At 45.0% G+C, this 70,906-nt stretch overlaps 4 protein-coding genes across 4 annotated transcripts; 1 reads left to right on the forward strand and 3 right to left on the reverse strand.

The window, feature by feature from the left end:
- Positions 1-4,313: 4,313 nt before the first annotated feature.
- LOC136653718 (vomeronasal type-2 receptor 26-like) lies at positions 4,314-13,298 on the forward strand. The gene is made up of 8 exons (XM_066630600.1): positions 4,314-4,330; positions 5,566-5,857; positions 6,497-6,573; positions 7,370-7,461; positions 8,806-9,629; positions 10,811-11,038; positions 11,240-11,366; positions 12,397-13,298. Exons 1-8 carry the CDS (start codon positions 4,314-4,316, stop codon positions 13,296-13,298), a joined length of 2,559 nt encoding a protein of 852 aa, XP_066486697.1.
- Positions 13,299-30,156: 16,858 nt separating this feature from the next.
- LOC136653719 (vomeronasal type-2 receptor 26-like) lies at positions 30,157-37,035 on the reverse strand. The gene is made up of 3 exons (XM_066630602.1): positions 36,790-37,035; positions 31,435-31,561; positions 30,157-31,058 (listed from the first exon to the last, which is right to left on the reverse strand). Exons 1-3 carry the CDS (start codon positions 37,033-37,035, stop codon positions 30,157-30,159), a joined length of 1,275 nt encoding a protein of 424 aa, XP_066486699.1.
- Positions 37,036-43,579: 6,544 nt separating this feature from the next.
- On the reverse strand, positions 43,580-57,411 carry LOC136653720 (vomeronasal type-2 receptor 26-like). The gene is made up of 5 exons (XM_066630603.1): positions 57,330-57,411; positions 54,929-55,130; positions 51,462-51,753; positions 47,861-47,987; positions 43,580-44,496 (listed from the first exon to the last, which is right to left on the reverse strand). Exons 1-5 carry the CDS (start codon positions 57,409-57,411, stop codon positions 43,580-43,582), a joined length of 1,620 nt encoding a protein of 539 aa, XP_066486700.1.
- A 4,854-nt stretch (positions 57,412-62,265) lies between these two features.
- LOC136653721 (vomeronasal type-2 receptor 26-like) lies at positions 62,266-69,243 on the reverse strand. Its single transcript, XM_066630604.1, has 5 exons — positions 69,080-69,243; positions 67,712-68,003; positions 64,288-64,515; positions 63,597-63,723; positions 62,266-63,164 (listed from the first exon to the last, which is right to left on the reverse strand). Exons 1-5 carry the CDS (start codon positions 69,241-69,243, stop codon positions 62,266-62,268), a joined length of 1,710 nt encoding a protein of 569 aa, XP_066486701.1.
- Positions 69,244-70,906: the final 1,663 nt, after the last annotated feature.

A 70,906-nucleotide genomic window follows, 5' to 3' on the forward strand; every position in this document is an offset into this window, starting at 1 on the left:
TAATACTAGGGGCGTGCTATCGTCCTCCAGACCAGAAATTGGATGGGGACCTTGAAATGAGGAAACAGATCAGGGAGGTGACAAGGAGGGACAGGGTTGTAATCATGGGGGACTTCAATTATCCTCATATTGACTGGGTCAGTTTGTGTTCTGGTCACAATAAGGAAACCGGATTTCTTGACGTGCTAAATGACTGTGGCTTAGAGCAGCTAGTCACAGAGCCCACCAGAGGACAGGTGACTCTGGATTTAATATTGTGCGGTACGCAGGACCTGGTTAGAGATGTAAACGTTACTGAGCCATTGGGGAACAGTGATCATGCTGCGATCTGTTTTGACATGCACATTGGGGGGAGAATACCAGGCAAATCTCTAACAAAAACCCTTCACTTCCGACGGGCAGACTTCCCTCAAATGAGGAGGCTGGTTAGAAGGAGGTTGAAAAGGAGGGTAAAAAGTGTCCAATCTCTCCAGAGTGCATGGAGGCTGCTTAAAACAACAGTAATAGAGGCCCAGCAGAGGTGTATACCGCAAAGAAAGAAGGGTTCCACTAAATCCAGGAGGGTGCCCACATGGCTAACCAGCCAAGTTAGAGAGGCTGTGAAGGGCAAGGAAGCTTCCTTCCGTAAATGGAAGTCTTGCCCTAATGAGGAGAATAAAAAGGAACATAAACTGTGGCAAAAGAAATGTAAGAAGGTGATATGGGAGGCCAAGCGAGACTATGAGGAACGCATGGCCAGCAACATTAAGGGGAATAATAAAAGCTTCTTCAAATATGTTAGAAGCAGGAAACCCGCTAGAGAAGCGGTTGGCCCTCTGGATGGTGAGGGAGGGAAAGGGGAGATAAAAGGAGACTTAGAGATGGCAGAGAAATTAAATGAGTTCTTTGCATCTGTCTTCACGGCAGAAGACCTCAGGCAGATACCGCTGCCCGAACGGCCCCTCCTGACTGAGGAGTTAAGTCAGATAGAGGTTAAAAGAGAAGATGTTTCAGACCTCATTGATAAATTAAAGATCAATAAGTCACCGGGCCCTGATGGCATCCACCCAAGAGTTATTAAGGAATTGAAGAATGAAGTTGCAGATCTCTTGACTAAGGTATGCAACTTGTCCCTCAAAACGGCCACGGTGCCAGAAGATTGGAGGATAGCAAATGTCACGCCTATTTTTAAAAAGGGAAAGAGGGGGGACCCGGGAAACTATAGGCCGGTCAGCCTAACATCCATACCGGGTAAGATGGTGGAATGCCTCATCAAAGATAGGATCTCAAAACACATAGACGAACAGGCCTTGCTGAGGGAGAGTCAGCATGGCTTCTGTAAGGGTAAGTCTTGCCTCACAAACCTTATAGAATTCTTTGAGAAGGTCAACAGGCATATGGATGTGGGAGAACCCGTGGACATTATATATCTGGACTTTCAGAAGGCGTTTGACATGGTCCCTCACCAAAGGCTACTGAAAAAACTCCACAGTCAGGGAATTAGAGGACAGGTCCTCTCATGGATTGCGAACTGGTTGGAGGCCAGGAAGCAGAGAGTGGGTGTCAATGGGCAATTTTCACAATGGAGAGAGGTGAAAAGCGGTGTGCCCCAAGGATCTGTCCTGGGACCGGTGCTTTTCAACCTCTTCATAAATGACCTGGAGACAGGGTTGAGCAGTGAAGTGGCTAAGTTTGCAGACGACACCAAACTTTTCCGAGTGGTGAAGACCAGAAGTGATTGTGAGGAGCTCCAGAAGGATCTCTCCAGACTGGCAGAATGGGCAGCAAAATGGCAGATGCGCTTCAATGTCAGTAAGTGTAAGGTCATGCACATTGGGGCAAAAAATCAAAACTTTAGATATAGGCTGATCAGTTCTGAGCTGTCTGTGACAGATCAGGAGAGAGATCTTGGGGTGGTGGTGGACAGGTCAATGAAAGTGTCGACCCAATGTGCGGCGGCAATGAAGAAGGCCAATTCTATGCTTGGGATCATTAGGAAGGGTATTGAGAACAAAACGGCTAGTATTATAATGCCGTTGTACAAATCGATGGTAAGGCCACACCTGGAGTATTGTGTCCAGTTCTGGTCGCAGCATCTCAAAAAAGACATAGTGGAAATGGAAAAGGTGCAAAAGAGAGCGACTAAGATGATTACGGGGCTGGGGCACCTTCCTTATGAGGAAAGGCTATGGCGTTTGGGCCTCTTCAGCCTAGGAAAGAGACGCCTGAGGGGGGATATGATTGAGACATACAAAATTATGCAGGGGATGGACAGAGTGGATAGGGAGATGCTCTTTACACTCTCACATAATACCAGAACCAGGGGACATCCGCTAAAATTGAGTGTTGGGCGGGTTAGGACAGACAAAAGAAAATACTTCTTTACTCAGCGTGTGGTCGGTCTGTGGAACTCCTTGCCACAGGATGTGGTGCTGGTGTCTAGCCTAGATGCCTTTAAAAGGGGATTGGACAAGTTTCTGGAGGAAAAATCCATTACGGGGTACAAGCCATGATGTGTATGCGCAACCTCCTGATTTTAGAAATGGGTTATGTCAGAATGCCAGATGCAAGGGAGGGCACCAGGATGAGGTCTCTTGTTATCTGGTGTGCTCCCTGGGGCATTTGGTGGGCCGCTGTGAGATACAGGAAGCTGGACTAGATGGGCCTATGGCCTGATCCAGTGGGGCTGTTCTTGTGTTCTTATGTTCTAACCTCCTGATTTTAGAAATGGGCTATGTCAGATGCAAGGGAGGGCACCAGGATGAGGTCTCTTGTTATCTGGTGTGCTCCCTGGGGCATTTGTTGGGCCACTGTGAGATACAGGAAGCTGGACTAGATGGGCCTATGGCCTGATCCAGTGGGGCTGTTCTTATGTTCTTATGAGCACCTAGGAAGATCGCGCAAGGATCCATAGCAGGTAAGTATCCCAGGGGGGAGATGTGTTGCCAGGGGGGCAGCATGTTGGCACAGAGGCCAGGTCCACAACTGGTCATCATGACTTGGATGCCCCTTGACCCCTGGCTTAAAATACATTGCATGAGCCAGACCTACTAGCCATGAAACGTGGCCCTCATGAAGATTTTAGAATCAATAGACCTTGAAAGTGATGACAGTAATCTACATCAGATCCATTATTTTCTGCAAAAGTCCTGCTGCTCCTGATGTCCTACAAAACAGAATACTTTGGGGAACCTGCTTGCATAAACTGTAATTATCTCACATTGCAATTATTCAGGCTTGTCTCCACCAGAGCTCACATGGATTGGAGTTGGATGATTGAAAAAAAAATGCTTATATAAAATACTCCTCGTGCTGATCAGAGCCGGGGTGAGGGACTGTCAGCTGGCTGCATCAGTTATCTGGAAATTTGCACCTTATATCTTTTTTTAAAGTTACTTCTTGAATACTTTTTTCCCCCCAGCTTCTGGGTGAGGGTTAAGCATAGAGTGATCACTCAGATTAGTTTAATGAAAGATTCTTGAGCTGTTCAAGGTCTGATGCTATAACCAGCCTGGTGCTAAATGAGAATGATGCAGGTAGGAACAAGGGATTTTCTGACCTGGAAAGAAAGTGCCTTCTGGATGACAAGGTACTTCTTGCCTCTACGTCTGCTAGTATTGCTGTCGTTGCCCCAAACAGAGTGCAAGATGAATCCCACTCTGTGTACCCTGAACTACTCCCTCCAGGTACAATATCAAAATTATCAGCCCGGGGACCTCATCATTGGTGGGATCACTTCTCTCCTCTTCTCCTTTTCTGAGGGTGCCTCCTTCACGGAACACCCTAAACCAAAGCCTGCTGTTGACCCTGTGTAAGAAAATCATGTCTATTTTTCCCCCTATACAATCATGTATACTTGATTGCTTTAGAATCCCTCCAAATCTGCAGTTTAAGCCAGTGTTTTTCAACCTGTGGTATGAGTACCACGGGTGGTACTTGATGTGGTGTCTGGTGGTACTCACAGGACCCCCAGACCCCTGCCACCTGGAAATGCAACTAGCAATGCAACACGACAAGCGGAAGCAGCAGAGGCCAGAACTCCAGTGTTCACTTTCCGCGCACTCAAAAAAGCCCTCCTGTCTGCCCTGAGCCACTTCTCGGTGTTTGTTGCATTGTATTTGGCCTCTCAATCCAGAAGTAACTGGCGATGACATTGCAGCCAGTTACTTCCGGTGGTACTTCCAATAGGAGGACCATGTGAAGTAGTATGGTGGGGGACAAACCTTGAGAAACACTGATTTAAGCAACTGAGGGCCCAATTCTATCCAACTTTCTAGCACTGATGCAGCTGTGCCAACAGGGCATGTTCTGTATCTTGCAGTGAGGGAGTAGTCATGGAGGCCTCCTCAAGGTAAGGGAGTATTTGTTCCTTACTACAGGGCTGTGTTGTGGCTGGAAGGTTGGATAGGATTGGGCCCCGAGTCTTCATAAAAATAATTATGTGTTGAGGGACGTGTTTGCTGCACGGAGCATTGCCCAGGATTTCAGTCACTCCTCTTGTGTCACCCTATCCACGTCTTCTTATGAACTCCTACTTTTTTTGAGTGAGTTGTAGTGACACTGGTTGTTTGGCTTGACTGATGGGAGACCTGGAGTTTATGGCATGCTCAGGACTGTTTGGTAGTGACAATCCAAATTTATTTATTTATTTATGCATGCCCTGCCTTTCTCCCTAAAGGGACCGAAGGCAGCTTACAACAGTGTGGGAAAATACAAAGGACATACAATCAGCATTAAGCATTAAAAACTCAAATTACATTTTAAAAAAAACAAAAACACCCTTCACAAATGGTGCATTAGATGTACTTTGGTGTGATCCAGCAAGGCAGTCCTGATGAGCCAGATGTGTGACTGCACAAAACTTTAGCACATAATGCACCTTTTAATAAATTTTTAAATTATTCACATGTGCAATCCAAAAGGCATATGTTCACTTTTGCAGATACGGGTCCAGAACATGGATTCTTTTCTCAAGGCAATGTAAGGGAAAGTGTGAATATCCACCAAATTAGACCAATGCAATGCCCAAAGTAAGGCAGCTTCACCACACATTCCTATTGTCCACTGGTCCTTAGTATGTTGGTCTTCAGTGGTGTGAAAGGCCACTGCAAGTCAACTCAGCTATTACCCTTATGAAAGAGGATTAATTAATTCAACACTTCATATGCACTATTCACTCTCTTCTCATTATGGTTTTGAAGCCATTGATAGAGATTGTAGTGATACAATATACCAGCTATTTTCAACCAGTGTGCCGGGGCACATTGGTGTGCCATGAATAGTCTGCAGGTGTGCCATGGGTGTTTGGGGGGGGGTTTGTTTATTAGTAGGGCCATTGGGAGATGTGAGCTCCCTACCAGCAGCATGGTGTGCCTTGTCAATTGTTTAAAAAAAACAAAAACTGATGCTGTGCCTTGACAATTTTAGTGCCTTGTCAGTGTGCCATGAGATGAAAAAGGCTGAAAATTGCTGCAATATACAGTACATTTGACTGTGAAGCAGATAATTCTGCAAGACCCATGAAGAGTGGGGAGGAATTTATGAAGTTTAGATCAACCACCTTAAACAGCCTGTGTCTCGTTTTAGTGCAATGCTGAAAAAATATCAACATGTCTTGTCCTTGGCATTTGCTGTGCAAGAGATCAATGGGAACCCCAAGATCCTACCTAACATCACTTTGGGGTTCCACATCTACGACAGTCATTTTGATGCTCAGATCACATATCAGAACACCTTGAACCTTCTCTTTAATCTGATGAAGACTGTCCTCAATTACAATTGTGGTAGCCAGAAGAATCCGGTTGCTGTGATTGGGGGTTTTGACTCGGAAACTTCCCTTCATGTAGCCACTATCTTGGGCATTTACAAGATTCCACAGGTAAGATAACAGTTTTTGGTCATGTTTGTAGGTAGTACAATTTCTAAGAAGTTTTAAAAAGTGCTTTGGAGTAAGAACCACTTTCCCAAAAATCAGCCACACACTTCAAAAACCTGGACATTGTAAATCCAGCATCATTTAGAGCAGGGGTGTCCAAAGTTTTTGGCAGGAGGGCCACATCAGCTCTCTGACACTGTATCGGGGGCCTGGGGAAAAAAAGAATTAATTTACATTTAAAATTTGAATAAATTTACATAAGTTTACATAAATGAATGAATGACGGCCTTGCAATAGCTCAAGGACTGTAAAAGGCCTTGCACAAAGCAAGGCCAGCCTTTCCTTTGCTGCCGCTACTGCATCACAGATGTGAAACAGCAAGCAGTGGAGGGAGCCCTCATCCCACAGCTCACATGAGAGGTCAAACAGTTGCCCTCACGCTGAGAGCAATTGCATCAGGCCACTGCGGGCTCCAACAAATCTCCAGAGGGCCAGAGGCTCATTGGAGACTGGGGGCTCCCTGAGGGCCGCATTGAGAGGCCTCGAGGGCCGCAAGTGGCCCCAGGGCCGGGGTTTGGGCACCCCTGATTTAGAGGGATGAAGTGGTCACTATCCTGGTATGTAACCATTATCCTCTTGCAGTCCTTGGTCATCCTGTTTGGTCTGCAGGAGGGAGAGGTGCTGAGAGCTGTTGAAATACCAAGGGATAGTGTAAGTGGGTAACAGAGTGGTATGCAAACAGAGTACATGAGTCTATGGAATATGTTTCATGCAGTGGCACAGTTAGAGGGGGTGCAAAGCACTAAGTTTTGAATGGAGCCCCTCTGCAACATGCAAACAGCCCCTTCCCCTCTCCTTTGAATCCATTTTGGGTGTTTGGGAGCAAAACAGAGGCATATACCTGGCTCCAAAGTGAGGGAGGGACCCCTTGTACAGCACGGTGAAGCTCCCTGAAAAATTTAGTGCTTTGCACCCACTTTAGCTATGCTACTGCTCGGGGAAGCAATGAAAGCATAGTAATTAATTAAGGAAGAGTGGCAGTTTTGACACAATCGGGGCTAATTCTCCTCCTTGACAACCTTCTGGAGTCATCAGTTAAATGCCATACTTGCCATACTTGCCATACTTTATATATAAGATTAGTTCATCAGAATGTATGTTAGGATTCTCCTTCAGCACATATTTAAGAAGATCCAGGATGGTTTCTATGTTGAAGGCAGACTTGGGAGATTGAGTTCAAGTCTCTTCTCAGACACACAGGTTGCTAGAAGACCTTTAACATGTCTAATCATTAGCTCAGATCTGTAGTTCGGTGAATGGAAGAATATAACCTTGTGGTCCCTTATGAGTCCTTAGCAGAAAATGCCTTCCAGTGCAGCCCCATAATGAGTATGTGTGCTGAAAAAGATGATGAATAAAGATGATATAGAATTTAACATATAAAGGGCGCAATCCTAACCGGCAGTTATGCTGGTATAGGTGGCCCTGGAGTAAAGCACGTTTGCGCCTCCTTAGGCGGGAGCTGCGTTGGCGCATTCAGATGCACCGACGCGTGGACAGAGGCAGAAGCCTTCGCAGCGGCGAGCGCGCCGACATAAGCGGCAAAGGTATGCAATGGAGACTGTCCTGATGCTTGCCTACTAAGCCTTGCCTTTAAGTGTCTGAAGTGGAGCAGACCCACTTGCAAATATACAAAATATTGTATAAAATTACATTCAGGCTGTGTGTATAAGATGTAGATGAAACATCAATGAATGTTATGTTTAGACTTGGGTCCCATCCCCAAGATATCTCATTATATATACTCAAATACTCCAAAAATTTTTTTAAAAAAATAAATAAATAAATCCTAACACTTCTAGTCCCAAATATTTTTGATAAGGAACATTCAACCTGTATTGAAAAGGGTTGGGCAAAGTCTTGCACAAAGGATTGCATTAGCCAAACATCTAGATTTTCACATCTTAAGCAACACTCTTCCACAAAGTCAGAAATAGTCCTTCCATGAGTAGTAGTGGGCTTCTATGTGTAGAAGGGCACCTTCAGATCAAAGCACTATCAGCACAATCTAGATCAGTGTTTCTCAATCTGTGGGTCAGGACCCACTTGGTGGGTTGTGAGCCAATTTCAGGTGGGTCCCCATTCAATATTTTAAATATATTGGGTTTGATGCTACCATGGTATGTGACTGCATGTGGGGAAATGTTACAGCTCTGTACTTTTAACAAGCTACTATGCATATGCTTTTAACAATGATTGTAAATGGGACTTACACCTGGGTAAGTGTGGGAAGAATTGCAGCCTAGTGTTGTTATCAATTTTCTTGCTTGATGATGTCACTTCTGGTCATGAGATCACTTTTGGTGGGTCCTGACGGATTCTCATTCTTAAAAAGTGTGCCCCAATGTTAAACATTTGAGAACCACTGATCTAGATCATTGTTTCTCGTTTATCCCCTGATGTACCACTTTGCACGATCCACCTATTGGAAGTACAACCAGAAGTAAATGGTGATGATGTAATTGCCAGTTATGTTTGGGTTCAGAGGCCAGATGTGACATGACAAACACCAGTATGAGGCTTAGGGCTGAAAAGAACATTTTGGAGCTCTGCTGACCAAGCCAAGCCTTCTACCGATGTTTGTCATGTCACATTGCTTGTCTTGCTGCTAGGCAGCAGTCTGGTTGTCCACAAGTATCACCAGACACCACCTCAAGTACCTGTGGTGGTACCCATACCACTGGTTAAGAAACACTGTTTTAGATTATGGACAGTAAGGCAAACAGAAATGAGTATCTTAAAGTTTCTTAAATGATGGTTGGGTTACATATCTGTTAGAAAGATCTGACTTTATATTACAACACCTTTTCATGTATATGAACTTTACATCCCCGTGGGGAAAACCAAACTGTTTGATCTTGCTTAGGTTACCTACTGTTTATATGCTCCAGCGGTGAGTGACGTAACTCAGCTCTCTTCTTTATATCGGATGGTCCCCAATGAAGCACATCAGTATACAGGGATTGTCCGGCTTCTTCTGCATTTTCAATGGAAATGGGTTGGGATCATGGCCATGGCTGATGACAAAGGCGAAAAATTTGTGCAAACGTTGGAAGACAAGTTTTCTCAGCATGGGATCTGTACGGCCTTCACTCACAGAATGCCGACTCAGAGCAACATTTTAGGGGTCGTGGCTTTCTTAGACCGATTCATGAACATGACGCTGTTTCTAAGCAGCACCCATGTCAATGTATGTGTAGTGAGTGCTGACACGCACATGATGTTAGATTTGCAAGTGGTTCTGAATCTGGTGGAAAGGGATATGAAACCCATAGGCAAAGTGTGGGTGATGACAGCGCACTGGGACTTTTCCTTAGAGCCATTCCTCCAATTTCTGGATATCCAAGTCTTCCATGGCACCTTATCCTTTGCCATTCACTCCACAGAAGTGCAGGGCTTCCCACATTTCCTCCAGACCCAGAATCCCTACTCAGATACAGATGGGTTTATCAGGGTCTTCTGGGAGCAGGCATTCAAATGTGTGTTTCCAACAACTATAAGAAAGGGTTCTGAAGGAAGTTGCACAGGATGGGAGAAGCTGGAGAACCTACCAGGCCCCTTTTTTGAAATGAGCATGACCAGCCAAAGTTACAGCATCTACAATGCCGTCTATGCTGTGGCAGAAGCTTTACATGCCAGGCATTCATCCAGAACTAGACATGGAGCAAGAGATCATGAAGACCATCTGAAGCGTCTTCAGTCAACAGCTTTTCAGGTAATATTTCACATGGAAGGCAGATTTTTTTTTTTTTAATGTAATGAACAGACAAATTTGTGAATCCGTGGTGTCTGTGGTGCACTAACAGCCCAATTCAATTTACCAGTAGGGCTGGCGGAACATGTGTTCTGCCACTGCTGGTTGCTGCAAAAGCACCACAAAGCACTTTGCAACTGGAGGTGGTCTCCACTGGAGGAACACTCATTGTGTCAGCAAATTGGCTTATTAGGATTGAGCTGTTCATAACTCCTTTTTTGTGCATTGACTCTTGGGTGAAATCCAGTAGCTGCCAGGGCTGCTACAAAGGCACATGTCCCCAGTGTTTCCAACAAAACTGCAATTAACTGCTGTTTTCTGGATTTCCATGGAGATGGTCCATGGCCAACTTGGAGGAGGGGGCATAGTGGATTTGTGTGGCAGGATGAAGATATCGTTGCCTTTTGTGATCCCTGAGGCATCCAGTGGGCCACTATGAGATTCAGGAAGCTGGACTGAGTGGGCCTTTGGCCTGATCCAGTGGGCCTGATCTTATGTTGTTGTGTGTGATGTACCAGTGTGGTATTATCTATCTTGCTTTACTTTTAAAAGTTGTTGTTGGGAGTTGGTAGCAATGGTCAATGTGCTGTTGATCTTCCTGGTACCCGTCTCCTGTCATAAAGCATTTTGCCTCTCACAGCACGCCATACAACCTGGGATTTTAACAAGCAGAAGAAGGGGTGCTACTTGATAGCAGGGAAAACAGAGGCGTAAGGCTGTAATCCTATTCACACTTACTTGGGAGTCAGTCCCATTGACTATTGGGCTGAAAATCTTCCCCCTACTAAACAACAGTTCCCTGCAAATCCGTTATGTTGTCACTGTTCTCTTTTCATCATTCTCTTTTCAGAGAACAGAACACCATTCTGTTCTCTTCTCATCATCTCAATCACCAGGATTGAGAGAAAATTAGATGCACAATGGAAGAGCAGAAGAGAAAGAAGAAGTTGTGTGAGGGTTAAGCTTCTACCTCTTCCCAACCACCACTTCTCCTTCTCTAATCATTTCACCTCCTGGATCTTGTCAATAATTTTGCGTTGCCCTTTATGTAGAGGAGAGCACGAGTCTATCCTATGGGGTTGATGCTACATCCGGTTATCTCCTTTTATCACTTTTGTGGCTTCTGTCATCTACAATTCTAGCTTCACCCTTTTCTGAGGAGTGTCTCATTTAACAATAGCGCTGGCGACAAAGTGTTTTTTGATGAGAAGGGAGAATTGGTGGCTGGCTTTGATATTATCAACTGGATTACTTTCCCAAACAAATCTTTCTTAAGAGTCAAAGTAGGAAGCCTGGATCCTCAAGCACAATCAGATGGGAAGTTCTCCATTAATGACAGAATCATTGCATGGCACAGCAAATTTACCCAGGTAAGACCTGACTTGTGTTTCTAAGGTACAAAGTTGAATAATTCAACAAGACTATTCTTCATACTTTGCAGGCAAACTTTACCCTGTTTAAGGTCCAGGGTCCAAGATCCCCCTTTTTTTTCCAATAACTTCCTGAAACTAAAGGAAAACAAGGAGAAACTGATATGAATGCTTAATGCCCTGTCTCCTTGCTTGTGACAGGTCAAACCTCTTGCCTTGTGCAATGACAACTGTCAACCAGGTTATAGCAGGAAGAGGAAGGAGGGAAAGCCATTTTGTTGCTATGATTGTGCTTCATGTCCCAAAGGGAAGATTTCAAACCAAAAGGGTAGGAGACATTATGTTATAAAACCTATTAAAACCTGCATGCAAATAATAGTCAAATATATATTTAACTGAGTTGAGACACAGAATTAGGGAGATGGATCTAATTCTGAAAAATGTCCCAATATACATGATAATCAGTGTTATAGAAGGGGGTGCTATAATTATTAAAAATGCAGTAGAAACAAATAATGGGTTAAAATGGTCTCTATGATCATAAGAACATTTGGATCAGGCCAAAGGCCCATTTAGTTCAGCTGGTCCATGCCGCAGGATGTGGTGACGGCATCTGTCCTGGATGCCTTTAAAAGGGGATTGGACAAGTTTCTGGAGGAAAAATTCCATTATGGGTTACATGCCATGATGCCTATGTGCAACCTCCTGATTTTAGAAATGGGCTATGTCAGATGCAAGGGAGGGCACCAGGATGCAGGTCTCTTGTTATCTGGTGTGCTCCTTGGGGCATTTGGTGGGCCGCTGTGAGATACAAGAAGCTGGACTAGATGGGCCTATGGCCTGATCCAGTAGGGCTGTTCTTATGTTCTTAGCTTCCTGTATCTCACAGTGGCCCACCAAATGCCCCAGGGAACACACAAGACAACAGGCACAACCTGCATCCTGGTGCCCTCCCCTGCATCTGGCAATCAGAGGCAGCCTGCCTCTAAAACCAAGAGCTTGCACATACCTACTATGACTTATAACCCATAATGAACTACTCCTCCAGAAATTTGTCCAATCCCCTCTTAAAGGTATCCAGGCAAGATGCCAAGGAAAAGAGTGATCCGTAACCATCACAACTTTGGGCACCAGTCCCTCATCTCAATGAGTCCCTTCTTCTAGACTGATGACACACACTCGTAGATGAACAAATATACTCTGGAGTATAGGAACACATCTGCAGTTCAGAGTGGGTCTTGAAACAGGCAGCACACCATAAAGGACTTACAGTAATATACAAGAAGTGGGATCATCCTCAGTTAAAAAAAAATGCATTCAAAATATCTTGTACTATCTTTTGTTTGTTTGTAAAAAAGACATGGACGACTGTTTCAATTGCCCCGAAGATCAGTATCCTAACAGTGGGAGAAATCAATGCCTTCCAAAGAAGCTAAACTTCCTGTCTTATAATGAAACTTTGGGCACCAGTTTGGTTGTTTTGGCACTCTCTCTTTCTCTGATCACTGCTTTGGTGCTTGGGATTTTTATAAAACATCGGAACACCCCCATCGTAAAAGCCAACAACAGGAACCTCACCTATACTCTGCTTGTCTCCCTCCTCCTCTGCTTCCTCTGCTCTTTGCTGTTCATTGGCCAACCTCAGATACTGAACTGCCAACTACGACAAACTACATTTGGTGTCATCTTCTCGGTGGCTGTTTCTTCTGTGTTGGCCAAAACCATCACTGTGGTTCTGGCTTTCATGGCCACTAAGCCAGGATCCAAGATGAGGAAGTGGGTTGGGACGAGAATGGCAAACTCTGTTGTTTTTTGCTGCTCATTGGTTCAAGCAAGTATTTGTGTGGTATGGCTCTCCACAGACCCTCCATTCCCAGATGTTGATGTGCAGTCTGTGTCTGAAGAAATCATAATGGAATGCAATGAAGGATCTGCCAAGATGTTTTATTATATTCTGGGGTACATGGGGTTTCTGGCTCTTGTCAGCTTCATTGTTGCTTTCTTTGCCAGGAAACTGCCAGATATCTTCAATGAAGCCAAATTTATCACTTTCAGTATGTTGATGTTCTGCACTGTGTGGGTGTCCTTTGTGCCAACTTATTTAAGCACCAAAGGGAAAAATATGGTAGCTGTAGAGGTCTTCTCCATCTTGGCTTCCAGTGCTGGATTATTGGGCTGTATCTTTTCTCCAAAATGTTACATCATTGTTCTGAGGCCAGAACTAAACAGTAAGGAACAGCTTAAAAAAAGAAATAAGTGATAGCCCACTCCCAAAGTCTGTGACACCATTGGGTGTCAGCCGAGGTTGCCGGAGTTCTCCTCTGGGGAAAGCAAACTTTTGTCCCCTTCTCCTGGGTAAAGCCCAAGTCCTTGCAATGAGGCTTCTGAAGTCTGTGTTGGCTGTGTTGGCACACACTTGAGAGACTCTGTGTTGGACCTTACAGCCTGACACAGAAATTCAAGATTCAGTGAAGCAGAGCTCTGCCAGTCCCACCTATCCCACCCCAGTTCCTTCACCTGCTCCACCATTCCTCTGCCCTTCCCTGTCCCAGAACACCTCCCCCCATCCAGCTCCAAGGCCCTCAACTGCTACCCAGAGCTCTTACCTAGTCCCAGGTGGCATATGGTTGATTCTGGGCCAGCGTTGGCACTGTGGAATACAGAGGGTGTTGCAGACTTGTCTTATAGCACATTTTCAACACCCAGCACCTGAGCTGAACCTCAGTGCCAGGGCTGCCCCAACTTACCTTTGGGCCCTAAGAATTTATTGTTTCCTATGGGCTTTAGTCCCAAATTGGTTCATTTATTTTTGCATCCTCAATATTTCAAAACTGACCAATTATTTTCAGATATCATATTAATGCTTAACCAGGGTAATTATATTTAAAAATCCTTTCCCCCTTGCCAAAAATGTTGTCTCCTCACACTGAGTGCTAATGAATGACCTCTAAATAAAGAAATCTTTGCATCTCAATCCTTTTATTGCTTCAAATAACATACTTTCAGTATGTATTACACAACCCTAACCTGGAAAAATACAAAGAAAAATGTTACTTTATGCATACATATTGGCTCAGAGTGAAGCCTTTCTATGCGCCTGAAGAGGGACTGATTAATGGATTGTCTGCCTAATGACTCTGTCTTATATCTCAAAGGTCAGCATGGCTGTTTTTAAATTGCCTAGCAAAGGGACATTGTTTTTTAAATGGATTTGCTTTAATGCGTTGCCATCCACATGAGTTCTGGGAACGGAACCCTCACAAATAACGAGACTCAATCTGTACACACACCTAATTGTCAAATTGAAATACAATTCATATTTGAAACATATAGTACACTCACATTATAAATATTCAAGTTATAATCATATATTACATTCATAGAATCACACTGATGCTGTTAATCACCTGAGATGTCCATGTGTAAAATTGGTTTATAATCTCAGGTTGGTAGAAGAATGAAGGAGTTTCATCTTCTCCTCCCCTCTCCACTAGCCAATGGGGCATTCTCTAGAGGCTGCAATGCCACAAATACCTCTGGGGGATGCTACTGTGTGTAGATTGGGGAACTAGTTGCAGCAACAGTGGAACATGAGGTACTGTATCTACTTTTGGGCATCACATTTTGAAAAGATCCGTGATAAGTTGGAATTGTTTCAAAAGAGGGCAACAGAAGAGTGCAGCTACCAAGCTCCCTGCGCGCATATGCAGCGGTGTCAATGTGGCATCTGTTTTATCTTCCTGGAGTGTTTTGGCCTCCAGTGGCCTCCTCAGGGTAAGTGAACATTTGGTCTCGTGCCCCAGGGTAAGCTCATGTAAACCTGCTGGGTTACTTAGAATATAAGAACATAAGAAGAGCACAGCTGATCAGGCCAAAGGCACATCTAGTCCAGCTTCCTGTATCTCACAGTGACCCACCAAATGCCCCAGAGAGCACCCAAGACAACAGAAGCAACTTGCATCCTGGTGCCCTCCCTTGCATCTGGCAATCAGAGGCAGCCTGCCTCTAAAATCAAGAGCTTGCACATACTTACTATGAAGTAATCCGTAATGAACTTTTCCTCCAGAAATTTGTCCAATCCCCTCTTTAAAGTTTCCAGGCAAGATGCCATCACTACTTCCTGTGGCAAAGAGTTCCACAAACTAATTACACACTGGGTAAAGAAAGATTATCTATTGTCTGTCCTAACTCTCCCAACTCTCAAATTTAGTGGATGTCCCCTGGTTCTGGTGCTATGTGAGAGTGTAAAGAGCATCTCTCTATCCAGTGCTTTTTTTTTTTTTTTTTTTTTTGGGGGGGGGGAAGGTGCAGGAACTCACAACTTGTTAATCTTTTATTTATTTATTTTTAAACCATTTTTTATTGAAGAAATAAGTAATAAGATACAACTAGACGTAGTCAATAACTACACACACACACACACACACACACACACACACACACACACACACACACACACACGTCCATCCCGTGTGAGCTCCCTGATAGCAAAAGCATTCCTGCCACAGCTGGAGTGAAACATAAAGGGGTGCGAAAGACCTTGCAGGGATCAGGTCTGCCCTCATCACCCATTGGGAGTGTCTGCCTTGGACCTTTCAGGCTCTCATTCTCTTGTGCTGTGATAGGGAGGGCTCCAAATACAGGATCCCCCCAATAGTCTTTGATGATTAAGTGCATGCATGTATCTCCTACAGGACTCTTCAGGGAGGAGGGTTCAGAACACCTGCCCTGGCTGGTAACTGCTGCTGTATCTCCTGGAGTGAGCCCCCTGCTGGAGGCTGTGGGTTAAGTCCTACAAAAAAAAGGCCAAAAAAAAAGCCTGTATGGGACTGAACTTTGAGGAGTTTTGCAGCCTCAACTGGCCCCCCTTTTGGCAACTGGCAACCAACCTTTATATTTTGCAGCCAAGGAGCACCTCCCCACCTAAAAAAGAAAAAAAGAAAAAAAAAATTATTCCTCACAGGGATTTGAACCCCTAGCCCAGCACTTTAGCAATTCAGCCATAGGAACTCTTAAACTCAAACTCTTTGGAACTAATACTTGAGGCACTGATAGCCACCAGCTGGGCTCAAGACCTTATGTATTAGTTCTGAGCACTTTGACAACAGACTTTCCTATAGCCCAATGGAAAGTGTGCTGGGCTGCAAAGCATGAGGTCGGAGGTTCGAATCTCTCCCTAGCCGGCAATGCCAAAAAAAATGGTGGAGCTTGAGGTCAAAAGTTCAAATCCCTCCCTCAGTGAAAAAAGGTGCCAGAACGCTGTTCCAGTGCGTTCTATTACAAAAAAGCCCTTTCTCTATCCACTTTATCCTTCCACAGACCGACCACAAACTGAGTAAAGAAATATTTTCTTTTGTCTGTCCTAACCCGCCCAACACTCAATTTTAGTGGATGTCCCCGGTTCTGGTATTATGTGAGAGTGTAAAGAGCATCTCCCTATCCACTCTGTCCATCCCCTGCATAATTTTGTATGTCTCAATCATGTCCCCCCTCAAGCGTCTCTTTTCTAGGCTGAAGAGGCCCAAACGCCGTAGCCTTTCCTCATAAGGAAGGTGCCCCAGCCCCGTAATCATCTTAGTCGCTCTCTTTTGCACCTTTTCCATTTCCTCTGTGTCTTTTTTGAGATGCGGCGACCAGAACTGGACACAATACTCCAGGTGTGGCCTTACCACAGATTTGTATAACGGCATTATAATATTAGCCGTTTTGTTCTCAATACTTTTTCTAATGATCCCAAGCATAGAATCGGCCTTCTTTACTGCCGCCGCACATTGTGTCGACACTTTCATCGACCTGTCCACCACCACCCCAAGATCTCTCTCCTGATCTGTCACAGACAGCTCAGAATCCATCAGCCTATATGGGAAGTTTTGATTTTTTGCCCCAATGTGCATGACCTTACACTTACTGACATTGAAGCGCATCTGTCATTTTGTTGCCCTGTCAATCTGGAGAGATCCTTCTGGAGCTCTTCTGCTCCAGTCTCTTCTGGTCTTCACCACTCGGAAAAGTTTGGTGTCATCTGCAAACTTGGCCACCTCGCTGCTCACCCCTGTATCCAGGTCATTTATGAACAGGTCCCAGGACAGGTCCTTGGGGCACTCCACTTTCCACCTCTCTTCGTTGTGAAAATTACCCATTGATACCCACTCTCTGCTTCCTGGACCTCAACCAGGTCCTAATCCATGAAAGGACCTGCCCTCTAATTCCCTGACTGTGGAGTTTTCTCAGCAGCCTTTGGTGAGGGACCGTGTCAAACGCCTTCTGAAAGTCCAGATATATAATGTCCACGGGTTCTCCCACATCCACATGCCTGTTGACCTTTTCAAAAAATTCTAAAAGGTTTGTGAGGCAAGACTTACCCTCACAGAAGCCATGCTGATTCTCCCTCAGCAAGGCCTGTTTGTCTATGTGTTTTGAGATTTTATCTTTGATGAGGCATTCCACCATCTTACCCGGTATGGATGTTAGGCTGACCGACCTATATTTTCCCGGGTCCCCCCTTTCCCTTTTTAAGATTGGTGTTGTATTTGCTGTCCTCCAAACCTCTGGCACTGTGGCTGTTTTAAGGTACAAGTTGCATATTTTAGTCAAGAAATCAGCAACTTCATTCTTCAATTCCTTAATAACTCTTGGGTGGATGCCATCAGGGCCCAGTGACTTATTGATCTTTAATTTGTCAGTGAGGCCTGTCAATTAGGATAAATGGAAAGGATGTCATTTCACCTCACACTGAGGCCTTCAAGGGAAGAAGATGCTACATACAAGCTCAGCATGAGCTCAGTTATTGACACGATACCCAATGTAGCTCAGTGCAACCTCAGCCAGCAGTCTCAGTCTACATTCCCTTAAGGGTACTGGCAAAGCTGATTCAGGCAAGCAGTGGGGAGAAGAAGGATTTGTATTGGCAACCTTCAGACTCGAAAGACTATGGTATCGCGCTCTGAAAGGTGGTTCTGGCACAGCGTCTAGTGTGGCTGAAAAGGCCAATCCGGGAGTGACAATCCCTTCCACACCGGGAGCAAGTGCAGTCTGTCCCTGGTCTGTCTCCCTGGCTATGGGCCTTCCTTCTTTGCCTCTTAGCCTCAGACTGTTGGCAAAGTGTCTCTTCAAACTGGGAAAGGCCATGCTGCACAGCCTGCCTCCAAGCGGGCCGCTCAGAGGCCAGGGTTTCCCACTTGTTGAGGTCCATCCCTAAGGCCTTCAGATCCCTCTTGCAGATGTCCTTGTATCGCAGCTGTGGTCTACCTGTAGGGCGCTTTCCTTGCACGAGTTCTCCATAGAGGAGATCCTTTGGGATCCGGCCATCATCCATTCTCACGACATGACCAAGCCAACGCAGGCGTCTCTGTTTCAGCAGTGAATACATGCTAGGGATTCCAGCACGTTCCAGGACTGTGTTGTTTGGAACTTTGTCCTGCCAGGTGATGCCGAGGATGCGTCGGAGGCAGCGCATGTGGAAAGCGCTCAGTTTCCTCTCCTGTTGTGGGCGAAGAGTCCATGACTCGCTGCAGTACAGAAGTGTACTCAGGACGCAAGCTCTGTAGACCTGGATCTTGGTATGTTCCGTCAGCTTCTTGTTGGACCAGACTCTCTTTGTGAGTCTGGAAAACGTGGTAGCTGCTTTACCGATGCGCCTGTTTAGCTCGGCATCGAGAGAATGAGTGTCGGAGATCGTTGAGCCAAGGTACACAAAGTCATGGACAACCTCCAGTTCATGCTCAGAGATTGTAATGCAGGGAGGTGAGTCCACATCCTGAACCATGACCTGTGTTTTCTTCAGGCTGATTGTCAGTCCAAAATCTTGGCAGGCCTTGCTAAAACGATCCATGAGCTGCTGGAGATCTTTGGCAGAGTGGGTAGTGACAGCTGCATCGTCGGCAAAGAGGAAGTCACGCAGACATTTCAGCTGGACTTTGGATTTTGCTCTCAGTCTGGAGAGGTTGAAGAGCTTTCCGTCTGATCTGGTCCGGAGATAGATGCCTTCTGTTGCAGTTCCAAAGGCCTGCTTCAGCAGGACAGCGAAGAAAATCCCAAACAAGGTTGGTGCAAGAACACAGCCCTGCTTCACTCCGCTTCGGATGTCAAAAGGGTCTGATGTGGAGCCATCGAAGACAACAGTGCCCTTCATGTCCTTGTGGAAGGATCTGATGATGCTGAGGAGCCTGGGTGGACATCCAATCTTGGGGAGAATCTTGAAGAGGCCGTCTCTGCTGACCAGGTCGAAAGCCTTTGTGAGATCTATGAAGGCTATAAAGAGTGGCTGTCGTTGTTCCCTGCATTTCTCCTGCAGTTGTCTAAGGGAGAATACCATATCAGTGGTGGACCTGTTGGCTCGGAATCCACACTGCGATTCTGGATAGACGCTCTCTGCAAGTACCTGGAGCCTCTTTAGTACAACTCGGGCAAACAGCTTTCCTACAACGCTAAGGAGAGAGATGCCGCGGTAGTTGTTGCAGTCACCCCTGTCACCTTTGTTCTTGTACAGCGTGATGATGTTTGCATCCCTCATGTCTTGAGGTACTCCACCTTCTCTCCAGCAGAGACAGAGGATTTCATGCAGCTCAGTGACGATGATCTCTTTGCAGCATTTTAGGACTTCAGCAGGGATGCTGTCTTTTCCAGGTGCCTTGCCAAAGGCAAGGGAGTCCAGGGCCACGTGAAGTTCTTCTAGGGTTGGTTCACTGTCAAGCTCTTCCAGCACAGGCAGGCACTCAATGTTGTTCAGTGCTTCTTCGGTGACTACATTTTCTCTGGAATATAGCTCAGAGTAGTTCTGCACCCAGCGTTCCATCTGCTGCGCCCGATCCTGGATGACCTCGCCTGTGGCAGACTTCAGAGGGGCAATTTTCTTCTGTGTTGGACCTAGGGCCTGCTTGATACCATCATACATCCCCTTGATGTTGCCCGTGTCAGCTGCTATCTGTATCTCGGAACAGAGCTGGAGCCAGTAGTCGTTAGCACATCTCCTGGCAGTCTGTTGGACTTTGCTGCGAGCAGTTCGGAGGACCTGCAGGTTGCGCTCACTGGGACAGACCTTGTATGCTGCTTGAGCTCTCCTCTTTTCCTCAATGACTGGTGTCAACTCCTCAGAGTGGGCTTCAAACCAGTCTGCCGCCTTGTTGGTCTTCTTGCCGAATATGGACAAGGTGGTGTTGTAAACGGTATTCTTGAAATGTTCCCATCTGTTGGATGCGTTTGCGTCGGCCGGGCCTGGAAGAGATTCCTCAAGCGCTTGTGCAAATTCCTCCACTTTTCTCTGATCCCGGGTCTTGCTGGTATCAATGCGAGGTCTTCCTTCCCTTTTCGTGTGATACAGTCGCTTTGTTTGCAGTTTCACTCTGCTGCACACCAGGGAGTGGTCAGTGTCGCAGGCAGCACCATGATAACTGCGTGTGATCTTGATGCTGGGAAGGCTGGAGCGTCTGGTGAGGATCAGGTCGAGCTGGTGCCAGTGCTTTGATCTTGGATGTCTCCAAGAGACTCTATGTTGGGGCTTTGTGTTGAAGAACGTGTTGCTGACACAGAGACCGTGATGACAGCAAAACTCTAGCAGGCGTTGGCCATTTTCGTTCATCCTCCCAGTGCCAAACTGACCTAAGCAAGTGGGCCATGAACTGTTATCAGCACCAACTCTAGCATTGAAATCGCCGAGGATGAACAATGGCTCTTTTACAGGGATTTTCTTGACAGTGGTGGCCAGGTCATCATAGAATTTGTCTTTGGCTTCTGCTGGAGACGACAGAGTCGGTGCATAAGCACTGATGAGAGTGATAGGTCCTGCTGATGACTGGAGCTGCAGGGACAAAATTCTTTCACTTCCCACAGTAGGTGGGATGATGGATTTCAGCAGGGTATTTCTGACCGCAAAGCCAACGCCATGTTCCCTGGTTTCGTTTGGTGGTTTTCCCTGCCAGAAAAATGAGAAATTTCTCTCCTTGACAGATCCGGAATCTGGCAGCCTCGTCTCTTGAAGGGCGACGATGTCCATCTGCAGTCTGCTCAGCTCCATGTCGATGACAGCTGTTTTGCGTGCGTCGTCTATTTCTTGCAGGTCATCAGAGAAGCCAGGTGTCATTGTCCTAACGTTCCAGGTGCCCAGCTTTAGGGCAGTAGTTTTCTGTTTTCTGTTGCATGGTGCAGAGTTGTCGATCCGCTTGTCGGTTTTCACCCTAAACCCCACGCACCCCATGAGGTTAACGGACCGTGGCGAGGCAACACCTTACTGGCTGGGGACTGCCCAGCTTAAGGCGGGCGGTAGCTGCCCAATGAGATGCAATGATCTCTCCCACCGTCGGAAGCAGCCCCTGGCGTCATGCTCTACGCCAATCGAGCAAAGACTTATAACCGGTAAACTGCTGCTTCCCGTGTTGTGCCGACGCCATATGGCGAAGTTGGAGTGTCCTCTCCAGTGCGCGAAGCCTGGGTAAAGAAGGTATGGAGGATAGGCTGTTACCCATGCAGCAAATCCCCCCTCTCCACGTCGCTGGAATGGTCCAATGGAAAGGCAGAAGCCAATATGGTTGGTTCCAGCGGCGTCGCAGGAGTTGCCAGAACGTGACTGTGTTCAGCCATGAACTGCCTAAGGGACTCCGGCTCCTGATTTTGCCTCGAGGTTGACTCCTGAAGCCTTTTCCACAACTGGATGTAGCCACAAGGCAGTGGAGGTTTGAGGTCAGAGTTTCCTTCTCTTAGATGAGCTGCCTTCCTAGGCTGACGAGTCCCATCTACCCGGTGGCTGTTTAGTCGCCTCATGCAATGCTACAGTTAGTCTCAAGGAGTGATCACTCATTGGCCTGCTTCCATTCTGTGTCTCTCTAGCCTCTCTGTCAGGCTCTCTTCCTAGTTCATGAAAGGAAAAGAGGCAGGGATGGCCACGGAGGGAAAAGAGGCAGGGATGGCCATGGAGAAGAAGGATAATCACAAACAAATCACACAAAATTCTGGAAACTTCTGGAAATGTGTGGATAAAAAGAGATATACTTCTAAATAAATATGGTTATGATCAAACCATTACTTTTTAAGCATTTCTCCTTGTTAGTTGCTCCTTACAGTTGAGTTCAGGTCTCAAGATAATTATATACACTTTGGGAGAAAAGATACAACCCAGTAATCCAGCACTAGAGGCCAAAATGGAGAAGATCTCCACGGCCACCATGGATTTCCCTTTGGTGCTTAGATAAGTGGGGACAAGAGAGACCCACACTGCAAAACACCAACATGCTGAAAGTGATGAACTTGGCCTCGTTAAAGGAGTCGGGCAACTTCCGAGCAAGGAAAGCCACAACGAAGCTGATGAGAGCCAGAATTCCCAAGTATCCCAAAACATAGTAAAACATATTCATTGACCCTTCATTGCATTGCACAACAATTTCTTCTGGCAGAGTGTATTTGTCCTCATCTGGGAATGGAGGATCAGTACAAAGCCGTATCGTGCAGACACTTGCCTGAATAAACAAACAGCAAAGAACAATGGAGTTTGCAAGTCCTTTCCCTACCCACTTCCTCATCTTGGATCCTGGCTTGGTGGCCATGAAAGCCAGAACCACAGTGACAGTTTTTGCCAATACAGAAGAAATGGCCATTGAGAAGATGATACCAAACGCAGTTTGTCGTACATAACAAGTCAGTGTCTGAGGCCAACCAATGAACAGGAGGGAGCAGATGAAGCAAAGCAGGAGGGAGACGAGCAGAGAGTAGGTGAGGTTCCGGTTGTTGGCTTTGACAATGGGAGTGTTCCGATTCTTTATGAAGATGCCAAGCACCAAAGCTGTGATGAAAGAAAGAGAGAGAGCCAAAATGGCTAAAGCAATGCCCAACGGTTCATTGTACAACAAGAAATTTGACTCCTTAGGAAGACATTGATTTCTCTCCATGTTAGGATGCTGATCTTCTGGGCATTGGGAACATTCATCCATATCTTTAAAAAATTTTTTTTTTTTTTAAAAGGTGCATTAATAGGAAATCTACCATTTCAGTCTCCATCAGCCCAATCCTATGGGTATTCCACCAGCACTGACGGCCTTACAGCAGCTGTAAAAAGCATTCTGGCGGCACATGGAGATGCACACTGCCAGAGTGCCATTGGGAAGTCTTCTCCCACCCACTGGAGCATTGCTTTGGACCTGAAAAGGCACATATGGCATTAGGGGAGGTGGGATGAGGTGAGAGAGGGTGGAACGGGGTGGTGAGAGGGTGGGGAAGGATGGATCAGGTCTGAGAAGGTGACAGGTTCAGCGGCAACGGCAGCTGCTTAAGCCTCCTTCCCGGACCCAATCCCACATCATGGGTCCTTGCAGACCTGCATCAGACCATTGCCAAGAGGACAGGTACTGCTCCGCTATCTCAAACTACATGAGTTGGCAGCAAGAAAATACAAAGCGGATAAGTAATTGCAGCTCATTTTCACTTTTCTTTGTTTTGTTTTTGGTCAAAAGGTCTCATTTGGCAACTTTTGGCCCAGCTGTAGCTAAGACAACCAGTTTTAAGGTTTACTGTGACTTGAACTGGATGTTTGTATCTCCCTAACCTTGTATGATTTTCATTTACCAGTAACTGCAGTAGTGGAAAAGTAGCTGACTTGGCTTGTGATGCGATGCCTGAGTTAATGCTTAAAATATACCTTTCCCATAGATGAATATTTACATTTGGAGCCTTTGGCCTACATGTGTCTTTGTTTTACCCTCACAATAAAGCAAACTCAATAACATTTTTAAATAAACAAAAATACAATATCTTTGATTATTAGATATTAGTGTTTGGTCTGGGTAGCCAGGGCAGTTGGTGCTGGTTGCTCAGTTGAGGACACCGCAAACAGTGAAGGAGGAAGACTGAAGACCATGCTCAGGAATGCAATGAGGAGCCCAAGCAGCTATAGACATGGTCAGGGAAGGGGGTTGAACCACCAGGCTTCCTCCTCCTGCCTTCTCCTCCCAGGAATCACAGGCAGCCATCCTCACAGTGCAGATGCCCACCCTTTACTGAGCTCCTCACCAACCACTGGGGAACCTTTCAACACAGGCACCCCTGGTTTCCACCTCTTCCTGTTCTTGCCCTGGTGTAATTGTTGCTGCCTTCATAGACCCTGATTCTGAAGGGACACCCCTCTCCAGTGCTTTTTTTGTATTTAAAAAAAAAGGTGCAGGAACTCACAACTCGTTAATCTTTTATTTATTTATTTATTTATTTATTTGTTTGTTTGTTTGTTTGTTTGTTTGTTTGTTTGTTTGTTTGTTTGTTTGTTTTTAAACCATTTTTTATTGGAGAAATAAAATATTTTTTATGCGCTTCCCCCCTAAAGATGAACTTATTTCTGAGTAGACATGCATAGGATTGGGCTGTCAATCTCCACATCTCCTTCCTCCTAGCTACTTTTTCTACACATGGGGAAAAATACTGTACAGGTGCATTTGTAGCATGTAGTATGTAGTGTGGCACTACTCCCAGGAAAGGAAGCAGTGAATGGATTCCGAAAAATGGCTTACATGAGTTCCATGTAGTAAAATTACTGCAAGCAACTGTGGGAGTAAGAACAAAAAAGGAATTCTTACACGAGAGGGGTCCTCAGGTGCACATAGAAACAGCTACATTTGCAAACAAGCGATTAAATATGGTTTAATTCAGGTATCAGAATACTCTGTGTCTTTGGGAAGGCGCTTGGCATGCAATTGTATGTTCTCTGCTGCCCTGAGCAGCTGCTGTGCATTGCTGGAGAGGAGCTGCAAACGTTGGCTGGCAGAGGACATGCTTGTGGGGGAAGGATGAGGAGGATCTCTGGCAAGGCTGGACAGCACGTTGTACACACGTAGAATCCCTTTTCACTTGCCCTTAGCATGTGAAAACGGGTGCAGATATATATCTCTGCCAGGATTAAGAGCCCAATCCTAGGTATGTCTACTCTGAAGTAAGTCTTGTTCTAGTCAATGGAGCTTACTCCCAGGAAAGTGCCTAGGATTGCAGCCTAAGATCCCAATCCTATGCATGACTACACAGAAGTCCACTTTAGTGAATCGGGCTTACTGTGGATAGGATGGCAGCCTTAGAGTCCAATCCTGTGCCTGTCTACTCAGAAGTAAGTTCCATTAAAGTGAATGGGGCTTACTGTGGATAGGATGGCAGCCTCAGGGCCCAATCCTGTGCCTGTCTACTCAGAAGTCAGTTCCATTAGAGGCAGTGGGGCTTCCTCCCAGGAAGGTGTGGAGAGGTCTGCAGCCTCAGAGCCCTTCCTCTGCCTGTCTACTCAGGCTGCAAGGCTATGACACTTTCCTGGGAGTAAGCGCCTTCGAACACAATGGAATTTACTTCTGAGTAGACATGCATAGGCTTGGGCTCTCAGGCTGCAAGGCTATGCACCCTTTCCCAGGAGCAAGCCCCATTGAGCACAATTAGACTTACTTCTGAGTAGACACGCCTAGGCTTGTGGTGCAGATTGGCATGGGGGCTGTACCAGCCAGCTTCTTTCCTCTCCTCTTCCGCCAAGCCAGTACCTGGGCGTTCCGTGGGTGCCGCAGCCCGTCTCCCTGGCTGGCTGGCTGTCCTCCTCCTCGGCGTCGGCGCGTGTCCCCCACGCCCTCCACCAACTTGGAAGCTGTGCAGGGAAGCAGAGTGTGGGGGGAGGGGAGGCGGGCTGGGCTCAGGCGAGAGCTTGGAGATGGGGCAGGAGGGGGTCGTTGTGCGGTCAGGCAGGGGCCAGGCACCCACCCACCCTGCACCCCTCCAGCACCCACCCAGCGAATGCCTCTGTTTTGCTCCCCCCAGAATGTCTCCGAAGGGGAGGGGCCCCTGCAAAAAGGTGCCGGAACTCCATCCCCCCGCGTTCCATTAGAAAAAAAGCTCTGGTTTTGGGGTTCAGAAAGGGAATGAGGTCTCAAAGACAGAAAAGGGGCTATGAAGAAGGCCCTTAGTAAGCCTGGAAAGGAGCAAGGATGGGAGCCAATCTGCTTTTCTTGGGAGGAGGGAAGGAAGGAAGGAGGTCAAGCACTTGAGGAGAGAGAAATGGCACAAAAGGTTAGCTGACCAGCCTGTGCTCGCTCCACAGCATCACTAGTCCTCTGGGAGACACGAAAGGAAGTTGGAAAGGAAAGGGAATTACCGAGTGTTACTGATCCCACATACCAACTTTCATGATGGTTCTCAGATCAAGGCTGGAATGGGGGTGACTTCACGCAGCACCTGTGAGTTAATGCTCCACAGACAAACAGCAAGGCAGGATCCAATCGGTGAAGGGAGAGTGCTCTCAAACCACTGATTCCTGAGCAATAGGGTCCTATGGGATTCTGTGGAGGGGTGACTCAATCAGGAGGTCCTACTGCTAGCTGAGGACCCCAATGTGTCCTACCTTTGCTTTACTACCCAGTTGAGGGTGCAGTACTTCTTTTGGATGACTGTTGAATTGTCTTGTATATTAAGTTTCATCGTTAAGATGAACGAAAATGGCCAACGCCTGCTAGAGTTTTGCTGTCATCATGGTCTCTGTGTCAGCAACATGTTCTTCAACATGAAGCCCCAACACAGAGTCTCTTGGAGACACCCAAGATCAAAGAACTGGCACCAGCTCGACCTGATTCTCACCAGACGCTCCAGCCTTCCCAGCATCAAGATCACACGCAGCTATCAGGTTGCTGCCTGTGACACTGACCACTCGCTGGTGTGCAGCAGAGTGAAACTGCAAACAAAGCAACTGTATCACATGAAAAGGGAAGACATCGCATTGATACGAGCAAGACCCGGGATCAGAGAAAAGTGGAGGAATTTGCACGAGCGCTTGAGGAATCTCTTCCAGGCCCGATCGATGCAAACACATCCAACAGATGGGAACATTTCAAGAATGCCGTTTACAACACCGCCTTGTCCATATTTGGCAAGAAGACCAACAAGACAACAGACTGGTTTGAAGCCCACTCTGAGGAGTTGACACCAGTCATTGAGAAAAAGAGGAGAGCTCAAGCAGCATACAAGGCCTGTCCCAGTGAGCGCAACCTGCAGGTCCTCCGAGGTGCTCGCAGCAAAGTCCAGCAGACTGCCAGGAGATGTGCTAACGACTACTGGCTCCAGCTCTGCTCCCAGATACAGATAGCAGCTGACACGGGCAACATCAAGGGGATGTATGATGGTATCAAGCAGGCCCTAGGTCCAACACAGAAGAAAATTGCCCCTCTGAAGTCTGCAACAGGCGAGGTCATCCAGGATCGGGCGCAGCAGATGGAACGCTGGGTGCAGCACTACTCTGAGCTATATTCCAGAGAAAATGTAGTCACCGAAGAAGCGCTGAACAACATTGAGTGCCTGCCTGTGCTGGAGGAGCTTGACAGTGAACCAACCCTAGAAGAACTTCACGTGGCCCTGGACTCCCTTGCCTTTGGCAAGGCACCTGGAAAAGACAGCATCCCTGCTGAAGTCCTAAAGTGCTGCAAAGAGATTATCGTCACTGAGCTGCATGAAATCCTTTGTCTCTGCTGGAAAGAAGGTGGAGTACCTCAAGACATGAGGGATGCAAACATCATCACGCTGTACAAGAACAAAGGCGACAGGGGTGACTGCAACAACTACCTTGGCATCTCTCTCCTTAGCGTTGTAGGAAAGTTGTTTGCCCGAGTTGCACTAAAGAGGCTCCAGGTACTTGCAGAGAGTGTTTATCCAGAATCACAGTGTGGATTCCAAGCCAACACGTCCACCACTGATATGGTATTCTCCCTTAGACAACTGCAGGAGAAATGCAGGGAACAATGACAGCCACTCTTTATAGCCTTCATAGATCTCACGAAGGCTTTCGACCTGGTCAGCAGGGATGGCCTCTTCAAGATTCTCCCCAAGATTGGATGTCCACCCAGGCTCCTCAGCATCATCAGATCCTTCCACAAGGACATGAAGGGCACTGTTGTCTTTGATGGCTCCACATCACACCCCTTTGACATCCGAAGCGGCATGAAGCAGGGCTGTGTTCTTGCACCAACCTTGTTTGGGATCTTCTTCGCTGTCCTGCTGAAGCAGGCCTTTGGAACTACAACAGAAGGCATCTATCTCCGGACCAGATCAGATGGAAAGCTCTTCAACCTCTCCAGACTGAGAGCAAAGTCCAAAGTCCAGCTGAAATGTCTGCGTGACTTCCTCTTTGCCGACGATGTAGCTATCACCACCCACTCTGCCAAAGATCTCCAGCAGCTCATGGATCATTTTAGCAAGGCCTGCCAAGATTTTGGACTGACAATCAGCCTGAAGAAAACACAGGTCATGGTTCAGGATGTGGACTCACCTCCCTGCATTACAATCTCTGCGCATGAACTGGAGGTTGTCCATGACTTTGTGTACCTTGTCTCAACGATCTCCGACACTCTTTCTCTCAATACCGAGCTAAACAAACGCATCGGTAAAGCAGCTACCACGTTTTCCAGACTCACAAAGAGAGTCTGGTCCAACAAGAAGCTGACGGAACATACCAAGATCCATGTCTACAGAGCTTGCGTCCTGAGTACACTTCTGTACTGCAGCGAGTCATGGACTCTTCACTCACAACAGGAGAGGAAACTGAATGCTTTCCACATGTGCTGCCTCCGACGTATTCTCGGCATCACCTGGCAGGACAAAGTTCCAAACAACACAGTCCTGGAACGTGCTGGAATCCCTAGCATGTATGCACTACTGAAACAGAGACGCCTGCGTTGGCTCGGTCATGTCGTGAGAATGGATGATGGCCTGATCCCAAAGGATCTCCTCTATGGAGAACTCGTGCAAGGAAAGTGCCCTACAGGTAGACCACAGCTGCGATACAAGGATATCTGCAAGAGGGATCTGAAGGCCTTAGGAGTGGACCTCAACAAGTGGGAAACCCTGGCCTCTGAGCGGCCCGCTTGGAGGCAGGCTGTGCAGCATGGCCTTTCCCAGTTTGAAGAGACACTTGGCCAACAGTCTGAGGCTAAGAGGCAAAGAAGGAAGGCCCATAGCCAGGGAGACAGACCAGGGACAGACTGCACTTGCTCCCAGTGTGGAAGGGATTGTCACTCCCGAATCGGCCTTTTCAGCTACACTAGACGCTGTTCCAGAACCACCTTTCAGAGCGCGATACCAGAGTCTTTCGAGACTGAAGGTTGCCAACTAACTATTAAGCTTCACCATGGGATTGGTGAGGACCATTGGCCATGTGAAGATTTTCCTTTGTTTTACAACAGTAGTTTTTTCCAAACTTAGGAGTCCAGGGAGGTGGCCCTGATTGCCTATGCTGTTCCAGTTGCTTTTGGAGCTGGAAGGCTTTATTTGCATCTTGGAGGCATGAAAACTCTATTTACATTTAAAGAGTAAATAAACCTCCATTCTGGAGCTCCAGTTTGGAGCATTAGTTTTGGTGGATCAGTTAAGAAAGGGGTGGTCAGATTACATGGTTCAGATTAAAAGGATGGCCCTCCTGGCCTTTTGCTAGTGGTCCAGTACAATAGACATATTATTGGGTCTGGCCCTTTGCCATCCAGGCAGGCACCTAGCACCAAGTATGCATGTTTGGATGGATGTGTGTCCTCTGTACACCTTGAAGTAAATAGATTTAACAGGAATAAAATATGGACCATATCACACCAATCTGAGCCTAAAGATTAAAAAAACAAAAACAATGCTACTCAATATTGTTCTGAAAAACCAACTCTTCTTACACTGGAAGCAATTGGATGAATGGAAGGGATGCCAGGGTGATTTCGCATCACCCTGAGGCCTTCAAGGGAAGAGCATGCTAACTGCATTTCAGCTATTGACATGATGCCTGTACAGCCCAGTGCAACCTCAGTCTACACATTCCCTTAAGGCAGTGGTTCCCAAATGTTTAGCACCAGGACCCAGCATCAGAATTTTGACTTATAATGGTTATTGGCAGAAGTGCTCCCCAACCCCAAGTAGCAGCTTGTTTAACTCTTGATGCACATAGCCTAATTTGCCCCATCAGTTTCGGGACCTACTAAAAACTGGGTTATAACCCACTGGTGGGTCCCAACCCACAGTTTGGGAGCCACTGACTTAAGGACAATGGCAAAGCTTGCAAAGACAAGCAGCGGGGAGAAGAACCATCATAAACAAACCACATAAACTTTCTGGAAGATAGACTAAATAAATATGGCTAGGATTGAACTGTTGCATTTTTAAGCATTTCTCCTTATTAGTTGCTCCTTACAATTGAGTTCAGGTCTCAAGATAATTATGTATACTTTGGGAGAAAAGATACAACCCAGTAATCCAGCACTAGAGGCCAAGATGGAGAAGATCTCCACAACCACCATGTATTTCCCTTTGGTGCTTAGATAAGTGGGGACGAAAGAGACCCATACACTGCAAAACACTAGCATGCTGAAAGTGATGAACTTGGCCTCGTTAAAGGAGTCGGGCAACTTCCGAGCAAAGAAAGCCACAACGAAGCTGATGATAGCCAGAAACCCTAAGTACCCCAGCACATAGTAAAACATGTTGGCTGATCCTTCATTGCATTCCATCACAATTTCTTCAGGCACTGAGTGCATATCCATGTGTGGGAATGGAGGATCAGTGCAAAGCCATAGTATGGAAATACTAGCTTGAACGCATGTACAGCAGAGAACAACGGAGTTGGCAAAGCTTTTACTGACCCATTTTCTCAACCTGCTTCCTGGTTTGGTGGCCATGAAAGCCAGAATCACGGTGAGAGTTTTTGCCAGCACAGAAGACACAGCCATTGAGAAGATGATACCAAAAGACGTTTGCCGTAGCTGACAGCTGAGTGTCTGTGGTTGGCCAATGAATAACAAGGAGCAAAGGAAGCAAAGCATGAGGGAGGCAAGCAAAGCATAGGTGAGGTTCCGGTTGTTGGCCTTGACAATGGGAGTGTTCTGATTCTTTATGAAAATGCCAAGCACCAAGGCTGTGGTCAGAGAAAGAGTCAGTGTCGTAACAGCCAAACCAACACCCAAAGGTTCATTGTGGGACAGGAAGTTCAGGTCCTTGTTCAGGCATTGATGCTTCTCCTTGTTAGGATGCTGATCTTCTGGACATATGGAACAGTCATCCATATCTTTTAGGAAAGTATAAAATAATGTAGGTCAGTCTCTTGTATTTTCCACATTTTGACATTTTTTCACTAGAGATGATTCATAGATGCTACACTGGAAGGAGGGGGCTGAGTCAGGCGTACGCCTCCATTTTGCTCCCCCCGCCCAGAATGGCTCCTAAGGCGAGGGGGAGGGACTGCTTGCCCTCTGTGATGAGACTCCCTGCAAAACTTAGTGCTATGCCATTGGTTCTTATGCTCACTTCTGAGGCTTTGATTCAAGCTTTCATAAGCCCTTAAGATGTGCATTTCTGAGCACGGAAATCCAACTCTCATTAACTTTATCTACGCATGTGAGTCCATAACCTAACATGTGCTTTATAATATGGTATCTCCTTACCCTTCTGGCTTGAAAATTTCCCTTGTGGACACTGAACACAGTCGTAACAACAAAACAGCTTCCCCTCCATCTTTTGCCTTCTGTACCCTGGATAGCAGGGCTCATTACACACAGCCAAAGGCGCAACCTGTTTATAAAAAGGAAATAAATAATATTTTCAATTTTCTTTCTCTTTTTTTCATTCCTTGAAACAATCAGAGATCAAATGCCTAAAAAAAAAAACACCTTGTATACAGTCCATCAATATGCTGTTGACACCCAGCCATATCTCTCCTTTCCTCCAGACTCCAGGGTGGTGGTTGAGATCCTGGAGCTCTGTCTGGAGGCAGTGAGGATCTGGATGGGGGCTAACAAGCTGAAATTAAATCCAGATAAGACAGAGGCTCTCCATAGTGCTCTTCCCTTCCCCTTGAGTTAAGAACTGCTCCCTCTCTTGAAACTTTTCGGTGAGGCCTGAAGACCCTTCTGTTTAGACAAGCCTTCTGAGTTCCTGGCCTTTATAACATCTTTTTAACATCTCTTAATATTTTTTTAAAACATCTGTTTACAGGCCTGATCCTTTTCTAATTTGCTGCGCTATGCTCTTATCTGACTAGCTTTTATCTGACTACTGTTTTTATGATATGTTATGTTTTTTTGTTTTTAAATTATGTTTTTAATTTGTTTTAATCTTGTTTTGTAAGCCGCCTTGAGTCCCTTCGGGGAGAAAGGCGGGGTAATAATAATAATAATAATAATAATAATAATAATAATAATAATAATAGTTAATATGCTGTCAGTATGATGGTTGAGCTGAATGTTGGTGACACTTTTTTTTATCACTGAACACATACCCTTGGAATATGTTTCTTAGGATGGGGAAGTATTTATTTTCTGGTTGGAAGAAGTGATCTGGAGATTCTGGGGATGCAGACTGAAACAGAGTCCTAACACATACAAGAATATATTTGTAACCCATGATTCTCCCTGGATTTGGATCATGCCAATGTCTGATAAATTGGATGCCTTTTGATGTGGATGTGGTTCATTCCTTAGCTGTGATCTGCAGCCAACCCATTGTGGAAATCATATTTTTGAGGGGCAAAAAAATAAAAAAAATAAACAAAAACAAAAAATTAGGTCCACATCAGACTGATTTAAAATGGATGCTTTTCAAAGTCAGAGCATATTCTTCAATTTTGCCTCTATTTAGTCTCCTGGGCCTTTAGGGTAAGTGCTATGAACATTTGGTAGTGTAACCAGTGTGGGGCAAATCAGTAAATACTGCAGACATCGCAACATACCACGTAAGCAGACCCTCTGGGCAGTGATGGCAATGTGCAGGAGATGCCATTTGGTTCGGCAAGCACTGGCATATTGCTGTTGCTGCCCAGAATGGCTCAGGCGGCAAGTGGGAGGGGCCACTTACATGGTGCATTACAGTGCTTATGGTACTTACCTTTCTGTCCCCCTCTAGGTATGCTACTGTGTGTGGTTAGGGTTATAAACCCTCATTCTCTCCCAACATGACATTTGAAATTCATGAAGGTCCTTTGAAAATCTCCCAAGATTGCTTTCAGTAGACACCTGGAGATTGATGCTGATTTTGGGAGGTTCCAGTTCAGCCCAGGAGAATTGACATCTCTACTTGTGTTAATAATTCAAGATTAATTACAAAAGGCCTTCATGCAACAAAAGGGGCAATGTCACAGAAACCAAGAGTTTAGTGGTGTCTGTGCATACTTGAGGCATGTGAGGTTATTTTGCTGCTATATGTCATTGCAGTGCTACTGCTGGTTATGGACCCAAAATAAGATATTACTATAAATAAACCATGAGCACTGATGGAATCCAGTTGAGAGTAGAACAATTCATTTACTCAGGAGGAATTAAGACTACAGATCAAAGCATTCTCATGCTCAGGAATATTTTATGTTTTTGCTTTTTTTAGGAACACAAGTACAGTTTAGCGATGGGATCTGCGCTGCTGCCAGCCTTCTTGCCAACAGTTTTCTCCATCCTGGAAATCAATTTGGGGAGGAAGAGTAATGGAAGCTAGTGACATGGTGGCTCAAGGATTGCAGTTGTTAGCAGGGAGTTCCAGGATGGTCTGTATAGGCTTTCACACAAATCTCAGAAAAAAAGCCCACATCTCCCCCAGAAAATGCTCTAAAAGCCTTATACAAAATGATCTGTCCATCTTTAACACATAGCCTGAAACCAAAGAATTAGCACTCTTGTCGGGTGCAATGGATCATCAATATATCTTTTTTTTAACTCTGCCACTCCAATCAGTTCCTACCTGGCCAAATTTGCTGTGCCATGTAATGATTGATTCATTAATTAAGATCTCTCTGCCTGGTGGGGATTGGGGATCCATTCTTCCAACTTTCACTTTCAAGAAAGACTTGTTTGGGAAAGTAATCCAGTTGATAATATCAAATCCAGATGCCAATTCACCTTCTTCTTCAAAAGAGACCTTGTCTCCAGCAGTGTTGTTAAATGAGATGCTTCTCAGAAAAGAATGAAGCTTGAATAACAGATGTTTAGTCAGATGTTACAAAAAGGATGGAGAAAGATAGCTGTGACTTCTGATTCTCACTCTGAAATATAGCTACTCCTTGAAGTTATTGGCCTTATATTCCTTGACTGCAAAATCTTGCTATTCGTGATACAGTTTCAAAATTGGTCAACATTAATTTATCGAGTTCGAGAACCTTTATTGGCATTAAGTTTACCCCTTATCTGTCTCCTGCCTCTTGCAAATTCAGTACATATGTACAGGCCATGCCTTGTTATCCACAGGGCTCCGTTCTGGAACCCCCAGTGGATAAATAAAATCAGTGGATACCAAATCAGTGGAAAAATAACTTTAAAGACCCACTTCCAGGTTTCTTGCTCCCCTGTTGTCATCCCAGAATGCATTGGTATAGACACCATACCATATTCAGCAACTAGAAGGAGTTAATAATGGAAATGAAAGAAATGAAATTATAATTATTTAACAGTGCAAAGGTAGGAAATAGGATATTGGTGCATTTTTCCTTGTTACAAGGCATTAAAATGTGGACCTTGGTATCTGCGATGAGTTAAATCACTGGATACCAAATCAGTGGATCCTGAGGTTCCACCTGTAGTGGATGGATTTTGGGGGGGATTACATAGGTACATGTTACATAGGTATATAGGGATGACACACAAACCCTGCATACCTATGTATCATATCTCTTCATTCACTTGTGTTAGGAACCTAGTCAAATTCTAGTCAAATTCTATCTGAAGTTATCATGAATGACATAAAACATAGAAATGTTTTATACTCAACTTTCACAGATTCAGGACATTAATTTGCTAACTACTACATCTATTGATGGATATAGAGATATTACCTGCCAGTGTGATTTAGCAACCTTTGGGCTATTGGTTCCAGCTCTGTGCTTGGTCCTGGATGAATATATGATGTTTAAGGCATGTGCCACAGCATAGACAGCATTATAGATGGAGTAGCTTTGGCCAGTCATATCTATTTCAAAAAAGGGCCCAGGAAGATTTGCTAGATTCTCCTCCCCTGTGCAGCTTTCCTTGGTCTCTGTACTCATATTACTACCTGGAAACAAACAGTTGAAAGCCTGCTCCCAGAAAAGTCTGATAAAGCCATCCACTTCTGAGTGGGGATCCAGGCTCTGAAGGAAATCGGAGAACCCCTGCACATTGCTGGAATGAATTGCAAAGGATAAAGCACCCTGGAAGACCTGTACATCCAGAGCTCTGTGAAATGTTTCTGATGAGAAATCCCAATGGGCTGTCATCACCCACACCTTCTGTATAGGGGCCATCGTATCCGGTTCGGCCAGATTCAACACCAACTGAAGACATAACATGCTGTGGGTGTCACCGCGCACCACACATATGTTGACATTTGTCTCGGAAAGAAAGTTTGTCAAGTTTTGAAGGGGTTCTAGCAATTGGAAAATGTCGTATATATTGCTCTGGACGGGCATTCTTTCGGTGAAGGCAGTGCAGATACCATTCTGAGAAAATCTATCTGTCAATGTCTGGGCAAACTTTTCTCCTTTATCATCACCCACTACAATGATCCCAACCCACTTCCACTGGAAATGCAGGAGAAGCTGGACAAGCCCAGTGTACTGATGTGCTTCATTGGGGACCATGTGGTATAAGGAAGAGAGCTGGGTTTTATCACTCCCCCCTGTAGCAAATAAGCAATAGGTAACCTAAGTAAAAACAAAACAAAAATCATCAGAGGTTTGGTAACTGACAGTACTCAGAAATTTTCAGTGATGCTCTGTAATTGTTCTGACATCGCAATGTCCCTTGGATTTCACTTCATCTGAATGCTAGTAAGAAATGTGGATTTTGATATATCAGTCCTGTCATCCACCGTTTATGAGTCTTTGGAAATTCTGATGTCTGCCCTGTGTGCCACTTTAGTAGTTGTTTGGGTCCACTGCCTCTCTCTGGATCAAATATCTGCCCTCCTCCATGGTTTTTATTTGTCTTTATTAATGGTTTTTACTCATGGTTTTGTGTATATTGTACATTTTATTATAGAACTTTGTAAGCCTCCTTGGAGATTTGCTTCAGCTTGGGAAAGGTGGGGTATACATTCTTTAAATAAATATATAAATTCTTTAATAAATTTGAAAATTCAAACCCCCAACAATATCCTAGCTTAAACACAACGCAACACAACACAACACAACACACACACACACACACACACACACACACACACACACACACACACACACACACACAAGTGAACCCTCAAATTAAGCCATTTCTGCCCAACATCTGTAGACCAGGCAAAAATTTAATGGACCTTGGGGAGCAATCCTAACCCCTTATGTCAGTGCTTTCCAGCACTGGCATAGCAGTGCCAATGGGACGTGTGCTGCATCCTGTAGTTGGGTGTCACTCACAGAGGCCTCCTCAAAGTAAGGGAATGTTTGTTCCCTGACCTCATTGCTACATTGCCCTTATGTCAGTGCTGGATTTCACCCTTGATTTAATAGACTTCTGAAACTAAGGACTTTATTGAAGATGGTACAATAAATTGACTACTGTTGTTTTTGCACCTTTAAAAAAATTGGCCTGTTATGATTGCAAATGCTAAGCCTGTATTTTGGATAACCAATGTGCACAATGCTTATTTTAAGCTGCAGGGCAGAACTTTACTTTTGTTTAGCCACGAACAAAACTATCAAAATAGTTATTCAAGCATTATCAGAAAATCAGATTTGCAGACTTCTGTTCTAGTTCAGAAATCTAAAGATTTAACTAATGCATTTTAAAAAGTCACACTCCTTATCATTGAAATGTCGTTGGCTAATAGGGATATTTGGAACATCTTACCTGTGGAACCTTGTAGATGCCTAAGATAGTGGCCATGTGAAGGGAGGTTTCAAAGTCAAGGCCCCCAATGACAGCCATTGGATTCTTCTGGAAACCACAGTTATAGTTGAGAACTGTCCTATTCTGACTAAAGAGAAGGTTCAAGGTGTTCTGACAGGTCATCTTAGCATCAAAGTGGCTGTCAAAGATGTGGAATCCCAAGGTGACATTGGGTAAGATCTTTGAGTCCTCGTTAATTTCCTTCATGGCATATACCAAAGATAGGACATGCTGATAGTTTTTTGGTACTGTGCTAAAGGAAGAGACCCATATTGTATAAGGTTAACTCTGAATTCTATGTACACTTATTTCCCTCTCTTTACTCCTTATTTCTATGGAAACATCTGCATCATATCGATGTCTATGATGCATTGATATGATATCGCTCCTTCCCATACTTATGGTTTAGGAATTTGCCAAGTTTCAAAACGATACATTAATAAAAGTGAAAAGTGGATGTGACATCTTAAACTATTTCACTCTTGTCCAGTCCTTAACTAATGGGGCAGTGTCTATTTCTTTTAGTGCACTTATTTAATAATTTTCAACCAAATAAATAATATATACAACTATATACTAATATATTCAATTATATATATATAGTATGTACAACTATTTATAGTTAATAAATTGCACACACACACACACACACACACACACCCCTTTATTGTAATGGATAATCCTATGTTCCTTCATGCTGGCACTGCATGTTTAGGAGATTTACTTATTTGGGGTATTTGTTCAGGGCAAATCTGAATCATGGTTGTACAAGTATGATATATAATTGACTTAAAATGTGTGCTATGCTTTCTGCTGCAAAGTAGGTGGTCTTTCTGGAGCATACCATGTAAATCTAGTCAGTGGCATAGCTTGGGGGGTGCATTTGCCTCCGTTTTGCTCCCCTTGCCTGGAAGTAGCCTCTATACATACTAACCCCTTATGGGGTTAGTAACCCCATATGGGGTTATGGGGTAACCCCTAACCCATAAGGGGTTAGGACAAGGTACGGTAGCCTGTATGACTTTGTATTTTAACCTCTATGAGTTTGTTTTGCCTTATTGCAAAAGTCATCTCCTGTCACCTCTCTGAGCGACAGACTACTGAGCAAAAGTTTGATTGCTTATCTCTCCATGTTCTGATGCTTTTTGCACCCCCCTCCCCTACAGTCAAAGACAGAGAGGAAGAAGGCTAGCACAATCCTATACAGGTCTACTCAGGATTAAGTCCTACTGTGTTCAGTGGGGCTTACTCCCAGGAAAGTATGCTTAAGATTGCAGACTGAGGGGAAATCTGAATGAGGGGCTGACAACTGGAAGATGTTTGGAGGAAAAGACATCTGTGAACCAAATGAATGGCAATAATTTAAATCTCCAAGAAATCTGTTCAGCAAAATTATGTTGCAATATTTCATACAACCTAAATGCACCTAGAATACCTTTCTGCTTTTGTTTTTAAGAATAGGTCACTTACATTTTCTACTTCTAGCAATTTTCAACCTTTTTCATATCACAACACACTGACAAGGCACTAAGATTCTCAAGGCACACCATCAGGTTTTTGACAATTGACAAGGCAAATCAGTCAGCCAGTGGGGGCCGTTCATCCTCCATTGGCCCTACTAATAAATGACATTCCCCCAAATTCCTGTGGCACACCATTCATGGCACACCAATATGCCAGGGCACGGTGGTTGAAAATGGCTGGTCTAGTGCATGATAATAAAAATTGCTTACACAGCTTCATTCACACGCTTTGTTTCGGGGTGCTCTTGGAATGACACAGTATCGTGAAACGAGAAGAGTTGGGATGTGATGCCACCTATGATGAAGTCCCCTGGCTGATAATACTGATATCGCATCTGGACGGGATCACGTATGGTACATGCCACAGGGTTCCTCTGGCATTCGGCTTGTGGCAGCAGCAGGAGCAACATCAAGAGTTGCAGGGAGGCAGAAAGCCTTGTCATGGAGAAGGCAAAACTTTATCTCTTTGATACAGAATCAGCCCTTCCTCCTATCTCGCTCATCTTGCTCAGTCTGATCACAACATCCTGCTTAGAAGGGCTATCGACACTTCTGCTAAACGGATCTGACAGCTTTAAACCTTTGAGCTTAATAGTGAATGTACCAGACAATAGAGAGACTTGCATTCAGTCCTTCAATCCTCTTCTGTGAACTGTCAGGGCTATTTCAGATAAGCATTTTTTGTTTAAAAAAAAAAAAATTCCTTATGGGCTGTAGTAGCAAAAGATCTGAATCATAGTAATTGGAGATAAATTGGAGATAATTACAGGATGGACAACCTTCTCTGCAAACAAATTGCTTTCTGAATGGCATCTTATGCAGCAAGTTTGGCAAAAAAAAAAATGGGCATGATTCAGACACTTATTCAACCTAGTGATAGTTATACTACACCAAATTCTCATGTGGTTTAAGGAGGAAATGAGTGGGGGAAAACACCTCTTCCATTCTTTCACGTCCGTATGTCCCCCACTGGGGTAGTTATGCTCTGATCCTTTTCTACTTCATCAGCATTTTATTTGGGATAAAATAAATGCTTATTTACAGGGCTGTGTTAGCATCAACATAGTTCTTCTTTCCTGTTGTCTGGATCCATCCCAGAGTCTGATTCATCTCATGATATTTTCTCCCAACCAATCAGGGATCACAGAGTGAACATGATGGTTTCTGGGCACCATGAAGTCAAACCAACTTGACTAATATATTATGAGAGCAAATAAGAAAGCTTTCTCTAGCTCTTAAGCAGAAAGCTGGACAGAGGGAATGAGTCATTGTTTTATTTTGAAACTGGACATAAATCATACAGATTGTTGTGCCCTATCTTGGCAGATTGCGCTGAGTGCCTCATTGCCCATTAGAGCACCCAGGAAGACGTATGCATTGATCTCCTTGTTAGATTCATGTGTGAGTTACATCAAGATCATCCTCCGGGGGTGGGGGGTCCTCTCACCATTGAAAGCCTGGCTGACTGGCACCATCACGTAACCCATCCCCTTCTCAAGCCTGATCCACCCTCTTACCTGCCCCATAACCACTCCTATCTGCTCACCCCTCCCTGCCCTGTTTCAACCCTACACAGGCTTAGCTGTTCCAATGGGTTGTTCTCACTGATGGCACCATCAATGTGAAGAAAAGGTCAAACTGATACCATCCCTGCCAATATCACAGAGGTAGTTGAATTTTTTTTATTTTCTTTTTAATTTAAGCGTTTGGGGCCTTGGTAAAATTCTTCTTGGTTTGTTCAATTTTTTTTTTCCATTGCACCAGACTGGTTTTATTTTCTTTGTGGGGTTTTTATGAGTTCCTGTCAAACTGGAGCTTCTGCCAAGATGAAGCCTATCCCTTTGTTGCCTTAGTTGCACTATCTTTTCTAAATTCCATGAGGCCCCAAAGTCCCAGCTTCTGTGAAACTTCAGTGAAACTAACAAACAGCTTCCAAAATGATTCTTTCAAGCAGCCTTTCTGTGAAACTAACAATCTGCTTTAAGATAAAAACAGCTTTTACTATTCTGTGTGCCTTTCATGCTTTAGCAATGTGGCTTTTAAGCTTTTTGCACAAATGGTATGCTACCCAGGTTGCTGTCACCCTGGTTATTCTGTCACCTTCTGTCATATAACACAGCCTTTGAGGCCCCAAAGTCAGTCAGACCAAACTTATTGCTTTTAAAATCAAGCAGCTCTTCACCATTGTGTGTATGTTGTAGTATTACTGGGCTATCCAGTGGCTCTAGGCTCAAAGGTCACTGTGCCTCAGTTTCGTCTCACAAGCTCCATAGTTTTTCACTTCTCAGAGCAGAGGCATATGGCGAGGGGTGGCAAACACGCCCCTGTCTAGAAGTTCATGGAAAAGAACCACAGACTCCCCTGTGATTGCGCACATGCTCCGCCCACTTTCTGACTCTGTGACTCCCTGACTCCCTTCACCACATGTCCTTGTCTCAAAGATATCTTGGATTATCTTCATTAAGGAAGCATCACTTGACTATTGAGAGATGTCAGTTGTTCTGTCCAAATGTACATTTGATCAGGTAATGGCAAAAACCTGAACATTAGCATCATTTGAAATAATCTGATGTATTAATCACATTTGGTATTTGAGAAAAGTTGTACTGATTAACTTTGCAATTAAAAATTGTTTGCAAATTTAAAATAATCGCCATAGATTTATCCAGCTCGATAAGAATAAGTGGAAACTTTAAAAGTGATTACTCAAAATCCAATGTAAATAAGTACCTCCTACTGGAATCAACAAAAAGGCTGCTAGTTACTTATTTCTCCTTCTCAGCTGGTCCTTACTGTTCAGTTCAGCATTTGTTGAACTTTGTTGCAGGAGGCAACAGAGCCACAGGCCATCGAAGCCACACTTTTGATGGAGCCATTAAAATAACTCCCCCTTCCTTAATTGATCTATGGAGTTCAGGGAGTAGACGTGCTTTCACAACCTGTCTGTAGGCTCACCTCTTCCCTGCAGCCCTGGATTCCAGCTACAGAGAGCCACCTTTCAGCCATGACATTTCACTGCAGGCTGAACCTTATGAGCCTTCCTCCCTTCATTACCTGTAACGCCCTTATTTTCTTCTCTGCATCCTAAAATGTCCAGTGCCTTCTGGGTCCATCTGGGAACCTCATTCAAACTACCCTTGTCTGTTCTTCACCCTTGTTTACCCCTCTTTGCTTTGCCTCTTCTCCTAAGTAATTTCTCTGTCCTCTCCTTTTATCATCTCTCCTCCTTTGAACAACTTTCCCTAAGACTCCGTAGCATTTGGATGTCAGCTGTATAATTGTCTAGATTAAATCCTGAGCTCAGCTTGGCCCAATTGCCGAAACATTCTTCCTGAGCACTAAAGTAAATGCTTTGGTCACCTTTCACCCTCATTGGCCTTGTCTTTTCCTGCCACATTGTACAACTGAGTCTGCATTTACCTTTGTAGTGTTCTTGCTGGAATATTAAAAAGCACAAAACTGTGATAGTAGATATGGGGACTTTCTCTCTTAGTCAGAGATCTGATCCCAATCACACTCAACATATGCATTGAAGAAAGCAGATTTTTTTCACCCAATGTTGTCACTGTTTTTCTAAATTCCTCCGTGGAACAGGAGGGGCAACCAAAGTTGGAGAGAAAGTATCCATGGCCCTGTTTAGGGGTTAAGTTCCCGTAAGTCCATGCATATGTGAGGGATGCCTGGTGGCATGTCCATCCTAGCCCCACCCCACTAGTCCTGCCACCATCTCTCTCTATTAACAGTGCTTGTCTGCTGCAACAAATGCTGTGCACAGGGAGAGATCCTTTACCCTGGCACCTTCCAAATAAGTACACAGGAGAGAGAGGCTTTTGGATATAAAGGGCCACTTTATTGAATATATAAAACATTCCAGTAGGGTAACTTACTATAAAGCCCCCCTAGATATGCGGTTCCTAAATGGGGGAAATGGTTGTAGTTGTCTGCCTCCACTGGGTGATCTGGATGATCAATGGGCATATCACCTGACTCAAGACTACATTTGGTCAGAGACCGACTAAGGGCGCAATCCAAAGGGCACCTTATACCGGCCCAAATCCCTTGGGACGGCATAAGAGGGTTGCAAACATGCCATAAGACACGTTTGAGCCTCCTCGCATGCAAGCCACACTGGCGCTTTCAGAAGTGCCGGCCTGTGGAGGCTGGCATAAGCCTCCGCTGCTGCTTCCCCACAGCTGCTTGTGTTGGCGTGCTCACGCTGGTGCAAGCGGTAAAGGTAGGCACGGGGGCGGGGAGGAGGAGGGAAGGAGGCGTTTCTGGGCGGGGGGAGGGTGGGTGATGGGCGGCCCCGGGGTGGGCGCATGGGGAGCCAAAGGTGGGGTTGGAACCCGGCAGTTATACTGGATCCCAACCCCTGTCCCCATGGAGAACAGAGCAGCTTCAAGCTACTCCACTCTCCTTGGACTTGTGTTTCCTCCAGAGGTGGCGCAGGTTCGAGGAGACCCATTGGGGCCAGCAGCCCTTATCCAGGGGTAAGGGGAAGAGTTTCCCCTTCTTCTGGCTGAGCTGCTGCTGCCCACAAACCTGCGTTGGGTACAGCACAAGCCTTCTGGCTTGCCTGCTCCAGCGCGGGTTTGGATTGCGCCCTAAGCTTATCATGGCTAACCCCAAAAGATTGAGACAGCGTGATCACAACAGCTGACCCAGGACACACCTTAAGGTAACCTTTGCTGGATCTAGCCAGGGGATCAGTCAACCTGCCTCACCAAACTAGGTAAGTAACATAAGAGTGACCCTGGCTGGTCTCCTGACCATGTTTGCCTCAGGATGGATACCATATACTGTCGCCTTCAGACCTGACACACACTCTGCCTGCCTATAAAGTGACCAGATAAAACAGAATGAAAACAACCTGCCATCCTCATCTGTCTGGGGTATGTAAAAACTGCCAGCCAAAGACCAACAGGACCAACAGCAAAAAATTCCTACCCAGCCCTGAAAACCAGCAACCAGGCTAGTCTCAGAGTGAATGATGGTTGGGTGAACTGGGATCACTGACCAGACCCCAACTAATGAGGCTGGGTGAGTGTGTGCTCAGTAAACACACTCACCCCACCCCTGGCCTGGCAATCCTCCAATGGCTGGCCCCACAAAAAACTAGCACAAGCAAGCTGGATGGGGCAGGCCAAATGAGCTTATGAATCTATTCGCTGAGCTTCACTTGGAGGTTAACATTCTTGTCTGTTAATAAGACAGCAGCAATCAAAATTTCAAATAGTTCTTTCCTTCTTGTTACCTCTCATCATCTGTTCTTTGCTGTTCAGGTCAGGTCTCAATACAATTATATAACATTTTGGGAAAAAGATGCAACCTAATAATCCAGCACTGGAAGCCAAGATGGAGAAGATCTCCACAGCCACCTTCAATTTCCCTTTTGTGCTTAGATACGTTGGAACAAAAGACCCCCAAACACTACAAAACATCAACATACTGAAAGTGATGAACTTGGCTTCATTAAACGTATCAGGAAGCTTCCGAGCAAAGAAAGCCACAATGAAGCTGATGAGAGCTAGAAATCCCATGTACCCCAGGACATAATTGAAGATGTGACTTGAGCCTTCATTGCATTCCACCAGAATTTCTTCAAGCAAGGAGTGCATGTCCGTATCCGGAAAGGGAGGATCGATGCACTGCCACGCCACGCAAATACTTGCTTGAATCACTGAGCAGCAAACAACAACAGAATTTGCAAGTCTCTTCCCCACCCAGTTCCTCATCTTGGTTCCAGGTTTAGTGGCCATGAAAGCCAGAACCACAGTGATGGTCTTGGCCAACACAGCAGAAATGGCTACAGAGAAAATGACACCAAACGCAGTTTGTCGCAGCCGGCAAGTCAGTGAATGTGGCCGGCCGATGAACAACAAGGAGCAGAGGAAGCAGAGCAGGAGGGAGACGAGCAGAGAGTAGCTGAGGTTCTGGTTGCTGGCTTTCACAATGGGAGTATTGTGATGCTTTGTCAAGAGTCCCAGCACCAGCGTTGTGGTCAGAGAAAGGGAGGCAGCCAAAATAGCTAAACCAATGCCCAGCGGCTCAGCGTAAGATAGGAAGTTTAGCTTCTTGGGAAGGCATTGATTTCTCTCCTTGTTGGGATACTGATCTTCTGGGCACATCAAACAGTTATCCATATCTTGAAAGAGGGAGAAGACGAAGCAGAACAAGAAGCTATTCCTATGGGTGTGCTCAGTGCTTTTTTGTAAAAAAAAAAAAAAAAAAAAAAAGGTGCAGGAACTCACAACTTGTTAATCTTTTATTTATTTATTTATTTATTTATTTATTTATTTACTTACTTACTTACTTACTTACTTACTTACTTACTTACTTACTTTTAAACTGAACTTTGAGGAGTTTTGCAGCCTCAACTGGCCCCCCTTTTGGCAACTGGCAACCAACCTTTATATTTTGCAGCTATGGAGCACCTCCCCTCCTAAAAAAAAAAAAAAAAAAAAATTCTTCTTCATAGGGATTTGAACCTTAGCCTCTGGCTCCACAGACCAGAACTTTAACAATTGAGCCATAGGAACTCTTAGACTCAAAGTGTTTGGAACTAATACTTGAGGCACTGATGGCAACCAGCTGGGCTCAAGACCTAATATATTAGTTCTGAGTAGTTTGACTACAGGCTTTCCTATAGCCCAATGGAGAGAGTGCTGGCTATTTTGAATCCCTCCGTAGCCTGCAGTTTAAAAAAAAAGGTGGAGCACAAGGTCAGAGCCTGGGGTGCAAAAAAAAAAAAAAAAAAAAGTAGAGCACGACGCCAGAGGTTCGAATCCCTCCCCCAGTGAAAGGGGGAAAAAAGGTGCCAGAACACCATTCCATTGTGTTGTATTACAAAAAAGCCCTGGGTGTGCTTATCAAAAAGTCTGCTGCAATATGTTTCTGCATTATAAAGGTTCCTTCATTTGGCATAATGGAGAACCAAAACATGCTCTGGACCAGTGGTTCTCAAACTTTTTTGCATTGGGAACTGCTTTTTAGAATGAGAATCTGTCAGGACCCACCAGAAGTGATGTCATGACCAGCAGTGACATCATCAAACAGGGAAATTTTTAACAATCCTCAGTTGCCATCTTATCCACACTTACCCAGGAGTAAGCCCCATTGACTAGCATTGTTAAAAACATGTTAGCATGTTAGTAGCATGTTGAAAGTACAGATTTGTAATATTTTCCCAAATGAGTCACATACCTTGGTAGTATCAAGTCTAAAATATTAAAAATAAAATATTGAAATGAATGGGGACCCACCGGAAATTGGCTCGTTACCCATCTAGTGGGTCCCGACCCACAGTTTGAGAAACACAGTTCTAGTCCATAGAGTGTTATGTCTATGAAAAAGCTTCAGTTATACTTTTACAAGGGCCTTTGGCCCTACTGTCACTGGGCCTTATCTGTTGGAACTAACATTCTGGCATTGTAATGTCCGTTACAGCTGTTGCAAAATGTGATATGCATCAACCGCTGCAAGGGGCAAGTGCCCGAGTCTGTGTGCCAGTAGACAGGGAAGGAGCCCAATGCCAGTAAATCAGTTCAGGGGGCACGAGGGAGGGAGGGGAAAGTGGAACAGGGCGGGGAGGAAGAGGAATAGGGTGGACAATGGGGTGGGGGAAGAGGGCAGATCTGGGGCTGAAGATGTGCAACTGAGCTATGGTGCCACAAAGTGGAGAGGTTTGGGGGAATGGGAAGAGCCAAAGGAAATGTATGGATCTTTTATCAAAAGTGTTCCAGGGAGTATGCTTTCTTATATGCAAAGTATTCACTTCTCTATCATAAGAACATATATAAGAAGAGCCTGCTGGATCAGGCGCAGGGTTCATCTAGTCCAGCTTCCTGTATCTCAGAGAGGCCCACCAGATGCCTCAGGGAACACTCAAGACCACAAGATACTTGCATCTCGCTGCCACTCCCCTACAACAGGCATTCTATTTACCCTCACACACCCCAACCAAGACGCCAGACTGCTCTTGTGTTTGACTTGGGCCACTTTATTAAACACAAGCGATCGCTTTTTAATGCATGAAACCTAATGAACACACCTTCCCTCCCTTGCCTGTCTGGGGCAGGCGAAAAAACTGCCTTCCACGGCCAATTCGGATGACAGAAAAAAATTCCTACCTGGCCCTCATAATGAGTGACCAGCTAATCTCAGACGTCACATACCCATCATGGCTTGTAACCTGTGATGGATTTTTCCTCCAGAAATCTATCCAATCCCCTTTTAAAGGCATCCAAGTTGGATGCCATCACCACTTCCTGTGGCAAGGAGTTTCACAGACTAATTACACACTGAGGAAAGAAATATTTCCTTTTGTCTGTTCTAACTCTCAGTTTTAGTGGATGTCCCCTGGTTCTGGTATTGTGTGAGAGAAAAGAGCACCCCTCTATCCACTCTGTCCATCCCCTGCGTAATTTTGTATGTCTCAATCATGTTCCCCTTCAGGCGTCTCTTTTCTAGTCTGAAGAGCCTCAAACACTGCAGTCTTTCCTCATAAGGGAGGTGCCCCATCCCAGTAATCATTTTGGTAGTTCTCTTTGGGCGCAATCCTACCCTGTGCTGGAACAGGCAAGCCAAGAGGCTTGCGCTGTATCCAGCGCAGGATAGGAACCCAAAGCAGCTCAGCCAGAGGCAAGGGTAAACTTTTCCCTTTACCTCAGGGTAAGACGCCTTGGCCCCTATGGGTCTCCTCCTGAGGTGGCACAAATCCAAGGAGAATGGAGTGGCTTGAAGCTGCTCTGAACTCCCTGGGAATGGGGGTTGGGATCCAGCATAAGTGCTGGATCCCAGCCACACCTCCCACTCCCCACCTGCCCACCCCAGGGGCACTTCACTGCCTGCCCTCCCCAGGAACGCCTCCCTCCCACCTCCTCTCCACCCATCCCAGAGCCTTGTGTCAGCCCAGCCAGTCCAACACAAGGCTCGCCAAGGAAGCCACCACGGAGGCTTGTGTCAGCCTCCACAAGCCGGTGCTCCTTCATGCGCTGGCCCAGCTTACTCCCGAGGAGGTGCAAACATGTTTTACAGCACATTTGCAACCCTCTTGAGCCGGTGCAAGGGACTTGCACCAGCCCAAGTGAAGGGCAGGATTGCACCCTTCCACAACTATTCTAGTTCCACTATAGTCTTTTTAAGATGCGGGGCCAGAAATGAACACAATACTCTAGGTGCGGCCATACCATTGGTTTGTACAACAGCAGTATTAGCTGTTTCATTCTCAATTCCCTTTTTAATGATCCCTAGCATGGAATTGGTCTTCTTCACTGCCGCCGCACACTGGGTTGACACGAGCTGTCCAAGATCTCTCTCCTGAGCTGTTGTAGACAGACAGATCCCATTAGCCGATATGTGAAGTTTGGATTTTTTGTTATCATCATCTAAAGTTATCATTTATATTGGGATGTATGTTGGGCTCTCTTTTTGTCCCTTTTGATATCGCAAACTACAGCCAAGGTATCTACAGATTATGTCAATATGCTTTACAGAATGATGTTGCCTACCATCCTGGGTTGTAATCTTCCCTTCTGGACATGGAGCACACTCATAGCAGCAAAACGGCTTCCCTTCCTTCTGCTTTCTGCTGGAGCCAGGGTGGCAGGGCTCATTACACAGAGCAAGGGGTACAGTCTGTCCATGACAAGAAGATCAGTTATGCATTATTTTGTCCTTCATTTGCTCTTAGCCGAAACATTAACAAGATATTTCCATCAAATTATGGCACCAGGGGCCCATGGAAGGTTTACATGTTCAGACTTTTGGTGGGGTAGGTTGTGTAGTAAGTGGAAATGTCCATGACATGAGAGGGGAAGCCTGCATGGGAGAGGCCCTGGAAAGGCAGAGCTGCAAGTTCATGGCTCTCAGGACAGAAACTGACATTTTCAAAGAAGCACAATCTTGTCTGATCTTGGAAGCTAAGCAGGGTCAGGCCTGGTTAGTACTTGGATGGGAGACCACCTAGGAATACTGGGTGCTGTAGGCTTATACCATAGACTTTCGAGACTGAAGGTTGCCAACCACTGACCCAGTCATTTCTGGTATTGAAGCATTGGTATTGAATGTTTCATTTTTACAAGTAAGCAGAGCAGGATTTGAACTAATAGGAAAATTCACCAAGAAGGACACTAGAGATAATCTCTTTGGATTGAAATAAAGTCACCGCCCCCCCTCAAGTCAAACTTGCAGTTGAATCCCACCTGATTAAATCTGTGCTGCCATGTAACAATCTTCTCATTTATAGAGAACTCTCTACCGTGTTTAGCTTCAGGATCCAGTTCCCCAACTTTCATTCTTAAGAAAGATTTATTTGGAAAAGTCACCCAGTTGATAATATGAAATGAAGTTGCCAATTCCCCATTCTCATTAAGAGACACTCGGTCACCGGCGCTGTTGTTAAATGCGATACTTCTCAGAAAAGGGTGAAGCTGCAATGGAAGAGTCAAAGGGATATCACACACAAAAAGTGACACACAGGGACATTGCCCAGGTACCCACATGAATGAAGGACGAACTCAACTTTTGTGTGAAATGGGCCACATTGGATTCAAAAGGGCCAGGGTTGTGTAGTGGTTTGGGAGGTGGACTTAAACCTGAAAGATCCAGGTTCAAATCCCCCTCAGTTTCCTGGGTGACCTCAGGCCAGTCACTTTCTCTCAGCCTCACCTACCTCACAGGGTTATTGTGAAGATAAAAAAAGGGGAGCGGCTGTGTACACCACCCTAAGCAATTTGGAGGAAAGGCGGTATAAAAATGTGAAAAATAAGTAAATACATAAATAAATAAACACCGCCTGCAGCTGTTACTATCTTAATGGAACTTCTCCATCCTTTAGCGCAGGCACCAACCCAGGAGGGAATAGTCAGAACTGTTGCTTCCATCTTAGGCATTACCACGCTTGCTCCAACCCGAGGCCGCCTCTTGCGTACCCCATGTTTTTCACAATAACCCCTAGTTAGAGGGTCAAGGTAGCCAAATTGCTGTGCCTACCCCAAGCCTGACAGCCCTTAAGATGGCCTTTGCAATTCAAATCCAAAAGGACCACAAGTCTGCAATTCAAATCCAAAAGGACCACAAATCTGCCCATCCGAGCCATACAGCCTTTGAGATCAGTTCTGGTCCCCCTGCTGACTTTTGCTTACTCAAGTGTTCACTGGAACCCTAATCCTACTCCCTGTTACATACTATGCCTAACATACTTTGCCCTGGCAAAAAAAACACCACACTTGAAAGTCTGGGGCAGGCAATCAATCAATCAATCAATCAATCAATCAATCAATCAATCAATCAACTTTCTGCTAACAGCCAATCAGGTAGAAAGCAAAATATTCGTACCCTTCCCCCCAATGGCAGCCAACTAATCTTAGATTATTCCACAGGTGGGTGGGATGGAACACTAGAAGCTTCCTAGGTGACCTTGAGCTAGTCTCTTTCTCTTCCTAACAAGCCTCATAGGGTTGTTGTGAGCAAAAAAGGAAGGAAGGACTGCACCATCTTGAGCTCTTTGGAGGAAAGGTGGTACAAAAAGGTAAAAAAAATTCTGTCCCCCACCAAGTTATGTGATGCAGCTGTACTGCTAGAGTGCATCACAAGCTTTGGGGTGGTGGGAGGGGGGTTGACCAGACAGCCTAGAAGAGGTATATATTTTTTTTTTACTTACCTCTCTGTAGTGGCCTGGCTATCAATGGGTCTCTTCAGACCTATAGCAGCTATTTACTCTTTTTATTTTTGAAAAGAGTAGAGCTTTCTCCACTAGTAGGCATTACCTCCAAATAGTGTGTCCTAAGAGGTCCTCGTTTGCCTGTAGCCACCATTCTTGCATGTTTGGTTCTAAATGAATACATGGCATGTAAAGCATGTGCCACGAAATGGACAGCATTGTAGATGCTGTAGCTTTGGCTGGTCATGCTCATTTCAAAAATAGGCCCAGGAAGGCTTTCCAGCTTCTCCACCCCAGTGCATCTTTCCATGGTCCTTTCACCCACATCAGTATCTGAAAATATGCAGTTGAAAGCTTGCTCCCAGAAGACCCTGATGAAGCTATCTCCATCAGTATGAGGACTGAGGAGCAACAGAAACTGTTGGAACCCTGGCACTTCACTGGAATGAACTGCAAAGGATAAAGCACCATGGAACACTTGTATATCCAGATCTCTGTGATACGATTCATAGGAGAAGTCCCAAAGGGCTGACATAACCCACACCTTGTATATAGGCCTCACTCCAAACACTTCTGCTAACAACAGCAACCAGTACAAGCTCAGTGTGGTGAATATCTCTGCGTTTACAACAAATACATTGACATCTGTCTTGCTTAGGGATGTCATTGTATCCAAGAAATCATTGACAAGTCGAGATCCATCTAAGAAATTACTTGGACTTTGCAGTCTTTCACTGAAGGCAGTACAGATGCCACCCAGGAAAAGCAGGTGCTCCAGAATCTGTGCAAACTTTTGTCCTCTGTCATCATCCAAGACAATGATCCCGATCCATTTCCACTGGAAGTGCTGTAGAAGATGGACAATTCCAGTATACTGATGTGATTCACTGGGGATCATCTGGTATAAGGCAGACAGCTGGGTCTTATCACTCACTTCTTGGGGAAATAAGGAACATGTGATCTAAAGAACGAAAGGATGTTTAAACATGGAGTGAAAACTGAGAATTGTTTGAATTGAGATTGTTTAAATAAGCAGGCACTCAGAAGTGCTCTCTCTCTCTCTCTCTCTCTCTCTCTCTCTCTCTCTCTCTCTCTCTCTCTCTCTCTCTCTCTCTCTCTGTGACATATTTTTGTGAGTTATTACCAGTAATTTTAATTTCTTCTCCACCCCAATCCAAATTCTTGGAGGTATAGAGCAGCCATTTTCAGCCTTTTTCAGCTCACGTCACACTGACAAGGCACTAAAATTGTCAAGGCATACCACGCTGCCAGTGGGGTTCACATCTCCCATTGGCCCTACTAATAAATGACCTCCCCCCAAATTCCTATGGCACACCTGTGGACCACTCGTGGCACACCAATGTGTCACGGCACAGTGGTTGAAAATGGCTGGCATACTTAGGATGTGCCATGGTTGTGAACTCTTCATTCTGGCATGCCCATCTTACCTGCGGCATTTTGTAGATGCCCAAGACGGTGGCCATGTGGAGAGAGGTTTCAGAGTCAAGCCCCCCAATGACAGCTATGACATTTTTCTCATTGTCACACTTATAATTGGGCACAGTCTTCGTATGACGAGAGACAATGTTGAAGGTATTCTGATAAGTCATCCTTGCGTTGTAATAATTTTCATAGATGTGGAACCCCAAGGTGACATTGGGTAAAATCTTGGTATTCTCATTGATTACCTTCACCGCATACACCAACGATAAGATGTGCTGGTAGTTCTTTGACACTATTCTAGAACAGAAGAGATAGTGTAAAAGATAGATGTTCTTCGCTTCTTAACTCCTATCTTCATAACTTGACTGGTCCTGATGGACTGTTCACTGCAGGGGGTGACATACTTATAATCCAATCTGTTTCTAACTTTAGAATTTCAGTAGACAAAATGCCCACATCATTAAAAAAAAAAACCCAAAACTTCTAAATCACTTTCAGAGATGAATTGATTTTGTTTTCTAATTCTGATTGTTTAATTTTTGAAAGTGTATAGATAAATCAAATATCACCGCTTAACTCTTCTTCAATGATAAGCGGGGGTCAGGGGGGAACCTTAATGAATTCTCAAATTGGAACATTTGCTGTTTATAACACACCCTTAAAAAAAAGAGTAGTATTACTTTCATATACATGACCATAACAAATGCTTTGTGTGGTGTGTTACCAGTGCACATTTTCCCAGTGGTACTAGAGAGACCTAGCAATACGGGATGGGGCTGTAGCTCAATGGCAGAGAACATGTGCTGTGTTCCCGGCTCACAGTCCAATCCCATCCACACTTTCCTGGGAGTAAGCCCCATTCACACTAATGAGACTTACTTCTGAGTAGTCATGCATAGGATTGGGCTGTCAGTCCCTTCATAGGAAATAATTCCCATCTGAAAACTGCAGAAAGGCTGTACTGCCAGTCTGACAATTTTGAATGAGATTGGCTAAAATCTTGACCAAGTGCAAGAGACAAATGTGTTTCATAGGATTCACATTCAAATGGACACTAGATGTGGATCACATTTTGAGTTGGTCTCATCTGGATGTCAACCGAGGCAATCGTGACAAGTATGGGCAGTCTAGTCCACAGCTTTCCTCCTCTCCAACCCCTCCTCCTCAAGTCTCCTTTTCCAAATACATTGCATTGAGGAGAAGGACAGAGTGACTCTTCATGTGTTGCCACTGAGTAAGTGCTGGTGAATGGGTGTAGGAGTGGAAGAAGACTGGAAAGATAATTGGAGAAGATGGCAGAGTGGATGACAGGTGGAATTTGGTGCTGTGCCTCTAGCATCCAAGGAGTTGGGGCTACTCTGACCCCATTCAAAGCAACAGAGCATGGATCAACTACTAGCTTCTTGAACTGGGATCTGAATATGCATTTAGTGAGCTCCTGCTATTTTCAATTCAACAAATAATATACATTCCTTGGTATTTTTCTGTGCATGGGTTGTTTTTTTCTGAGGTGGGTTGTTTTGTTATAGTCATAATAATAATCTCCCAAATCATAGAAATATCTACATATTTTACCATGTCTGATGTTTCTACAGAAAAGGAAGAGGAGAAATGTCAGTGGTTGAAAACATTGTATAACATTTTTACAGTACTTTCCCACCTGTACCCCAAATAATTTTTGAAAAACTTTAAAACAGGTAAAATATATTTAAATTGCAATAAAATGGTGCAACATTGTAGTACTGTTTATGATTGAAGCCTAGTAAACAGCAGCCAGTGAACAACATGATCATAAATGCCTGTGCCACTTGGATCTCTTCCTGTTTAAATAAGTAAATTGCAGAATTCACTTGCAGCTCCTTTCTGTACAACAGAAAATATTTGCAAATATTCTTGACCTGCAAATGCTTTTAGAATATTTGCTTTCCAATGTTGGCATGTAGCATCCAGTAATTTTATAGCAGCTGTCATTGTCGGGGGACTTATAAGTCATGGGACTTATTTGGGACATGGTCAGTCAGTGTACAACAGGATCTGAGAGCTGGTTTGCAGTAGCATTGAATACATATTATGCCATTTTCAATTTTTTATGCCATTTTATGAAGAATGCATCAGAAAGCAACCATTAGACTGTTGAAAAAATAAAATAAGCAGCTAAATTTATTTATTTATTTATTTATTTATTTATTTATTTATTCCGACCCCCAGCAACTACCCGAGCCGCCGCATTCTGCACTAGTTATAGCTTCCGGACCGTCTTCAGGGGCAGCCCCATGTAGAGTGCGTTACAATAATCTAATCTTGATGTTACTATGGCATGGACCACCGTGGCCAGATCCACCCAAGACAGGTACAGCCACAGCTGGCGCATCAACCAAAGCTGGGCAAAGGCACCCCTGGCCATAGCTGACACCTGGACATCCAGGAGGAGCTGCGAGTCCAGGAGAACCCCCAAACTGTGAACCTGCTCTTTCAGGGGGAGTGCAACCCCATTCAGAGCAGGGCGATAGTCCAGCATCCGCAGTGTGGATTTCTCCACCAGGAGGACCTCTGTCTTGTCCTCCTGGATTTAATCTCAATTTGCTCGCCCTCATCCAGATCCCAACTGCCTCCAGGCAACGCTCCAGGAGAGAGACAGCCACCCTGGACTCAGGTGGAAAGGAGAGATAGAGCTGAGTGCCATCATCATACTGATGGCACCCAACTCCAAATCCCTGGATGACCTCTCCCAGCGGTTTCATGTAGATGTTAAATTTAACAGTTTAAATGTCAAATTTCAGTTTAATAAATGTCTATTTCACATTTCAGCGAAAGGAGGCTGGTGGCATTGCTTCAATATCTATGATCTATTCATAGTGATGATTGTCATCTAGACCAGTGGTTTCCAAACTTTTTAGCATCAAGACCCACTTTTTCACAACCATTTTCAACCACTGTGCTGCGGCACATTGGTGTGCCATGAATGGTCTGCAGGTATGCCACGGGAATTTGAGAAAGGGTCATTTATAAGTAGGGTCACAGTGTGGTGTGCCATGTCAATTGTCAAAAAACTGATGGTGTGCCTTGAACATTTTAGTGCCTTCCCAATGTGCCATGAGATGAAAAAGGTTGAAAATCACTGCTCAATCAGGACCCACCTAGGTTTACCAGACTTTTAAAAAAGAGGTCTACAAAGAATTGCTTATTTATTTATAAGTAATAATAACCTGAAAAAAGTCCCTCAACCATTATCTCCCTATATTTATACATGCTTGCAAACTGAAGGATCTGAGCTCTTTGTAGGGTAATTAGCAGTTACAGTATCTGATTTTTGAATAGCCTCATAACTTGAGGCAATTAGTTCGTTGATTTTTCCATTGCCCTTTGGCAACCCACCAGAAATCAGTTCGCAAACCAACAGTAGGTCCCAACCCACAGTTTGGGAACCTACTGATCTGGACAGCTTGGCAGAAGAAAGAGATTTTTGCCTTACGCATGCTCGTCCATAACACTTGTCTGGGGGTCTTCACTGAAGAGAGGTGAAGTGTAGGACGGAGCAAAGAGCTGAGAAGTGATCCCTCCAATGGCAAAGTCTCCTGGCTGGTAATACTGGTGTTGGGTGTGGAAGGGATCATTCATGCAACACCGAGCAGGCAATGACTTGGCCTCAAAGAGAGGCGGCAGCAGTAGCAGTACTAGGAGCAGAAGCAGCAAAAATGAATCTGACATCCTGAGACAAAACCGATCTGCTTCTCTTCATGAAGAATCCCCTCCATCATCCAGGATCAACCAACACAACATTCCCTTGCTTTTGGGAATGCTGGGGTCTGCCTAGGAACAGTAAAACAGCACAACAGTGCTTTATTAACACAGAGAGTTTGTCATAGCATCGGGTTGTGTGCTCAGTAAAGCCTTGTGGTCATTTCAAGATGGATTAATCACAACAGTTTGAGATAATTGCACGGTTCACAGTCCCCAGAGCATAGCAATCTACGTGGCACTGTGGCACATGTTTTTCCTGTCTGGCCAAAGTGCGTAATACAGGAGGCGGGGGCACTTGGGCTCACAATGAATCAGAGAGGAAAACAGCACAGAATTATCCAGGCCTTACAACAGAGCTGAGAGGACGTTGGCTCTTTCATCAAACTCCAAATTCATCAAACTCCATCAAACTCATGACCGTTGTGCACTAGGAATGTGAACGCTGTCCAGACCACATCCAAACATTCCACCTGGGCACTGTGAGTCCTCCTTGTTTGGAGGAGAGGGACACTGGGCAGTCATGTCTGCTGCACAGCATCTCAGAAGGCCACACAACAGGATGTCTGGGCAGACGTGATTGCCCAGAGCATCCTTGTCCTCTGAATGAGGAGGAATTCATGCAGTGCCCAGGAGGAACCAAAAGGTCCACTCACCATAAGAACATAAGAACAGCCCCACTGGATCAGGCCATAGGCCCATCTAGTCCAGCTTCCTGTATCTCACAGAGGCCCACCAAATGCCCCAGGGAGCACACCAGATAACAAGAGACCTCATCCTGGTGCCCTCCCTTGCATCTGGCATTCTGGCATAACCCATTTCTAAAATCAGGAGGTTGCGCATACACATCATGGCTTGTACCCTAGAATGGATTTTTCCTCCAGAAACTTGTCCAATCCCCTTTTAAAGGTGTCTAGGCTAGACGCCAGCACCACATCCTGTGGCAAGGAGTTCCACAGACCGACCACACGCTGAGTAAAGAAATATTTTCTTTTGTCTGTCCTAACCCGCCCATCACTCAATTTTAGTGGATGTCCCCTGGTTCTGGTATTATGTGAGAGTGTAAAGAGCATCTCCCTATCCACTCTGTCCATCCCCTGCATAATTTTGTATGTCTCAATCATGTCCCGCCTCAGGCGTCTCTTTTCTAGGCTGAAGAGGCCCAAACGCCGTAGCCTTTCCTCATAAGGAAGGTGACCCAGCCCCGTAATTATCTTAGTCGCTCTCTTTTGCACCTTTTCCATTTCCACTATGTCTTTTTTGAGATGCTGCGACCAGAACTGGACACAATACTCCAGGTGTGGCCTTACCATAGATTTGTACAATGGCATTATAATATTAGCTGTTTTGTTCTCAATACCCTTCCTAATGATCCCAAGCATAGAATTGGCCTTCTTCACTGCCGCCGCACATTGGGTCGACACTTTCATCGACCTGTCCACCACCACCCCAAGATCTCTCTCCTGATCTGTCACAGACAGCTCAGAACCCATCAGCCTATATCTAAAGTTTTGATTTTTTGCCCCAATGTGCATGACTTTACACTTACTGACATTGAAGCGCATCTGCCATTTTGCTGCCCATTCTGCCAGTCTGGAGAGATCCTTCTGGAGCTCCTCACAATCACTTCTGGTCTTCACCACTTGGAAAAGTTACAGATAACTTACAGAAAAGTTACAGAACAGTTACAGAAGTGGACAGATCTGCCCAAACTCCCAATCTGACCCATAGGTTGGGGTTCAAGCATCCCTGCCTTAGGGCATAACCCTGAAGCACTGGTGTACTGGCGGAGGCGGCGCAATAAGTTTAGCAGGGAGCCTCCGTGCAGCATGTAAGCAGCTCTTCCCCTCCCCTTGGGAGCCATGTGGGTGGTTGGGGAGGGAAACGGAAGTGGAGGAGCACTGAGGAGGGAGGTGCTTCGTCTTGTTCCTTGGACCATCCATTGGATGAAGGATGTGCTTTGATTTTGTGTCTCTGGGAGAGGGAGGGTGAGAGATGACATTTTTCACCATTGGGACAAGTGAGTTTTGGAAGCAGGAGTGGCTGGAGGAGGCAGGGGAAGCTGGGGGGTAGTTCTTGGAGTGATGGAAAAAGAGCCTCCCACGGCTTGTGTGCTCATTGCATCACTCTCTCACACTGCATCTGTCCCCTCAGGCCTGACTGAGCTGGGATGCGTCCTCCCTCCCTGCCCATGATCTGAAGGGTGATGGGTTTCATCGTGGCTGGGGTGGGATGGTACAGAAGAAACCAATCAGTGCATTCTGCACTATTGCCTTACTGATGGGATGGGCAAGGACAGCAGGAGAGAACCATGAAAAATACACAAAGCCCGGCAGCCGCTTCCCCGGGCTTCCTAATGCCTTATAAGGCATTAAAAACGTCACTTCTGGTTTCTCTATGAAACTGGAGGTCGCTTTTTTTGACTGCCAGACAGACCGGCTGCAAATGGTCTCTGCTGGACTCAAACAACCCTCCAAAAATGAAGACAGTGGAACTTCCCTTGCCTCCAAAGGGGGTGTGGGCCAAGGCCCGTGGACCTTATCCACGGATAAGTGAATCCACAGATATGGGATCTGTAGATATTCCCCCCATATTTGAAAATTCTAATTTTCACCGCTCTCTCAAAGATCCTCACTTGCACAACTCTTCTTTTTTTATTTTTTTTATTTTTATTTTTTGCTTTTCCATAAACACATACACAAACACACACAAACACACACATACAGTGGCATCCCTTGGATTTGCGTCACCCGGTGCGGGAGGCCTGCGCATCACCCCATGTAGTGGGCGGGACAATGCCCCAGGTGGGCGTGGTGATGTACCATCGCCCCACCCCCACCGGTTTTTTGGCTGTACCTTTTGTTAGAACACAGATATTTCAATGTGGTTTGTTTCATAGCATTCTGCATGAAATTACACATTGATTGATATATAACATGATGGTTCTTATTCCTCCAAACTCTGATTTTAGTGATTTTGAAAACTTGTAGAGTCAGACACCCGTGTCAACTTACTAACACCTTATTGCAGTAGTTCTCAAACCTTTAGCACTGGGACCCACTTTTTAGAATGACAATCTGTCCAGGACCCATTGGAATTGATGTCATGGCCAGAAGTGACATCATCAAGCAAATTAAAATAATTATAAATAATTAAATTAAAATAAAAGAAATAATTAAATAAGGGGAGCCAGTCCTGTTCCAACAAGTGAATCTACGCTGAAGTAAGTCTAGTGTGGTCAATGGGGCTTACTCTCAGGAAACTGTGGGTAGGATTGCAACCTGAGAGCCCAATCCTATGCATGTCTACTCTGAAGTAAGTCCCATGTGGTCAATAGGACTTACTCTCAGGAAAGTGTGGGTAGGATTGCAACCTGAGAGCCCAATCCTATGCATGTCTACTCTGAAGTAAGTCCCATAGTGGTCAATGGAGCTTACTCTGTAGTTTGCCTGCAATAACAACCCCCCAGAAAGAATCCGTGAGATTTCCAGCCCTCCCCAGTTCCCAGTTAAAGTTCTTCTGTTTCAGGCATATCAAGATAAAGACTCTCCTGGCTTTACAAGTGCAAAATAGAAAACTTCCCCTTATCACTTCAAGTCACCTTTTTGTCCTTTTTAGGGGGGGGGGGGGGAGGCTGCCTTCTGCAGCATTTGCTGCGCTCCAGCAACATGGATCAGGACCAGTCCAGTGTCCTCACATTCCCCTTTGCTTGGTCTGACCACCAGCCAATGCACGTCTGCCTACTTGCGAGTAAACGCGACATGAGGCTGCTTCACTTTCCATAGAGCTCCATACACTTGCAACTGGGAGGGGGGACCTCCTTCTCCGTGTTTTGGGGGGCAGGATTCATTGAATCAGGACCATTCTGACCTCTTTGGAGTCCTCTCAGCTTGCCTCTCAGTCTGCCTTGACTAAGGTAAGTTTGCCTATTCGCGAGTAAACACGACCACGTGGCTTCATTTTGGGCTCAGACTGGCAGCTGGAAGGGGGAGCTTCTCAGGTGTTTCTGGGGGGCCTGTACCCCTGCACCCCCATAGTGATACCAGTGCACACATACAAACATTGAGGTTTCAGGATACCATGTGCCAATTAATTAATAATTTGTTCTACCAATAATTTCTTATATCTCTTAATATAATTTTTAAAAAAACAATTATAAAAAGGGGAAAAAACACAAAAAATACATATTCATCTCTAAAATCCCTGTTTCATGTTCCGTATACTTTCATCATTTCCATCTTCATAATTATCTCTCCCCTTCTTTCCCCATCATTCTTTATGTTCCTTCTTTCAATAAAGTCTTAAACTCTTTTATTAATACAACTTATTCTAATACAACTTACTACAAAATACTTATCATAAATTTAATTATAAACAGATCTACCAAACCACTCATATATTACATATCAATTACTTTATAAACTTTACTTTCTACCACCAAATGATGTCATTATCTTGAATTTCAATTCAAATCTTGCATATCATCTCTAAACTTTTCTTTTCTCTCTTTTCTTTTTTTCTTTTCCTAATAAACTTCATATCAACTTCTCTCAACAATTGCTTCTTGAAAATCCATCCTCTTCTTGCTCCTCCCAGCAATTCCAGTTCCTGATACGTTCTCTCCATCTTTTGACCAATTTCTTGATCAGTCCCTTCAAGATCTATTTTTCGTGGTCTCCCTTCCAATCCGGTAGTTTTTGAATTCTTATCTTCCAATTTACCCCATCAGTTAGTAGCTCAAATTGCTACTAACGTGATCATTAGTTTTCCCCAGCGTTGCTTCCAGTTCACTCAGCTTAGATACTTGGTTTAAAGTTTCCACACTAATTTGTATTTGTAAAGTTTGAATCACCTGATTTCTGCTCATCACAAGCAGATTCTCCAACTGTTTGTGGATCAGGATCTGCTGTTCTTCTAGGAGTTCCATCATTTCTTCTTGAATTTTCTTTTAGTCCACTAGGTGTCAACTCTCTTTTACTATAAAGTTCCTTTTGTTGTTGTTTTTTCTTCTATGGAATTTGAAGAATTTCTTTGTCTCTATTAGTAGACACAACAAAGCCTAATCACCAGTTCATATTTCAGGAAATCCTGCTGCGGTGAAGGATCCAAAATAATCCAAAATCCAAAGTCTAATAAAAAGAAATTATATCTGGTACAGGGTTACGCATTTATAAATGTATATTGATGAAATCATGCTTCATATAATACCAAGTGCTCAATAATCTTCTCCACAGTAAAGTGGAGGAATCCTCCCCCTCTTTATCTTCCAAAGCCTTGAGCTACATCAATCCTTGATAGCCGGAATTTGCATAACATAAAACAGCACTTACTTAGTTCTTCCAAATATCTTCTTTAAATCAGTTGGTTTCTCCACAGGGGTTCAGCAGCTTGTCGCAGAAAACCGCATCGCCTCCTTTACTGCCTTACTGGCCAAGTCCTGAAAAAAAGAGCTCTCTGGCCTAGCTCTAAACTTTCCAGAAACTTTAAAAGCCACCAGGATAACAGTGCTTCTCCTAGCACTAGTTACCAGGTCTCTAGAAAAACAGGTAATCTCCAAGAGCTGATCCTGGAGACCATCCTGTTTCATTCGCTGCTTAGCCCCTCCTCCAACGGGCATCTCTTCTAACCTGGCTATTTCTAAATACACCGTCTTCACCTTCCTTTCGGCAAGGGCCAGAGGACAACTTGGATTCACAGGAAACTAGATCAGGAGGTTAAATTCTGGTAACATACGTAGGCCCTATAAAATTAAGCCTATACTCTAACTCAGTGTTGGCTCAGGCGAAATGCCAGGTGCCGGATAGTGTGCCATCCTCTTTGCTCCTCTCAGTCTTCAATGTTCTACCTTCTGTCTCCTTCTTCTACCTGTCTCCTTCTTCTACCTGTCTCCTTCTTCTTTTTCCAATAAACTGAGTGAAAGAAGAAAGAGCTGTGGAGGACAGAATTGGGGGTCAGAGATGGGCTTCCTTCACTACCGTAGATACTCGCCTATAAGGCAATCGCACAGATAAGTTGAGGGCAGGTTTTCAGCCAAAAACCATGGACTGTTCCATGATCCTCAGATAAGTCAGGGGTAAAACTTGGGGAATGGTGCTTGTGAGGAGAAGCTGCAGCTTGCCCTGGAGCCTGCTTGTAAAGGGGGAAGGTATCTGAGACACCCCACTGTTGTTGAAGGTGCTTATGTAGTGCTGTATGCCATGCCCCCTTACAGCAACAGAATTGAACATGGCATTGGATTGCTTAAAAAAAAAAAAAAAGTTTGAAAGTGTAGAAAAGCATTTGCACTTTTAAAAATCTTTCAAAACAAATGCAGCAACAATATAAAGCAACATAAGCAGCTTACCCCAGCACAACACCCTGCTTCCATGGTTGCCACATGACTTTTTATGCTGTTCACTGCCATTTTAAGAGGCCCTTCTGGGCTTGGAGTTAAGGAACCTACTCAGAAGACTCTACAATGGATCCTCTGCGTAAAGAAAGTTGTGTGTTTGAAAGCTGTCTGCAGTCACTCAAAATGTTCCTCAGACACATCACAGACCCAATAGAGTGGGTTGCCAGCCTGGCATGACCTGAAACAGGTTTCCAGAGGCTCCCTATAAGTCATTCCAGCCAGAAGCATTGCGACCCATCGTGGAGGATGAGGTGGGTTGTGGCGGCGAAAAGTTTGGGAACTGCTGTAATCTGTACAGTTTATCTCACTAAGCAGCAGTGCAGTCGGTCTCACTTTGCCTTGCCTTGCCCTGCCAGGGTACCTGACTTGACTACCGGCTAGTCCCTGACCCTAACTCCTACCTCTAACACTTGGCTTCTCCTCTGTGCAATCCAGAATCCACTCCTGCTCATTTGTGAGCATATCAAGCCAGCTAAAGAGCGTGACCAGGTCTGAGGAGACCCATTGGCAAGCAAGAGTTTTACAGTGGGGTAAGGGAGGGTATTTTCCATTCCCCTCCCAAGCCTTTTGAGTCCCCTCCCCCACACAGGATACAGTGCAACCTGTTTTGTAGAGGCTGCATGCTATGGTGGAAGAAAGGATAGGATAGGATTGGGTTGCTTGCTTGGGTTACAAGAGGTCTACTTCTTCCATATTAGCTGATCTTTACTGTTCAGTTCTGGCCTAAGCAGAATTACATAGATTTTGGGGAAAAAGATACAACCCAGTAATCCAGCACTAGAGGCCAAGATGGAGAAGATCTCAACAACCACCATGTATTTCCCTTTGGTGCTTAGATAAGTGGGGACAAAAGAGACCCACACACTGCAAAACACCAACATGCTGAAAGTGATGAACTTGGCCTCATTAAAGGAGTCGGGCAACTTCCGAGCAAAGAAAGCCATGACGAAGCTGATGAGAGCCAGAAACCCCAAGTACCCCAGAACATAGTAAAACATGTTGGCTGATCCTTCATTGCACTCCATTACCATTTCTTCAGACACAGACTGCATATCAAGGTATGGGAATGGAGGATCTGTGGAGAGCCATACCAAGCAAATCATTGTTTGTATGGCTGAGCAGCAGAAAACAACAGAGTGTGCCAGTCTTGTCCCAACCCACTTCCTCATCTTGGATCCTGGCTTGGTGGCCATGAAAGCCAGAACCACAGTGATGGTTTTGGCCAACACAGAAGAAATGGCCATTGAAAAGATGATACCAAATGCTGTTTGCCGTAGATGGCAGGTCAGAAACTGAGGCTGGCCAATGAATAGCAAAGAGCAGAGAAAGCAGAGAAGGAGGGTGATGAGCAGTGAGTAGGTGAGCTTCCTGTTGTTGGCTTTGACAATGGGAGTGTTCTGATTCTTCATGAAGATTCCGAACACCAAGACTGTGATCAGGGAAAGAGACAGCACCAAAACAGTCAAACCAATGCCCAAAGATTCTTCATAAGACAGGAAGTTTAGTCTCTTGGGAATGCATTGAGTTCTCTCCTTGTTAGGATACTGATCTTCTGGGCAGTTCAGACAGTCATTCATATCTGAAACAAACAAATATAAACATGCCATTTCAATATCTCACACGTCATATATACAGTGGCACACCCGCTTGGGGCAGCAATGGTATGATGTCACATGACGTCACACAATGTTGTGGCATCATGTGACATCACTTCCAGGGAAGCATTCACAGCAGTGACTGGGGTGGAATTGCTGCCACTGTGAGCTTCCAGGTGGCAGGCGCTCTAGTGGCTTCTCGATTCAGGCACCCCTCTCCCACCCCTCTCCGAGGACCTGATCCACTCACCCCACCCCAGTCTTTTGGATAGGTTAGGGGCAGAAAGAGGGAAAAGGTGGTCCCAGGGTAGGCTTTGAAAGGTTGCCACAACCCCACCCACATTGGGGTCCTGACCAACAAGTTCAAGAACACTGTCTCCTACCTTTCATACAATCTATCATACAATGTCTCCTACCTTTCTGGTCTGAAATTTTCCCTTCTGGACATTGAACACAATCATAGCAACAAAATGGCTTCCCTTCTTTCCTGTGTTTGCTGTTTCCTGGATGGCAGGGGTCATTGCACAGTGCAACTGGCACAACCTAACCAGAAGGAAAAAAAACAACAACAATGGTCCTCATTCTCAATAGGTTTTCTTTGGTGACCTCTGACTGGCCAGCATCAGCAATGGAGCAATTGTCCTCTTTCTACACCAGAGTTCTTTGTTATGTGAACCGATTAGGATGTCCCCACTTTTATTCTCTATTTCCAGTATAGTGGAAGACACAATTCTGGGAAGGAAACACAAAATATGCCTTGAATTTTTCTTGTAGCAGTATTTTCCTCCCCCCTCTCTTCTACTTAAACATGAACCTGGATCAGCAACAGTTAGATATGTGAATGAAAGGAAAGGATAGATTTGGTGGTTACTTGTGCACATGGGATGCTTGTGTGTTTATGGATAACGTGGTATTTGGGAAGGTAAAAAAATTAAATAGAGAAATGTTAAAATCTGAGCTGGAGAAGAATTTGGATGTAATAATGCTTGCTTCTTATCTTATGAGTCAGTAATATTTGTATTTCTTAACCAGGATATCACTATTAGCAGGTTCTCATGGATTAGAAGGAATCCCATCTAATTTTGAACCCTAGAAATATGGTCCCACCTGGTTAAATCCTCTGTGCCATGTAATAATTGTCTCATTAATGAAGAATACTTTGCCCAGTGGGTCTTTGGGATCCATCCTTCCTACTTTCACTCGTAAGAAAGATTTGTTTGGGAAAGTGATCCAGTTGATAAGATCAAATCCAGCTGCCAGTTCTCCCTTCTCATCAAAAGAGATTTTGTCCCCGGCAGTGTTGTTAAAAGAGATGCTCCTCAGAAAAGAGTGAAGCTAGAACGTTAAAAGAGACAGGTAAAACAAAAGCAGAATGATATGCAACCTCTGATCCGTGTTGAGTCATTGACTGAAATTGCTTTCCACCTTTGCTTTCAAAGTAATACTAACAACATGGCTGTTTTGGCATTGGATAACGTTGAATTAAAATTAACCTAGTAGGAGACAAAAGAAGCTGATGCAAGCTAGACAAATTCCATTGTGCCCACCTGCATTGGTCTGGCACTACAAATGGAGGACATGTGTTATTCAAAGAATGTGATGGGAGAGCAGTCACGTTGAACTTCAGAGACACACAAGGGTGCTAAGATTTCAGAAACAAGTCTCAGGCCATTTGTACCAAGATATCTAGATATCATATCAAGATATCCATTGGGTCCACCAGAGGATAACACATTTCCATAGACCACTGTTTCTCAATGTTCATCCTCCGTTGTATCACTTTCACATGGTCCACCTGTTTGAAGTACCATCAGAAGTAACCAGCAATGACATCATTGGGTTGGGAGGTTAGATGTGATGTGACAAACACCAGTAAGAGGCTCAGGGTGGACAGGAGGGCTTTCTCAAGTGTGGAAAAACATGAATTGGAGCCTCCTACTTCTGTTAGTTATAGGTGTCCAGGGGGGCCCACAAGTACCACCAGATACCAGACTGGTGGTACCTGTACCACTGTTTGAGAAACACTGCCATATACAGCTTGTGCCTTTTCAGAAGTAGCACACATTTTGGAATATCTGGAACAAATGAGGAGCAATCAAGTAGCTAAATATTTTGCAGAGCAGGGGTCTTCAAGGATAGATCGTTGCTTGTGAATTTGGTGCTGTTGGTACATGTTCTGGGTTTGACCCATTCATCTGGAAATGGAAACTATTACCTGAAACCATTGTGGCTCAGCAGTCCTCTCTTTGACTCCACCTGTCATTGCTCCATGTTTGCTTCTGGGTGAATACATGACGTGTAAAGCATGTGCCACAGCATATACGGCATTATAGATGGAGTAGCTTTGACCAGTCATGCTCATTTCAAAGAAAGGCCCAGGAAGGCTGTTCAGCTTCTCCTTTCCAGTGCAAATTTCCTTGGTTTCCTTACCCGCATCAGTATCTGGAAATAAACAGTTAAATGCCTGCTCCCAGAAGACTCTTCTAAAGCCATCTCCATCACACTGGGGATTCAGGATCTGAAGGAAGTGTTGGAAACCCTGCACTTCACTGGACTGAATCACATAGGATAAGGCACCATGAAACACTTGTATGTCCAGATATCTGTGGAATGTCTCTGAGGAGAAATCCCAATCTGCTGTCATAACCCACACCTTGCGAATCGGCGGCATGCTGCCTGATTCAAACAGGTTCAGCACCAGTTGGAATGTGAGCATGCTGTGAGAATCGGCGCGTACGATACATACGTTGACATTTGTTTTGGAAAGGAAAAGTGTCATGTTCTGAAGAGGGTCTAAGAAATTAAAAATGTCGTAGATGTTACTCTGGATTGGCATCCTCTCAGTGAAGGCAGTGCAGATGCCGTTCTGGAAAAACATGTGCGCCAAGGTCTTCACAAACTGATCTCCTTTATCATCCTTCATGGCAACGACCCCCACCCATTTCCACTGGAAATGGAGAAGTAGCTTAACAATGCCAGCATACTGGTGCTCTTCATTGGGGACTGTCCGATATAATGAAGAGAGCTGAGTAATAGCCCTCAACTCTGGAGCAAAGGAACAGTAAGCAACCTATGGGGACAAAATAAGATTTTTATCACTGGGGTGACAATTACTTTATTTATTTATTTAATTTAAATAAATGTATAGACCACTCCCCCCCCAAGCGTTCAAAGCAGTACACAACAACATGATGAATGACTAGATCCATTATGGTACCAGCTGCAAGAGAGGAGATTCTGCTTGGACATCAATAGGAGCTTACCTATGTACACCCCCCCTCCCGCATGAACACATCAGACAGAGGCTTGGGTTAATGGGTCACTTTATTTAATAATTAACAAACAACACCTACAGCACTCCCACCTGCGCATGTGCAATTAAATTGGGGAAACGGTGGTAACTGCCTACCTCCCCCAGGTCAAAAATGAACATCACATGGTGACTCTAAGCTACACTCAGTCATAAACCGAGTGAGCTTATCAACAGCAACCCCTAAGAGTCAAGTCATGCCTTGCAGACACCATTGCATGTTCCAGCCAGGGGCCCTGCCTTCCAGCCTCACTGATCCAGGCAAGTATTGTCTGAGCAGTCTTGGCTCATCCCAGTTGCGGACCTGCTATAGACTTAGATGGGGCAAAAGCCCTGGGTGCGAGTCCCTAGGACCCCATGGAAGCCACTCTGAGGCTCCCAAGCACAGTTTAGAGCATCAGGGGAACCTCAGAGAGGCTTCCCCAACGCAGCCCTGGGTTGTGCGAGGCTCCGTGAGCCTCAGGTGAGTGGGGGGGCAGATTTTCATGCAAGGGGTGGTGACAGCCCATGGGGGTGCCATCGTGGACCTTTGCCTCCCAGGACTGGGGAGGTCCACCACTGGCTCACCCCCTGATGTTGCTGACCTCAGCACGTATGCCAAGCATTCAAGTCCTGTCTACCCAGCCCACAAGCCACCTGCCTACAGTGACCATAAGTAACAAACAGGGAAAGGGGGTAGCTTGTGCACCAGTGCCAACACTAGTCTGGCATAGGAAGAAAAAAACAAAACAAAACACCAGCCAAGAGGCCAACCAGGCGGATTGCATAAAGGACAACCAACCCATCAGGACACCATAGGAAACCAGCTAAACAAAGGGACGGTGGGAGGGGCTCTGCAAATGCAATGTGACTGAAAGACCAGGCAAAAATGCTTCTTGGCCACCCAGCACATCATGCCCAACTTGAGCCAGCCAAGTTAAGTCAAATTTCTGCGCCTCTGCACTGGTACACTTGGGGGGGGGGGGGCGCCAAACAGGATGGATGACACAAGCAAAGGTGTGTCTTGTTAGCCATGTTAGAGCATCCTTAGACAAGGGACAGCCTGCAACTGCATTTGACAAGAAAAAGAGACCCAGCCACCATGTAATTTAGTTAGGAACTAAGGCCCAAAGAGTACCAACTAAATTTATATGGAGACACAATTACATTGACTTTGATGGGGTCTTTCCAACTCCCTAGTCCTCATAAGAATAGGAAAAGCTGAAACATGTATCAAATTACCTGTGGAATCTTGTAGATGGCTAAGATTGTGGCCATATGGAGGGAGGTTTCAGAGTTGAGGCTCCCAATGACAGCTATTAGATTCTTCTGAACATGACAGTTGTAGTTCGGAACAGTTCTGTTCTGATGAAAGAGAACGTTCAAGGTGTTCTGATAAGTCATCCGTGCATCAAAGTGGCTGTCATAGATATGGAACCCTAAGGTGATGTTGGGTAAGATCTTGAGGTTCTCATTGATCTCCTTCACAGTGAATACCAAGGACAGGACATGCTGATAGTTCTTCGGCACTGTGCTAAATGGAGCGAATGTATGTTAAACAATGAACATGGGATATATGAAAGGATGATCTGTTCTTCATGCATTTCATGGTTCAGTGCTCATAAGAACATAAGAACATAAGAACAGCCCCACTGGATCAGGCCATAGGCCCATCTAGTCCAGCTTCCTGTCTCTCACAGCGGCCCACCAAATGCCTCAGGGAGCACACCAGATAACAAGAGACCTCATCCTGGTGCCCTCCCTTGCATCTGACATAGCCCATTTGTAAAATCAGGAGGTTGCACATACACATCATGGCTTGTAACCCGTAATGGAGCTCCTTCAGGATTACGTATCATGAGTCACAGTAAAGCTACCCATCTATGTTTTTGGGTGTCCAAATATTCAGGCACTAAATTAGGGTGAAAACCGCTGCACTCTTGACAAATTCTCTACCAGTGTTTCTCAAACTGTTGGTCAGGACCCACTAGGTGGGTCATGAGCCAATTTCAGATGGGTCCAATTTTCCTAAATGCAGTCACATACCATGGTAGCATCAAGTCTAATATATTAAAAATATAATATTGAAAAAAATGGGGACCCACCTGAAATTGGCTCTCAATCCACCTCTTTCATCCAAATGAACTAGCTGTTGTCCTGGCCACCAGGGTGTCTACTGGTATCTTGCTAATACTGAACAAATGTTTAAAGACTGGGCTACCTGCTCCAAGCCTACCACTGTAGTCTACCATCACATTGGATGTTCCGATACTATGGCATCCATGTAAAAAAGGCAGAAAGGGGGCAGAAAAGAGACAGAGAAGGGGCAGAAAAGGAGATGAGAGAAAAGGGCCAAAGAACTGGGCACTGTATGATGTGACAGAAATCAGTGTAACTTCAAGGTCACAAAAGGAGAAGAAACAGAATCCTTAACAAGTATCTCCTGTTAAATTAAACAATCAATATAATTTTTCAAAGGGTAACTGCATCCTGAGATACAATTTTTCCAAGTTAGAAAATTAAGTTGATAATTTTCTGAAAACACCTTTGCTTATATGATCGATTTGAACTGATGATAAGACAGCAGTAGGAAGCAAGTATGTCATTTACACAGGTTCATCCACAAGCTTGGTTTTGGGGTGTTCATTGAAGGACACCGTGTCAGAAATGGAGAAGAGCTGAGAAGTGATTGCACCGATGATGAGGTCCCCTGGCCAATAATAGTGGAAGCGCAGCTGGAGGGGATCATTCACGGTACACAGAGCAGGATTCATCTTGCTCTCAGACTGAGGCAGCAGCAGGAGTACCAAGAGTTGCAGTGGCAATGAATAGATTGACATTGAGAAGGCAAAAAGGGGGGAACCTTCTTCCTTAGGTTAAAAATTCCTTAGTTCTACCTTGAACACTAGCATCTCAAAGCAACCTGAGTACGGTCTTCTAAACTGGCACGTTTATGGCAAGTAAACCGGTCTGATAATTGGGCTCTGTATTTAAAAGGAAAACTACAGAGTAAAGTCTGGCAAAGCTCTGATTGCTTATAGCCCCTCAACCTTCTCTGATCTGTACAGGGACCATTCAATATTAGAATAGAGAAAAAATAATCCATGTGGGCTTTGGAATGGAAAACAAATGACAATAACCAGAGGTAATAACAGGGTTGACAATTACCTCCCTGAAGTGTTGTGTTCTGTATTGCATCAGCAGAGTTGTTAAACCTTTTGAGTCATGTCATTGATGATCAAGCCATGTTAGGGCACCAACAAGGAAAGGGGCCAGACACCAAGGGTGACCATTTGAAGTTTTAATGGGTGTGTGTAGACAATTGCATTCTATTATGGTTGGCCCAGCCATGAAGTTGCATCAGGAGGCTTGCATCAGGGCAGGTGATGGGAGGAGCTGAGAATCCAGGGTGGACTTCACCAGTAACGCATTTAAATCCATTACACAGGTCTACAAAATTGAGGGTCAGCAAAGTTTTTCCCAAACTTTATGGTGGTTTGGTATGAATTTGGGGTGCCGATTCCCAAAATGGCATCTGTTTTGCCCTGTCATGTCTAGTTTTGGAGATATAGTATAGCCTCATTAGTGAATGGTTCAAGCAGCTTCCTCATGAGGAAGCCATGGTATAGGTCTCCTCATGTGGAAGCTGCTTGAACCAGTCGCTAAAGAGGCTATACTAAAGCCTCATTAGTGAATGGTTCAAGCAGCTTCCTCATGAGGAAGCCATGGTATAGGTCTCCTCATGTGGAAGCTGCTTGAACCAGTCGCTAAAGAGGCTATACTATATCTCCAAAACTAGACTTGATAGGGCAAAACGGATGCCATTTTGGGAATCGGCACCCCAAATATATCCAGGAATTGGTGTGACATTTAAGGAAACAAAATGTGTGTTGACCTGTGTGATCAAGTTGAGGCTCAAGTCCCTTTCAGATACCACTCCCATTGGCTTAAGGCACTGGTATTTCACATTCACGCTGGTGTGTGAGTCTTCCTTTCCCCACCTTCCTTTTAATAGAACACAGACATCCACTTTTATTAGGTACAGCGGAGTGCAGGTAGTCCCATGTCACCATCTCATTGGAGGAGAAGCAGGCCCTCAAAATGGGGCTTTCCCCACCGCCTTATGGCAGGATTCTTGAGGAGATTGGCTGCATCTCTTTGAATACCCCCCTCCTACTTCTTCGACTGCTACCTGGTCTCAGGCAGGCAAACGGTAGAGATCAAGATTCAAGGAGACACACCAAGGCTGCATACAGTATATTCTTTTCAGTTCGCAGTGCTAGCAGCCCTGTGAATCTCCTCCCACTCATCTACTGGTGTATGGTATTATTGCAGGTGGAATAATTAAATCAAGGAACCCTGTGTTTTGCCAAATTCTCACTTTTTTCTTGTTCAATTGTTTGTTTTTTTATTTTATTTTTTTCTTTATTAGAATTT

The sequence above is a fragment of the Tiliqua scincoides genome, chromosome 5 (genome assembly GCF_035046505.1).
Source record: "Tiliqua scincoides isolate rTilSci1 chromosome 5, rTilSci1.hap2, whole genome shotgun sequence".
NCBI lineage: Eukaryota > Metazoa > Chordata > Lepidosauria > Squamata > Scincidae > Tiliqua > Tiliqua scincoides.

Excerpts from the sequence above, each read along its gene's own strand:
- LOC136653721 (XM_066630604.1), bottom strand. The coding sequence starts at position 69,243 with ATGAATCCTGCTCTGTGTACCGTGAATGATCCCCTCCAGCTGCGCTTC. Across the intron at positions 64,516-67,711 it reads CCATCTACAAGATTCCACAG|CTTCACTCTTTTCTGAGGAG; the intron begins GTAATTTGATAC and ends TTAACGTTCTAG. Across the intron at positions 63,724-64,287 it reads GGCACAGAGGATTTAACCAG|GTTGTGCCAGTTGCACTGTG; the intron begins GTGGGACCATAT and ends CCTTCTGGTTAG.
- LOC136653720 (XM_066630603.1), bottom strand. The coding sequence starts at position 57,411 with ATGAAACCCATCACCCTTCAGATCATGGGCAGGGAGGGAGGACGCATC. Across the intron at positions 47,988-51,461 it reads GCATCTACAAAATGCCGCAG|ACTGTACCCCTTGCTCTGTG; the intron begins GTAAGATGGGCA and ends TGTCATGGACAG. Across the intron at positions 44,497-47,860 it reads GAAGATTACAACCCAGGATG|ATATGGATAACTGTTTGATG; the intron begins GTAGGCAACATC and ends CCCTCTTTCAAG.
- LOC136653719 (XM_066630602.1), bottom strand. The coding sequence starts at position 37,035 with ATGAAGGAAATTAACGAGGACTCAAAGATCTTACCCAATGTCACCTTG. Across the intron at positions 31,562-36,789 it reads GCATCTACAAGGTTCCACAG|GTTGCGCCTTTGGCTGTGTG; the intron begins GTAAGATGTTCC and ends TTTTATAAACAG. Across the intron at positions 31,059-31,434 it reads GAAATTTTCAAGCCAGAAGG|ATATGGATGACTGTTCCATA; the intron begins GTAAGGAGATAC and ends CTTTCCTAAAAG.
- LOC136653718 (XM_066630600.1), top strand. Across the intron at positions 5,858-6,496 it reads GCATTTACAAGATTCCACAG|TCCTTGGTCATCCTGTTTGG; the intron begins GTAAGATAACAG and ends ATCCTCTTGCAG. Across the intron at positions 9,630-10,810 it reads TTCAGTCAACAGCTTTTCAG|CTTCACCCTTTTCTGAGGAG; the intron begins GTAATATTTCAC and ends CTACAATTCTAG.